This window comes from Mustelus asterias, unplaced genomic scaffold (assembly GCF_964213995.1).
Source record: "Mustelus asterias unplaced genomic scaffold, sMusAst1.hap1.1 HAP1_SCAFFOLD_400, whole genome shotgun sequence".
Classification (NCBI taxonomy): domain Eukaryota; kingdom Metazoa; phylum Chordata; class Chondrichthyes; order Carcharhiniformes; family Triakidae; genus Mustelus; species Mustelus asterias.
In genome coordinates this window covers 208501-280589 of record NW_027590355.1, presented here as the reverse complement: position 1 = coordinate 280589, position 72089 = coordinate 208501, and the positions used below count along the sequence as shown (strand labels likewise).

The 72089-nt window shown below is 47.8% G+C and overlaps 1 protein-coding gene across 1 annotated transcript; it reads left to right on the top strand.

Annotated features, from left to right (window-relative positions):
- The first annotated feature begins 38267 nt into the window (after positions 1–38267).
- Positions 38268–70991, top strand: LOC144486569 (uncharacterized). The gene is made up of 6 exons (XM_078204625.1): positions 38268–38558; positions 56747–56924; positions 58959–59237; positions 62682–62852; positions 66989–67252; positions 67695–70991. The coding sequence occupies exons 2-6, from the start codon at positions 56922–56924 to the stop codon at positions 68034–68036; spliced, it is 1059 nt and encodes a 352-aa protein (XP_078060751.1). The 5' UTR covers positions 38268–38558; positions 56747–56921; the 3' UTR covers positions 68037–70991.
- The last annotated feature ends 1098 nt before the right edge of the window (positions 70992–72089 follow it).

The following is a 72089-nucleotide window of genomic DNA, read 5'->3' as shown; positions in this document are numbered from 1 at the left end:
TGAACTTTTCTCATATCTCTGTAGAGTCGATGAATGAGCTGTGTAATTATCACCGTTTAAAAGAGATTGTGGAGGAACCAGGATGAGGGATTGCAACACTGGGAAAACTCTGCTGCCTTTAGTGCTGACCTGCCTCATTAACAAAGTAAGAAGTCTCACAACACCAGGTTAAAGTCCAACAGGTTTATTTGGTAGCAAAAGTCACCAAATAAAAGCTACTGAATAAACCTGTTGGACTTTAACCTGGTGCTGTGAGACTTCTTACTGTGTTTACCCCAGTCCAACGCCGGCATCTCCACATCATTAACAAAGAACAAAGAACAGTACAGCACAAGAACAGGCCCTTCGGCCCTCCAAGCCCGTGCTGGTCATGACGCCCTAACTCAACTAAAAAAAACCCTCTGCCCTTACTCGGTCCGTATCCCTCTATTCCCTCCCTATCCATGGACCCATCCAGATGCCTCTTAAATGTTGTTAATGTGCCTGCTTCCACCACCTCCTCTGGCAGCGGGTTCCAGGCACCCACCACTCTCTGTGTGAAAAACCTCCCCCACACATCTCCCTTAAACTTTCCCCCCTCTCACCTTGAACCTGTGCCCCCTTGTAATTGACACCTCGACCCTGGGAAAAAGCCTCTGACTGTCCACCCTGTCTGTGCCTCTCATCATTTTGTCGACCTCTAATCAGGTCTTTCCCCTCAGCCACCGTCTTTCCAGTAAAAAAGAACTGTAAAACCATCGCTACACAAACTAACTCCAGCATTTATTGTGATAAAATTCATTTATCCACTGGATAAATGACTAGTGGTGTACCGCAGGGCTCTGTATTGGGACCTCTGCTGTTTGTGATTTATATAAATGATCTGGAAGAAGGAGTAACTGGGGTGATCAGTAAGTTTGCGGACGACACAAAACTGGCAGGACTTGCAGATAGTGAGGAACATTGTCAGAGGCTACAGAAGGATATCGATAGGCTGGAAATTTGGGCAAGGAAATGGCAGATGGAGTTCAATCCTGATAAATGCGAAGTGATGCATTTTGGTGGGAATAATGTAGGGAGGAGCTACACGATAAATGGAAGAACCATAAAGGGTGTAGAGACGCAGAGGGACCTGGGTGTGCAAGTCCACAGATCTTTGAAGGTGACGTCACAGGTGGAGAAGGTGGTGAAGAAGGCATATGGTATGCTTGCCTTTATAGGTCGGGGCATAGAGTATAAAAGTTGGGGTCTGATGTTGCAGATGTATAGAACGTTGGTTCGGCCGCATTTGGAATACTGCGTCCAGTTCTGGTCGCCACACTACCAGAAGGACGTGGAGGCTTTGGAGAGAGTACAGAGGAGGTTTACCAGGATGTTGCCTGGTATGGAGGGGCTTGGTTATGAGGAGAGATTGGGGAAACTGGGGTTGTTCTCCTTGGAAAGACGGAGGATGAGGGGAGACTTAATAGAGGTGTATAAAATTATGAAAGGCATAGATAGGGTGAACGGTGGGAAGCTTTTCCCCGGGTCGGTGGTGACGTTCACGAGGGGTCATAGGTTCAAGGTGAAGGGGGGGAGGTTTAACACAGATATCAGAAGGACATATTTCACACAGAGGGTCGTGGGGGCCTGGAATGTGTTGCCGGGCAAGGTGGTGGAGGCGGACACACTGGGAACGTTTAAGACTTATCTAGACAGCTATATGAACGGAGTGGGAATGGAGGGATACAAAAGAGTGGTCTAGTTTGGACCAGGGAGCGGCGCGGGCTAATTGTTCCTGGTTTCTCGTTTCAAGGCTTCATTCTATGATCATCTTGCTGGTGCCAGTACAGAGCGAGACTGCGGATAGTTGGGAACCTGTCTCGGGGGCAGGGAATTCATATGGTGTTCGTGGAAGTGGAAATGACTAGGGTTGGGAAGCATTTTCCGATCAGGGCCATTGTGATCTCCTGGACTCGTTTCGATCGCCTCAGGGGGTCGGAGAGGAATTTCCCAGATTTTTTTTCCCCATATTGGCCCTGGGGTTTTTCACTCTGGGTTTTCGCCTCTCCCTGGAGATCACATGGTCTGGAATGGGGGGGTGGGGGTGAGTTAATAGGTTGTAATGAACAAAGCATCGTAGCTGTGAGGGACAGCTCGGTGGATAGGATATTGGTATGTAGATAGGCTGGAAAATTGGGCGGGGATCCTGGATTCAGGATTCAATCCTGGACCGGGGAGCGGCGTGGGCTTGGAGGGCCGAAGGGCCTGTTCCTGTGCTGTATTGTTCTTTGTTCTTTGTTTGTTGTTCTTGGATGGAGCATTTTATTAATGTTTCAGATATTTCCCTAACATATCTCATCAATTATTTTCTAACTACAGAAGCCATCATCCAGGGGCAGGAATATAAACTATTCACAAACAGCACCCACCCTCGCTAACTCCATTAATGGTTTCCAAGTCAGAAGGTTGTGGGTTTGAGCCCCCACTCTGGGAATTGACCTTATAATTCAGGCAGACATTGGCCACTGAGGAAGCTCTGCATTGTCGGGTGGACAAAGTAAAGTAAAGTTTATATATTAGTGTCACAAGTAAGGCTTACATTAACACTGCAATGAAGTTACTGTGAAATTCCCCAAGTCGCCACAGTCCGGCGCCTGTTCAGGACAATGCACCCTAACCAGCACAGTCTTTCAGACTGTGGGAGGAAACCAGAGAACCCGGAGGAAACCCACACAGACACGGGGAGAACGTGCAGACTCCAGACAGACAGTGACCCAAGCTGGGAATGCGAAGCTGGGTCCCTGGCACTGTGAGGCAGCAGCGCTAACCACTGTGCCACCGTGCCGCCCCAGCAAGGCAGTTGTCTGAGCCAACATTCTTGCCCAGTTAGCCACTTGTTAGATTGCCGTCGCTACCTGGTCAGGTGCTGAATTCATCTTCAGTCGCGGTTCAACTCACTCGTCGCCACACTCTGGCGCAATGCACCCTAACCAGCACAGTCTTTCAGAATGCAGGAGAAAACCGGAACACCCGGAGGAAACCCACGCAGACACGGGGAGAATGTGCAGACTCCACACAGACAGTAACCCAAACCGGGAATCGAACCCAGGTCCCTGCTGCTGTAAGACAGCAGCGCTAGCTACCGTGCCGCTCCAGCAGTTGTCAAGGCAGTTGTCAGGGCCAACATTCTTCCCCAGTTAGCCTCTTGTTAGATTGCTGTTGCTACCTGGTCAGGCGCTGAATTCATCTTCAGTCACATTTCAGTAATTAACTCCGAATAATTGTTTGTGATTTTCTATAAACTGGGCACGCCCGTCTCAGGTTACTCAGTGTCAGTTTCCATCGCGAGTGAATTGCGATGTTTCGATTCCAATCCCGCACCTTTCTCTGCAGTGTTGGGCGGGTCATGACAAACTGAACTATTTGGTATTGTATTAAAGTTAGTGCCTGAACAGGGACCCTGGGGCTGGATTTATCCATCGGCTTGCGGGCAGCACCGCAAGGTGCGAATATTTAAAAACACACACCAGTACTCAGGGGATTAGGGGTAATATATTAACATGAATTGAGGAATGTTGAATGGATCAAAAACTAAACATAGAACATAGAACAGTACAGCACAGAACAGGCCCTTCGGCCCACAATGTTGTGCCGAGCTTTATCTGAAACCAAGATCAAGCTATCCCACTCCCTATCATCCTGGTGTGCTCCATGTGCCTATCCAATAACCGCTTAAATGTTCCTAAAGTGTCTGACTCCACTATCACTGCAGGCAGTCCATTCCACACCCCAACCACTCTCTGAGTAAAGAACCTACCTCGGACATCCTTCCTATATCTCCCACCATGAATCCAATAGTTATGCCCCCTTATAATAGCTCCATCCACCCGAGGAAAAAATCTTTGAACATTCACTCTATCTATCCCCTTCATCATTTTATAAACCTCGATTCAGTCTCCCCTCAATCTCCTCCGCTCCAGAGAAAACAGCCCAAGCTCCCTCAACCTTTCCTCATAAGACCTACCCTCCAAACCAGGCAGCATCCTGGTAAATCTCCTCTGCACTCTTTCCAGCGCTTCCACATCCTTCTTGTCGTGAGGTGACCAGCAACGTAAGCCTCGGAATAAACAAATTATTTTCCGGTTGCCGGGCTCCACCTGGTGGCCAGGACGTGGGACTGAGCCATTGGGAAACTGTGTCATCGAACCCGAGAAACGAGGAGAAGGAGGCCATTCAGCCCTTCGAGCCTGCTCCCCCATTCATTCTGATCATGGCTGAACTCAATAGCCTGATTCCGCCTTCTCCCCATATCCCTCGATCCCTTCAGCCCCAAGAGCTACATCTCATTTCTTCTTGAAATCAGACAATGTTTTGGTCTCAACTACATTAGTTGGGAGTGAATTCCACACATTCAGCACCCTCTGGGTGAAGAGATTTCTCCTCACCTCAGTCCCAAAAGGTTTACCCCTCATCCTCAAACTACAGCCCCTAGTTCTGGACTTCCCCCTACCATCAGGAACATTCTTTCTGTATCATAAAAAAATGTTCCCAGCACAATGTTTCCTTGAGGAGCAGCGCTGTCTACAGGAGTTTAGACATTTCACCCACTGGGTGTCAGACAGGCAACCCAACAGTGGAGGGGAGAGGAATGGAGAGAATTGTTGGTGATATAGACCTGGGTGTCATTCACGTACATTTGTAAGTTGATACGTTTTCTGGTGATGTCACTGAAAGGTGGGTGGTCAGGAGTCAATCCTTGAGGGTACAATAGACATAATGGCCAGGATACAGGAAGTGAAGGCATTTCTGGTGTTTGGCTACAGCCGGATGGATAGGAATGGAAGCAGCTGGATGATGGAGGGGAGGGGGCTGGAGGAGGACAGTGTGGTCAACGATGACAGCGATGCAGCCAGGGCGAGGAAGATGAGTTCCACACGGACCACCTATTTATTCATGGGTTGACATTATAGGCACGTTGTACTGTGAGTGAGCGCAGATTTAACTATCTCAACACATTCCAGGAACTAAATAACCTGGTGATCTTTGCCAGTGACAAACCTGTTCCCCAACCAACCAACCAGCCAATGCACTCCTGTCCCATCAGGATGTGGAATGTGAATCTCAATCAAAAAACACAATTGATGTCATGGATCAGGGGAGAGAGACAGAAACTAACATTTCAACATTCCAAAGCTGTACTAGTAACATTGTACAAAGAGGGAATTAGACCCCCACAGACCCTGAATACTGGATCACTGACCACACTGGAGTTCCTCCCAGATCCTGGTATTTATTCCATATTATCCGTTTCTATGCTCCAGGTGTTTCTCTGTGGGCTGTGGGTGTTTGGGAATCTTCCAATGATAATGATGCACTGATGACAGTAAAACAATTAATTAAATAATGAAGCATCATAATTGAAACCGGTTTATCAATATCTGAGCTGCCAGATATAGGAGAGAAACAGACGGGACTGTAGAGGCATTCCAACTGAAAATGGTGAGTTATCTGTTTCAATATTTAGCTGAGGAATATTTAAGATTCAATGTGGAGTTTTGGGTTTATCTCCAGGTGTGTGTGGGATATCAGCATTACTCCAGCTACCTGCTGTGACACAGTATCGGGGAACCCCAACACTGTCTGCACTATTCTGCAAAGTGTCTGCAATAGTTTCCAATTCCTTTTCATCTGCTCTCCCAGGAAACTGAAATGATATTTAATTCCACAATTCCATTGAGCCTCGCTGACACCTGGAAGAGGGAATGTTGGATAGGGATCAGCACTGGGAATCTTGTTTGATCTTTCTCAGTATGAACTTTTCTCATATCTCTGTAGAGTCGATGAATGAGCTGTGTAATTATCACCGTTTAAAAGAGATTGTGGAGGAACCAGGATGAGGGATTGCAACACTGGGAAAACTCTGCTGCCTTTAGTGCTGACCTGCCTCATTAATAAAGTAAGAAGTCTCACAACACCAGGTTAAAGTCCAACAGGTTTATTTGGTAGCAAAAGTCACCAAATAAAAGCTACTGAATAAACCTGTTGGACTTTAACCTGGTGCTGTGAGACTTCTTACTGTGTTTACCCCAGTCCAACGCCGGCATCTCCACATCATTAACAAAGAACAAAGAACAGTACAGCACAAGAACAGGCCCTTTGGCCCTCCAAGCCCGTGCTGGTCATGACGCCCTAACTAAACTAAAAAAAACCCTCTGCCCTTACTCGGTCCGTATCCCTCTATTCCCTCCCTATCCATGGACCCATCCAGATGCCTCTTAAATGTTGTTAATGTGCCTGCTTCCACCACCTCCTCTGGCAGCGGGTTCCAGGCACCCACCACTCTCTGTGTGAAAAACCTCCCCCACACATCTCCCTTAAACTTTCCCCCCTCTCACCTTGAACCTGTGCCCCCTTGTAATTGACACCTCGACCCTGGGAAAAAGCCTCTGACTGTCCACCCTGTCTGTGCCTCTCACCATTTTGTCGACCTCTAATCAGGTCTTTCCCCTCAGCCACCGTCTTTCCAGTAAAAAAGGACTGTAAAACCATCGCGACACAAACTAACTCCAGCATTTATTGTGATAAAATTCATTTATCCACTGGATAAATGACGAGTGGTGTACCGCAGGGCTCTGTATTGGGACCTCTGCTGTTTGTGATTTATATAAATGATCTGGAAGAAGGAGTAACTGGGGTGATCAGTAAGTTTGCGGACGACACAAAACTGGCAGGACTTGCAGATGGTGAGGAACATTGTCAGAGGCTACAGAAGGATATAGATAGGCTGGAAATTTGGGCAAAGAAATGGCAGATGGAGTTCAATCCTGATAAATGCGAAGTGATGCATTTTGGTGGGAATAATGTAGGGAGGAGCTACACGATAAATGGAAGAACCATAAAGGGTGTAGAGACGCAGAGGGACCTGGGTGTGCAAGTCCACAGATCTTTGAAGGTGACGTCACAGGTGGAGAAGGTGGTGAAGAAGGCATATGGTATGCTTGCCTTTATAGGACAGGGCATAGAGTATAAAAGTTGGGGTCTGATGTTGCAGATGTATAGAACGTTGGTTCGGCCGCATTTGGAATACTGCGTCCAGTTCTGGTCGCCACACTACTAGAAGGACGTGGAGGCTTTGGAGAGAGTACAGAGGAGGTTTACCAGGATTTTGCCTGGTATGGAGGGGCTTGGTTATGAGGAGAGATTGGGGAAACTGGGGTTGTTCTCCTTGGAAAGACGGAGGATGAGGGGAGACTTAATAGAGGTGTATAAAATTATGAAAGGCATAGATAGGGTGAACGGTGGGAAGCTTTTCCCCGGGTCGGTGGTGACGTTCACGAGGGGTCATAGGTTCAAGGTGAAGGGGGGGAGGTTTAACACAGATATCAGAAGGACATATTTCACACAGAGGGTCGTGGGGGCCTGGAATGTGTTGCCGGGCAAGGTGGTGGAGGCGGACACACTGGGAACGTTTAAGACTTATCTAGACAGCTATATGAACGGAGTGGGAATGGAGGGATACAAAAGAGTGGTCTAGTTTGGAGCAGGGAGCGGCGCGGGCTAATTGTTCCTGGTTTCTCGTTTCAAGGCTTCATTCTATGATCATCTTGCTGGTGCCAGGACAGAGCGAGACTGCGGATAGTTGGGAACCTGTCTCGGGGGCAGGGAATTCATATGGTGTTCGTGGAAGTGGAAATGACTAGGGTTGGGAAGCATTTTCCGATCAGGGCCATTGTGATCTCCTGGACTCGTTTCGATCGCCTCAGGGGGTCGGAGAGGAATTTCCCAGATTTTTTTTCCCCATATTGGCCCTGGGGTTTTTCACTCTGGGGTTTCGCCTCTCCCTGGAGATCACATGGTCTGGAATGGGGGGGTGGGGGTGAGTTAATAGGTTGTAATGAACAAAGCATCGTAGCTGTGAGGGACAGCTCGGTGGATAGGATATTGGTATGTAGATAGGCTGGAAAATTGGGCGGGGATCCTGGATTCAGGATTCAATCCTGGACCGGGGAGCGGCGTGGGCTTGGAGGGCCGAAGGGCCTGTTCCTGTGCTGTATTGTTCTTTGTTCTTTGTTTGTTGTTCTTGGATGGAGCATTTTATTAATGTTTCAGATATTTCCCTAACATATCTCATCAATTATTTTCTAACTACAGAAGCCATCATCCAGGGGCAGGAATATAAACTATTCACAAACAGCACCCACCCTCGCTAACTCCATTAATGGTTTCCAAGTCAGAAGGTTGTGGGTTTGAGCCCCCACTCTGGGAATTGACCTTATAATTCAGGCAGACATTGGCCACTGAGGAAGCTCTGGATTGTCGGGTGGACAAAGTAAAGTAAAGTTTATATATTAGTGTCACAAGTAAGGCTTACATTAACACTGCAATGAAGTTACTGTGAAATTCCCCAAGTCGCCACAGTCCGGCGCCTGTTCAGGACAATGCACCCTAACCAGCACAGCCTTTCAGACTGTGGGAGGAAACCAGAGAACCCGGAGGAAACCCACACAGACACGGGGAGAACGTGCAGACTCCAGACAGACAGTGACCCAAGCTGGGAATGCGAAGCTGGGTCCCTGGCGCTGTGAGGCAGCAGCGCTAACCACTGTGCCACCGTGCCGCCCCAGCAAGGCAGTTGTCTGGGCCAACATTCTTGCCCAGTCAGCCACTTGTTAGATTGCCGTCGCTACCTGGTCAGGTGCTGAATTCATCTTCAGTCGCGTTTCAACTCACTCGTCGCCACACTCTGGCGCAATGCACCCTAACCAGCACAGTCTTTCAGAATGTGAGAGAAAACCGGAACACCCGGAGGAAACCCACGCAGACACGGGGAGAATGTGCAGACTCCACACAGACAGTAACCCAAACCGGGAATCGAACCCAGGTCCCTGCTGCTGTAAGACAGCAGCGCTAGCCACCGTGCCGCTCCAGCAGTTGTCAAGGCAGTTGTCAGGGCCAACATTCTTCCCCAGTTAGCCTCTTGTTAGATTGCTGTTGCTACCTGGTCAGGCGCTGAATTCATCTTCAGTCACATTTCAGTAATTAACTCCGAATAATTGTTTGTGATTTTCTATAAACTGGGCACGCCCGTCTCAGGTTACTCAGTGTCAGTTTCCATCGCGAGTGAATTGCGATGTTTCGATTCCAATCCCGCACCTTTCTCTGCAGTGTTGGGCGGGTCATGACAAACTGAACTATTTGGTATTGTATTAAAGTTAGTGCCTGAACAGGGACCCTGGGGCTGGATTTATCCATCGGCTTGCGGGCAGCACTGCAAGGTGCGAATATTTAAAAACACACACCAGTACTCAGGGGATTAGGGGTAATATATTAACATGAATTGAGGAATGTTGAATGGATCAAAAACTAAACATAGAACATAGAACAGTACAGCACAGAACAGGCCCTTCGGCCCACAATGTTGTGCCGAGCTTTATCTGAAACCAAGATCAAGCTATCCCACTCCCTATCATCCTGGTGTGCTCCATGTGCCTATCCAATAACCGCTTAAATGTTCCTAAAGTGTCTGACTCCACTATCACTGCAGGCAGTCCATTCCACACCCCAACCACTCTCTGAGTAAAGAACCTACCTCGGACATCCTTCCTATATCTCCCACCATGAATCCTATAGTTATGCCCCCTTGTAATAGCTCCATCCACCCGAGGAAATAGTCTTTGAACATTCACTCTATCTATCCCCTTCATCATTTTATAAACCTCGATTCAGTCTCCCCTCAATCTCCTCCGCTCCAGAGAAAACAGCCCTAGCTCCCTCAACCTTTCCTCATAAGACCTACCCTCCAAACCAGGCAGCATCCTGGTAAATCTCCTCTGCACTCTTTCCAGCGCTTCCACATCCTTCTTGTAGTGAGGTGACCAGAAACGTAAGCCTCGGAATAAACAAATTATTTTCCGGTTGCCGGGCTCCACCTGGTGGCCAGGACGTGGGACTCAGCCATTGGGAAACTGTGTCATCGAACCCGAGAAACGAGAAGGAGAAGGAGGCCATTCAGCCCTTCGAGCCTGCTCCCCCATTCATTCTGATCATGGCTGAACTCAATAGCCTGATTCCGCCTTCTCCCCATATCCCTCGATCCCTTCAGCCCCAAGAGCTACATCTCATTTCTTCTTGAAATCAGACAATGTTTTGGTCTCAACTACATTAGTTGGGAGTGAATTCCACACATTCAGCACCCTCTGGGTGAAGAGATTTCTCCTCACCTCAGTCCCAAAAGGTTTACCCCTCATCCTCAAACTACAGCCCCTAGTTCTGGACTTCCCCCTACCATCAGGAACATTCTTTCTGTATCATAAAAAAATGTTCCCAGCACAATGTTTCCTTGAGGAGCAGCGCTGTCTACAGGAGTTTAGACATTTCACCCACTGGGTGTCAGACAGGCAACCCAACAGTGGAGGGGAGAGGAATGGAGAGAATTGTTGGTGATATAGACCTGGGTGTCATTCACGTACATTTGTAATTTGATACGTTTTCAGGTGATGTCACTGAAAGGTGGGTGGTCAGGAGTCAATCCTTGAGGGTACAATAGACATAATGGCCAGGATACAGGAAGTGAAGGCATTTCTGGCGTTTGGCTACAGCCGGATGGATAGGAATGGAAGCAGCTGGATGATGGAGGGGAGGGGGCTGGAGGAGGACAGTGTGGTCAACGATGACAGCGATGCAGCCAGGGCGAGGAAGATGAGTTCCACACGGACCACCTATTTATTCATGGGTTGACATTATAGGCACGTTGTAGTGTGAGTGAGCGCAGATTTAACTATCTCAACACATTCCAGGAACTAAATAACCTGGTGATCTTTGCCAGTGACAAACCTATTCCCCAACCAACCAACCAGCCAATGCACTCCTGTCCCAACAGGATGTGGAATGTGAATCTCAATCAAAAAACACAATTGATGTCATGGATCAGGGGAGAGAGACAGAAACTAACATTTCAACATTCCAAAGCTGTACTAGTAACATTGTACAAAGAGGGAATTAGACCCCCACAGACCCTGAATACTGGATCACTGACCACACTGGAGTTCCTCCCAGATCCTGGTATTTATTCCATATTATCCGTTTCTATGTTCCTGGTGTTTCTCTGTGGGCTGTGGGTGTTTGGGAATCTTCCAATGATAATGATGCACTGATGACAGTAAAACAATTAATTAAATAACGGAGCATCATTATTGAAACCGGTTTATCAATATCTGAGCTGCCAGATATAGGAGAGAAACAGACGGGACTGTCGAGGCATTCCAACTGAAAATGGTGAGTTATCTGTTTCAATATTTAGCTGTGGAATATTTAAGATTCAACGTGGAGTTTTGGGTTTATCTCCAGGTGTGTGTAGGATATCAGCATTACTCCAGCTACCTGCTGTGACACAGTATCGGGGAACCCCAACACTGTCTGCACTATTCTGCAAAGTGTCTGCAATAGTTTCCAATTCCTTTTCATCTGCTCTCCCAGGTAACTGCTCGCTGGCATTTCTGCTCCAGGTATCAATCTCACCCGGGCAGCGACTCGGATACCAGCCCGGGGTCCTGTGTGGGGTGGCGCCCTCAGGGAGGGCTCCACGTGAAATTGTGCCCAGTGGTTCCCCCTGTTTTCTGGGGAATGATGGGGGTCTTTCTGGGTGACGGGGCTGTGATGAGCCGAATGGTTTTCCTCATATTTTGTGCTTCACAGAGTTGCAATTGATGGGTACGTTGGTGAGTTATGTGTTTGCAAAGCAGTGAAACAGATTCTTAATGTTTTAATGATCTCCGTGAGTGAGAATTGAGACTCTTTGACGCTGTCAGGGTGATTGGGGACCAGGAAAACGTAGCGAGAAATTCCTGGCAATTTATAAGCCACCATTCCTGAATAAAAAGAAGGATTCTTGGTTTAACACCTGCGTGATTTTCCTGAACACGCTTCAATCTCTTTCCTAATGAATTTTTTCTGATCCCTTTTACCCAGTCCCAATGACATTTAGAGAACGATAGACACCCCACACCCTCACGATCATCAAATCGAGACTTACTGATCCTCTCCAACTCTAACTCAGTCTTTTCCACCACCTCAAAGTGGGAAACTCTTTCACTCTCTGTTTCTCACATTCCCAACAATCGACTAAACTGAAAACCATGAAATAATTTTCTTTACTTTCTTCCAACCTCTCAAACCCCCGTCTCCTGCTCTCTGAGCCCCAATTCATTACCTCACTGACCCATTGTGTATTTCCACAGCTTTCTATCTTTAATCACAGGCGGTTTCCTTATCCTTATTTGTATATTTATTCATGTCACAATGACGTTACTGTGCAATGAAGTTACTGTGAAAATCCCCCAGTTGCCACACTCCGGTGACTGTTCGGGTACACCGAGGGAGAATTTAGCACGGCCAACACACCTAACCAGCACGTCTTTCAGACTGTGGAGGAAACTGGAGCACCCGGAGGAAACCCACGCAGACACGGGGAGAGCAAATCCATTGAGACTTGAAACCAATGTCAATCTTTGGTTCTGGCCGCACTTGGAGCATTGAGTGTAATTTTGTCCATTTTCCCCAGTGAGTGATATTGAGTGTGTGGAATGGAAAGTGATCAGGAGAATCAGCAATATTCAGGCTCCACATTATTCAGATCCAGTTTGACTTGTTAGACAGACACAGGCTCAGAGACGGAGCGACTGAGGATTTTTAAATGCCGAAGGGATTGGATAGGTTATTTGAGATGGACACGAATGGGATTGGGAATGAGTCTAAAATCCTGAGGGAAAGGTTAAATCAGTGGTTCCCAAAGGGTGCGGCGCACCACACTGGTGCGGCGAGAGGGGATGGCAAGTGTGGCGGGAAGATTCAAGAACAATCAAAGAAACATTGAAACATGGTTTAAACAAGCATTGTTTTATACTTTCTGGATGTCCCATGATCATATTATAAAGTAGTTGTGTTCTATGTTATGAATCAAGCACTGCTCGGAGTTGTTTTTTTGGAATGTATTTCTTATCAATAAAACATTCGGTGTGGCACGAGCAAACTTTTATTCTGAAAGTGCGGCCCAGTGAAAAAAGTTTGGGAACCACTGGGTTAAATATTGGGAAGGATTTATCACCAGCCTCTGGGCCGTGTGGTATCCACAGATTCACTGTCATTCCCCTCCCCCCCCCCCCCCCCCCCCCCCACCACCCCCCCCCCCCCCCCCCGCCCCCCAACCCTGTGACCGGGCAGTTTGCCCCCCTTTTAATGTCCCCCTCATGGGTCTGTGTTTTTTCTTCCGCCTTGGGATGTTTCTCGGTGTCAAATTTTGGACCACGTGGGGATTGTGGAAGGTGTTTTATGAATGGAACTTCTTTCTCAACTTCAGAGTGGGAAAACCTACATGATCCGCGTTTGCTGCACGAATGATTTCTATGTGGGAAGGTCAGAGAATGCTGGTGAAGTGTTTGCTGAGGTTGTACAGCTTCTTCAGCCTCAGCCTGGCTCCCCCAATGAAATGGTATTTGTATATCAGGAACAGCTGTCTGACAGCGAGCATGAAGAGGCTGTAAATAAACTGACAGGTTACAATATCGAACGGCAGACACTGCAAACGTTTCACCAGATCATTGAGTTTGACAGTCACCTGTTGGTAAAACACACATTGGTAAGTGTTATCCGGAACTGACATCCCAGTTCCGTGGCGATGGTCAGGTTTCCCCTCCCACAGGGGGTTTCAATCAGCAGCAAACACTGTCACTGGGCTGGACTCTGCAAAGTGTGTTTTACAATGTGAAGTAATTTAATTCTGGGTTTATTTATCCCAGTCATACTTTCCCCTCACCCCACCCCACAATCCCCTCTCGGGGCAATTTGATATCTTCAGCAACACCTCCCACCCAATCAAAGCTGCTGGATCCAACCCACCCCCCTGCCCGTCCCCCAATCCCACCCCCATCAGGTAGAGGGGCTCCGACTGCCCCCCCACTGAAACCAGCAACTCATTGGAGCTTCCCGTTCATCTGTGATGGGACTCACACACTCTCTAAAGGGGAATAATGTGAGGTGACTGCCCAGGGTCATTGGATGGTTTCAACCCCAATTTATCCCCTAAACCCATGGTCACCACAATCTTATCTCCAGCCCTCGTGCTGCTACTCTACAGCACAAGGAAACGCCCCCTTGTCCATTGGGATCGACCTATACTCTCTTATCATTATTACCTTTTACTAATTCCCAGCTCCAATGGGGAAACAGGAACTATTTATGAAATGGGTTTCACCAATCACAACCCAATTCCTACTAGGAGAAGATAGAACACAGAACAGTACAGCACAGAGCAGGCCCTTCGGCCCACGATGTTGTGCCGAGCTTTATCTGAAACCAAGATCAAGCTATCCCACTCCCGATCATCGTGGTGTGCTCCATGTGCCGATCCAGAGAGAAAAATCCAGAAGGAGGCCGCGATCAACAGAGATCCCAGTCTGAGGGTACAGACAGAGCAAGCACAGTCTGAGGGTACAGACAGGGGAAGCACAGTCTGAGAGTACAGGAAGGGGGAGCAGTCTGAGAGTACAGACAGGGGAAGCAGTGTGAGGGTACAGACAGAGCAAGCACAGTCTGAGAGTACAGACAGGGGAAGCACAGTCTGAGAGTACAGACAGGGGAAGCACAGTCTGAGAGTACAGACAGGGGAAGCACAGTCTGAGAGTACAGACAGGGGAAGCACAGTCTGAGAGTACAGACAGGGGAAGCAGTCTCAGAGTACAGACAGAGCAAGCACAGTCTGAGAGTACAGACAGAGGAAGCACAGTCTGAGAGTACAGACAGGGGAAGCACAGTCTGAGAGTACAGACAGGTAAAGCAGTCTGAGAGTGCATTCAGGGGACTACAGACAGGGGGAGCACAGACTGAGAGTACAGACAGGGGAAGCACAGTCTGAGAGTACAGCCAGGGGAAGCACAGTCCGAGAAAACATACAGGGGGAGCACAGTTGGAGAATACAGACAGGGAAGCACAGTCTGAGAGTTCCGACAGGGGACGCACAGCCTGAGAGTACAGACAGCGGAAGCACAGTCTGAGAGTACAGAGAGGGGACGCACAGTCTGAGAGTACAGAATTGTGGAGTACAGTCTGAGAGTACAGGCAACGGAAGCATAGTCTGAGAGTGCAGACAGGGGAAGCACAATCCGAGAGTACAGTCAGGGGAAGGACAGTCTTAGAGTACAGACAGAGGAAGCACAGTCTGAGAGTATGGACAATGGAAGCATAGTCTGAGAATACAGACAGGGGAAGCACTGTCTGAGACTACAGACAGGGGAGTACAGACAGGGGGAGCACAGTCTGAGAGTACAGACAGGGGTAGCACTGTCTGAGAGTACAGACAGGGGAAGCACAGTCTGAGAGGAGAGACAGGGGAAGCACAGACTGAGACTACAGACAGGGGAGTACAGACAGAGCAAGCACAGTCTGAGAATACAGACAGGGGAAGCACAGTCTGAAAGGACAGACAGGTGAAGTCCAGTCTGGGAGAACAGACATGTGGAGTGCCGTCTGAGAGTACAGACAGGGGAAGCACAGTACGAGAGTACAGAGAAGGGGTGCACAGTGTGAGAGTACAGACAGGGGAAGCAGAGTTGGAGAGTACAGGCAGGGGAAGCAGAGTTGGAGAGTACAGGCAGGGGAAGGACAGTCAGAGAGTACGGACAGGGGAAGCACAATCTGAGAATGCAGACAGGGAAGCACAGTCTGAGAGGACAGACAGGGGGAGCACAGTCTGAGAGTACAGACAGGGGGAGCACAGTCTGAGAGTACAGACAGGGAAAGCACAGTCTGAGAGTACAGACAGGGAAGCACAGTCTGAGAGGACAGACAGGGGGAGCACAGTCTGAGAGGACAGACAGGGGAAGCACAGTCTGAGAGGACAGACAGGGAAAGCACAGTCTGAGAGTACAGACAGGGAAGCACAGTCTGAGAGGACAGACAGGGGGAGCACAGTCTGAGAGGACAGACAGGGGAAGCACAGTCTGAGAGTACAGACAGGGGAAGCACAGTCTGAGAGTACAGACAGGGAAGCACAGTCTGAGAGGACAGACAGGGGGAGCACAGTCTGAGAGGACAGACAGGGGGAGCACAGTCTGAGAGTACAGACTGGGGAAGCACAGTCAGAGAGTACAGACAGCGGAAGCACAGTCTGAGAGTACAGTCAGGGGAAGCACAGTCTGTGAGGACAGACAGGGGAAGCAAAGACTGAGGGTACGGACAATGGAAGCACAGTCTGAGACTACAGGCAGTGGAGTACAGACAGGGGTAGCACAGTCTGAGAGCACAGACAGGGGAAGCGCAGTTTGAGAGTACAGACAGGGGAAGCACAATCTGAGACTAAAGACAGGGGAAGCACAGTCTGAGAGTACAGACAGGCGAAGCACATCTGTGAGAACAGACATGGGGAGCACAGTCCGAGAGTACAGACAGGAGGAGCACAGTCTGAGAGTACAGGCAGGGGAAGCACAGTCTGAGAGTCCAGACAGAGGAAGCACAGTCTGATAGTAGAGTCAGGGGAAGCACAGTCTGTGAGGACAGACAGGGGAAGCAAAGACTGAGGGTACGGACAATGGAAGCACAGTCTGAGACTACAGACAGTGGAGTACAGACAGGGGTAGCACAGTCTGAGAGTACAGACAGGGGGAGCACAGTCTGAGAGTACAGACAGGGAAAGCACAGTCTGAGAGTACAGACAGGGAAGCACAGTCTGAGAGGACAGACAGGGGGAGCACAGTCTGAGAGGACAGACAGGGGAAGCACAGTCTGAGAGTACAGACAGGGAAAGCACAGTCTGAGAGTACAGACAGGGAAGCACAGTCTGAGAGGACAGACAGGGGGAGCACAGTCTGAGAGGACAGACAGGGGAAGCACAGTCTGAGAGTACAGACAGGGGAAGCACAGTCTGAGAGTACAGACAGGGAAGCACAGTCTGAGAGGACAGACAGGGGGAGCACAGTCTGAGAGGACAGACAGGGGGAGCACAGTCTGAGAGTACAGACTGGGGAAGCACAGTCAGAGAGTACAGACAGCGGAAGCACAGTCTGAGAGTACAGTCAGGGGAAGCACAGTCTGTGAGGACAGACAGGGGAAGCAAAGACTGAGGGTACGGACAATGGAAGCACAGTCTGAGACTACAGGCAGTGGAGTACAGACAGGGGTAGCACAGTCTGAGAGCACAGACAGGGGAAGCGCAGTTTGAGAGTACAGACAGGGGAAGCACAGTCTGAGACTAAAGACAGGGGAAGCACAGTCTGAGAGTACAGACAGGCGAAGCACATCTGTGAGAACAGACATGGGGAGCACAGTCCGAGAGTACAGACAGGAGGAGCACAGTCTGAGAGTACAGGCAGGGGAAGCACAGTCTGAGAGTCCAGACAGAGGAAGCACAGTCTGATAGTAGAGTCAGGGGAAGCACAGTCTGTGAGGACAGACAGGGGAAGCAAAGACTGAGGGTACGGACAATGGAAGCACAGTCTGAGATTACAGACAGTGGAGTACAGACAGGGGTAGCACAGTCTGAGAGTACAGGCAGCGGAAGCACAGTCTGAGAGCAGAGACAGCGGAAGCACAGTCTGAGAGTACAGACTGGGGAAGCACAGTCTGAGAGTACAGACTGGGGAAGCACAGTCTGAGAGTAGAGACAGCGGAAGCACAGTCTGAGAGTGCAGACAGGGGACGCACAGTCTGAGAGTACAGATAGGGGAAGCACAGTCCGAGAGTACAGACAGGGGGAGCAGTCTGAGAGTACAGACAGGGGAAGCACAGTCTGAGAGTACAGACAGGGGAAGCACAGTCTGAGAGTACAGACAGCGGAAGCACAGTATGAGAGTACTGACAGGGGAAGCACAGTCTGAGAGTACAGACAGGGGAAGCACAGTCTGAGAGTCCAGACAGAGGAAGCACAGTCTGAGAGTACAGTCAGGGGAAGCACAGTCTGTGAGGACAGACAGGGGAAGCAAAGACTGAGGGTACGGACAATGGAAGCACAGTCTGAGACTACAGACAGTGGAGTACAGACAGGGGTAGCACAGTCTGAGAGTACAGGCAGCGGAAGCACAGTCTGAGAGCAGAGACAGCGGAAGCACAGTCTGAGAGTACAGACAGGGGACGCACAGTCTGAGAGTACAGACAGTGGAAGCACAGTCTGAGAGTACAGACAGGGGAAGCACAGTCTGAGAGTAGAGACTGCGGAAGCACAGTCTGAGAGTACAGACAGGGGACGCACAGTCTGAGAGTACAGACAGGGGAAGCACAGTCTGAGAGTACAGACAGGGGAAGCACAGTCCGAGAGTACAGACAGGGGGAGCAGTCCGAGAGTACAGACAGGGGAAGCACAGTCCGAGAGTACAGACAGGGGAAGCACAGTCTGAGCGTTCAGACAGGGGAAGCACAGTCTGAGAATACTGGGACTGTGTGTAGTGGAAAGTGATCAGGAGAATCAGCAATATTCAGGCTCCACATTATTCAGATACAGTTTGACTTGTTAGACAGACACAGGCTCAGAGACGGAGCGACTGAGGAATGTAAAATGCTGAAGGGATTGGACAGGTTATTTGAGATGGACACGAATGGGATTGGGAATGAGTCTATAATCCTGAGGGAAAGGTTAAATATTGGGAAGGATTCATCACCAGCCTCCGGGCTGTGTAGTATCCACAGATTCACTGTCATCCTTTATGAAGGACAATGGGGCGGCACAGTGGTTAGCATTGCTGCCTCACAGCACCAGGGATTCAGTTTCAATTCCTGGCTTGAGTCACTGTCTGTGCGGAGTCTGCACATTCTCCCCGTGTCTGCGTGGGTTTCCTCCGGGTGCTCCAGTTTCCTCCCACAGTCTGAAAGATGTGCGGGTTAGGTGGATTGGGCTGTGCTAAATTGCCCCTTGGTGTCAGGGTGACTAGCCAGAGTAAATGGCTGGGGTTCTTTGGATCGGGCCTGTGTGGGATTGTGGTCGGTGCAGACTCAATGGGCTGAATGGCCTCCTTCTGCACTGTAAAGTTCTTTGCTTCTTTGGAAATAGACATTTCTCTGAGTGAGGAGGTTACACCCAGTTTACAGAGAAAGTGTTTCTGGTTATCTTCGATTCTCGGCTTTTCCCTGAATTTGCTGATTGACTCAGGATTTTAAGTCAGAAATTGCTGCCTTTTATTCTCCTTATTGTTTGGGTTTAATATCAGTTGTTTGGGTTTAATATCAGTTGTTTGGGTTTAATATCAGTTGTTTGGGTTTAATATCAGTTGTTTGGATTTAATCTCAGTTGTTTGGGTTTAATATCAGTTGTTTGGGTTTAATCTCAGTTGTTTGGGTTTAATATCAGTTGTTTGGGTTTAATATCAGTTGTTTGGGTTTAATCTCAGTTGTTTGGGTTTAATCTCAGTTGTTTGGATTTAATCTCAGTTGTTTGGGTTTAATATCAGTTGTTTGGGTTTAATATCAGTTGTTTGGGTTTAATCTCAGTTGTTTGGATTTAATCTCAGTTGTTTGGGTTTAATATCAGTTGTTTGGGTTTAATATCAGTTGTTTGGGTTTAATATCAGTTGTTTGGGTTTAATATCAGTTGTTTGGGTTTAATATCAGTTGTTTGGGTTTAATCTCAGTTGTTTGGATTTAATCTCAGTTGTTTGGGTTTAATATCAGTTGTTTGGGTTTAATCTCAGTTGTTTGGGTTTAATATCAGTTGTTTGGGTTTAATATCAGTTGTTTGGGTTTAATCTCAGTTGTTTGGGTTTAATCTCAGTTGTTTGGATTTAATCTCAGTTGTTTGGGTTTAATATCAGTTGTTTGGGTTTAATCTCAGTTGTTTGGGTTTAATATCAGTTGTTTGGGTTTAATCTCAGTTGTTTGGGTTTAATCTCAGTTGTTTGGATTTAGTATCAGTTGTTTGGATTTAGTATCAGTTGTTTGGGTTTAATATCAGTTGTTTGGGTTTAATATCAGTTGTTTGGATTTAGTATCAGTTGTTTGGGTTTAATATCAGTTGTTTGGATTTAGTATCAGTTGTTTGGGTTTAATATCAGTTGTTTGGGTTTAATATCAGTTGTTTGGATTTAATCTCAGTTGTTTGGGTTTAATCTCAGTTGTTTGGGTTTAATCTCAGTTGTTTGGGTTTAATCTCAGTTGTTTGGGTTTAATCTCAGTTGTTTGGGTTTAATCTCAGTTGCTTGGGTTTAATCTCAGTTGTTTGGATTTAGTATCAGTTGTTTGGGTTTAATCTCAGTTGTTTGGGTTTAATCTCAGTTGTTTGGATTTAATATCAGTTGTTTGGGTTTAATCTCAGTTGTTTGGATTTAGTATCAGTTGTTTGGGTTTAATCTCAGTTGTTTGGGTTTAATCTCAGTTGTTTGGATTTAGTATCAGTTGTTTGGGTTTAATCTCAGTTGTTTGGGTTTAATCTCAGTTGTTTGGATTTAGTATCAGTTGTTTGGATTTAATATCAGTTGTTTGGGTTTAATATCAGTTGTTTGGATTTAGTATCAGTTGTTTGGGTTTAATCTCAGTTGTTTGGATTTAATATCAGTTGTTTGGATTTAGTATCAGTTGTTTGGATTTAATATCAGTTGTTTGGGTTTAATATCAGTTGTTTGGGTTTAATATCAGTTGTTTGGGTTTAATATCAGTTGTTTGGATTTAGTATCAGTTGTTTGGATTTAATATCAGTTGTTTGGATTTAGTATCAGTTGTTTGGGTTTAATATCAGTTGTTTAGGTTTAATCTCAGTTGTTTTGGGTTTAATCTCAGTTGTTTGGGTTTAAGATCAGTTGTTCTGGGTTTAATCTCAGTTGTTCTGGGTTTAATATCAGTTGTTTGGGTTTAATCTCAGTTGTTTGGGTTTAATCTCAGTTGTTAATATCAGGGATTTGTTCCCAGGAGCAGGCTGAGGGTAAGAGAGTGGGTTTTCTGACTTTAATTAATTATTTATTTTTTTGTTTCCTTACACTCTTATTAACTTTTCACTGTCTTACTTGACATAAAGTGTCCAGTATGAGTGTGAAACCAGTGTGTTGTTCCCAGTGTAGGATGTGGGAGGTCCTGGAGGCATCTGGCCTCCCGGACATCCACATCTGTGAGGGGTGTGTCGAGCTGCGGTTCCTGAGGGACCGTGTTAGGGAGCTGGAACTGCAGCTCGAGGATCTTAGGCTGATGAGGGAGAATGAGGAGGTGATAGACAAGAGCTATCATCAGGTGGTCACACCAGGGCAACGGGAGGAGGCCAAGTGGGTGATGGCCAGGAAGGGTAAGGCTAGGGTGGTTGAGAGCACCCCAGTGGATTTGCCCCTGCACAACAAGTACTCCTGCTTGAGTACTGCTGGGGGGGACAGCCCGCCTGGGGGAAGCAGCAGTGGCCGTGTCTCCGCAGTGGAGTCCAGCCCTGTAACTCAGAGGGCTAAGGAAAAGAGGAGGAAGGCGGTATTAATCGGGGACTCGATGGTGAAGGGGACAGACAGGCGTTTCTGCGGAGGTAGGCGGGATTCTCGCATGGTGGTCTGCCTCCCTGGGGCCGGGATCCAGGATGTCGCTAGTCGCGTCCCGGAAATCCTGAGGTGGGAGGGAGAGGAGCCTGAGGTAGCGGTACATATTGGTACCGCTGATGTGGGTAGGAAGGGAGAAGGGGTCATGAAAAGGGAGTACAGGGAATTAGGGAGACAGCTGAGAAAGAGGAAAGCAAAGGTAGTAATCTCAGGATTACTGCCTGTGCCATGGGAAGGTGAGGGCAGGAATGGAGTGAGGTGGAAGATGAATGTGTGGCTGAGGGACTGGTGCAGGGGGCAGGGATTCAGGTTCCTGGACCATTGGGACCTCTTTAGGGGCAGGGGTGATCTGTATACAAAAAACGGGTGGAACTTGAATCACACGGGGACCAATATCCTGGCCGGTAGGTTGGCTAAAGTTACTGGGGAGAATTTAAACTAGATAGGTTGGGGGGAGGGGAGCTAGAAGAGTTGACTAGGATCAAGGAACTAATTGATGGGGTGGAGGATGCAGGGGTAAGGGGAATTACAAAATTAATGGTAGAGGAGAGGGTGCAAGTGAATGAAGGCGGTAATTTAGATAAGGGAGTAGAGGGAGAGGGTGTTCGCGACTCATCAAAGCGGGTCCAGATAAAAGCTGGAATAAGGACACTTTGCCTGAATGCACGAAGCATTCGGAACAAGGTATATGAGTTGATGGTGCAAATCAGCACGAGTGGGTACGATCTAGTGGCCATTACAGAAACGTGGCTGAAAGGTGACCAGGACTGGGAGATGAATATCCAGGGGTATCAGGCGTTTAGGAAGAATAGACAGGAAGGAAAAGGTGGTGGGGTCGCGCTATTAATAAGAGATAATATCAGGGTAGTACTGAGGGATGACATAGGCTCTGAGGAACAAAACGTGGAATCGTTATGGGTAGAGATGAGGAATAGTAGAGGGAGAAAGACACTAGTAGGTGTGGTATATAGGCCCCCAAATAATAATGTTGAGGTGGGAAGGGCTATAAACAAGCAGATAAGGGATGCGTGTAAAAACGGAACGGCAATAATCATGGGGGACTTCAACATGCACATTGACTGGCAGACTCAAGTCGGTAAGGGTGGAATGGAGGAAGAGTTCTTAGAATGCTGTCGGGATAGTTTCCTTGAACAGCATGTTACGGAACCGACGAGGGAACGAGCTATTTTGGATCTGGTATTGTGTAACGAGGTAGGTAGAATTAAGGATCTTATTGTGAAGGACCCTCTTGGGTCTAGTGACCACAATATGGTTGAATTTCTGATTCAGATGGAAGAGGAGAAAGTTTGGTCCCAAACCAGTGTCCTCTGTTTGAACAGAGGGAAATATGATAGGATGAGGGATGAATTGGCTAAGGTAGACTGGGAGAGCAGGCTGGCAGGTAGGATAACTGAGGAACAGTGGAGGATTTTTAAGGAGATCCTTTTCAGTTCTCAGCAAAAATATATTCCAGCAAAAAACAAGGATTGTAAGAAAAGGGAGAACCAGCCGTGGATAACGAAGGAAATAAAGGAGAGTATTAAAATAAAAACAGCTGCGTACAGAGTGGCCAAAAATAGTGGAGAAACAAGTGATTGGGAAAAATTTAAGAAACAACAAAGAGAGACTAAGAAAGCGATAAAGAAAGGAAGGATAGACTATGAAGCTAGGCTAGCAATTAATATAAAAAATGATAGTAAAAGTTTTTATAAATATATAAAAAGGAATAGAGTGGCTAGAGTGAATGTTGGACCCTTGGAGGACGAGAGGGGGGAGTTAATAGTGGGAAATGAGGATATGGCTGAGTCTTTAAATAAGTTTTTTGTGTCGGTCTTCACGGTGGAGGACACAAATAGTTTGCCAAATATTAACGATAGAGGGTTGGCAGCAGGAGAAATACTTAATACAATTAATGTAACCAGAGAGGCAGTGCTGGGTAGACTAATGGGACTGAAGGTGGACAAGTCCCCGGGTCCGGATGGAATGCATCCCAGGGTATTGAAAGAAATGTCAGAGGTAATAGTGGATGCGTTAGTGATTATTTATCAAAACTCGTTGCATTCTGGGGTAGTGCCGGTTGATTGGAAAACGGCTAATGTTACGCCGCTGTTTAAAAAAGGAAGGAGACAAAAGGCGGGTAACTATAGGCCGGTCAGCTTAACGTCTGTAGTAGGGAAAATGCTGGAATCCATTATTAAAGAGGAGATAGCAGGGCATCTGGATAGAAATGGTTCGATCAATCAGACGCAGCATGGATTCATGAGGGGAAAGTCGTGCTTGACGAACATGTTGGATTTTTATGAAGATGTGACTAGGGCGGTTGATGGAGGAGAACCGGTGGATGCGGTGTTTTTGGATTTCCAAAAGGCGTTTGATAAGGTGCCCCATAAAAGGCTACTGAAGAAGATTAGGGCACACGGAGTTGGGGGTAGTGTGTTAAAGTGGATTGGGGACTGGCTATCCGACAGGAAGCAAAGAGTCGGAATAAATGGGTGTTTTTCCGGTTGGAGGAAGGTAACTAGTGGCGTGCCGCAGGGATCGGTACTCGGGCCGCAACTATTTACCATTTATATAGATGATCTGGAGGAGGGGACGGAGTGTAGGGTAACGAAGTTTGCAGACGACACAAAGATAAGTGGAAAAGTGAATCGTGTGGAGGACGGAGAAAATCTGCAGAGAGATTTGGACAGGCTGAGTGAGTGGGCGAGGATATGGCAAATGGAGTATAACGTTGATAAATGCGAGGTTATACACTTTGGAGGAAATAATAACAAATGGGATTACTATCTCAATGGAAACAAATTAAAACATGCTACCGTGCAAAGGGACCTGGGGGTCCTTGTGCATGAGACGCAAAAGCCCAGTCTGCAGGTACAACAGGTGATCAAGAAGGCAAATGGGATGTTGGCCTATATTGCGAAGGGGATAGAATATAAAAGCAGGGATGTCTTGATGCACCTGTATAGGGCATTGGTGAGGCCGCAGCTGGAATACTGTGTGCAGTATTGGTCCCCTTATATGAGGAAGGATATATTGGCATTGGAGGGAGTGCAGAGAAGGTTCACCAGGTTGATACCGGAGATGAGGGGTTTGGATTATGAGGAGAGGCTGAGGAGATTGGGTTTGTACTCGTTGGAGTTTAGAAGGATGAGGGGGGATCTTATGGAGACTTATAAGATAATGCGGGGGCTGGATAGGGTGGAGGCGGAGAGATTCTTTCCACTTAGTAAGGAAGTTAAAACTAGAGGACACAGCCTCAAAATAAAGGGGGGTCGGTTTAAGACAGAGTTGAGGAGGAACTTCTTCTCCCAGAGGGTGGTGAATCTCTGGAATTCTCTGCCCACTGAGGTGGTGGAGGCTACCTCGCTGAATATGTTTAAAGCGCGGATGGATGGATTCCTGATCGGTAAGGGAATTAAGGGTTATGGGGATCAGGCGGGTAAGTGGTACTGATCCACGTCAGATCAGCCATGATCTTATTGAATGGCGGGGCAGGCTCGAGGGGCTAGATGGCCTACTCCTGCTCCTATTTCTTATGTTCTTATTGACCCCCACCCTGTGACCAGGCAGTTTCCCCCCCTCCTAATACCCCCCTCATGGGTCTGGGTTCCTTTATCCTCACGTTTCTGCCTTGGGATGTCTTTTGTTGTCGGATTTTGGACGATGTGGAGATTGTGGAAGGTGCTTTATGAATGTTACTTCTTTCTCAACTTCAGAGTGAACACACCGACGTGTTCCAGCTGGTCGGCACTGATCATTTCCGTGTGGGAAGGTCAGAGATTCCAAGAGCTCAGCTTGCTGAGTTTGAGGCTGTTAGCGGGATAAAGACCTCGCTTGCATGTCATGCACGGCTGTCCGACAGCGAGCATGAAGAAACTGTTCAGAAAGTGAAAAGTTCCAACCTTCAACGGCAGACATTGAAGAAGTATCGGATCTCTCAGCAACGTGATTTGGAAAATGTGTTTCCTGGCATTGAGTTGGTAAGTGTTATCCGGAACTGACATCCCAGTTCAGTGGCGATGGTCATGTTTCCCCTCCCACAGGGGGTTTCAATCAGCAGCAAACACTGTCACTGGGCTGGACTCTGCAAAGTGTGTTTTACAATGTGAAGTAATTTAATTCTGGGTTTATTTATCCCAGTCATACTTTCCCCTCACCCCACCCCACAATCCCCTCTCGGGGCAATTTGACATCTTCAGCAACACCTCCCACCCAATCAAAGCTGCTGGATTCAGCCCACCCCCCTACCCGCCCCCCAATCCCACCCCCATCAGGTAGAGGGGCTCCGACTGCCCCCCCACTGAAACCAGCAACTCATTGGAGCTTCCCGTTCATCTGTGATGGGACTCGCACACTCTCTAAAGGGGAATATTGTGAGGTGACTCCTCGGGGTCACTGAGTGCAATTTACCCCAATTTACCCCCTCAACTCCCCATCCCGACGATGCAAAGTCCAGCCCGTGGGACCCAGTGCATGCTGCTATTCTGCTGCTAAAGGCATCACGCTCTGTGCTGTGCAATGGGATCTCCCTGTGCTCTTTTAGCATTATTTTCTTGTATTAATCTATCCGATTCTTCATGTAAAAATCCCAAAGGGTTTGTTTAGTTAGAAGGTGATCTCTCACTAATCAGCGTGCAATATATTAACTCTGTTAATGAACTGTCTAACACTGGGTGATGGGCAGAGTTTCTCTGAGCTTAGGTTCAGGGGCTGCACCGACTGAAGGAGCTGAGATTGATTCCAGTCTGGGGGTGACTCACGTCCTCGATCCAGCAGCAACTCCCACTTTACAATTCAGTGTTGCTCCCAGCAGCTGAGTGGATAGACCAACCTGCTCAAACTGGGACAGTAAGAAGTCTCACAACACCAGGTTAAAGTCCAACAGGTTTATTTGGTAGCACGAGCTTTCGGAGCGCCGCTCCTTCATCAGGTGAGTGCTAAAACTTGGACAGAGCGACTCACTCAACCCACCCCAACTCCCGGGACAGCGAAGACTGCTCTCCGGTGACTCCGACAGGAAGGAAACCCACGCAGACACGGGGAGAACGTGCAGACTCCACACAGACAGTAACCCAAGCTGGGAATGCGAAGCTGGGTCCCTGGCGCTGTGAGGCAGCAGCGCTAACCACTGTGCCACCGTGCCGCCCCAGCAAGGCAGTTGTCTGGGTCAACATTCTTCCCCAGTTAGCCACTTGTTAGATTGCCGTCGCTACCTGGTCAGGTGCTGAATTCATCTTCAGTCGCGTTTCAACTCACTCCGAATAATTGTTTGTGATTTTCTATAAACTGGGCACGCCCGTCTCAGGTTACTCAGTGTCAGTTTCCATAGCGAGTGAATTGCGATGTTTCGATTCCAATCCCGCACCTTTCTCTGCAGTGTTGGGCGGGTCATGACAAACTGAACTATTTGGTATTGTATTAAAGTTAGTGCCTGAACAGGGACCCTGGGGCTGGATTTATCCATCGGCTTGCGGGCAGCACCGCAAGGTGCGAATATTTAAAAACACACACCAGTACTCAGGGGATTAGGGGTAATATATTAACATGAATTGAGGAATGTTGAATGGATCAAAAACTAAACGGAGGAATAAACAAATTATTTTCCGGTTGCCGGGCTCCACCTGGTGGCCAGGACGTGGGACTCAGCCATTGGGAAACTGTGTCAAAGAACCCGAGGAAGGAGAAGGAGGCCATTCAGCCCTTCGAGCCTGCTCCACCATTCATTATGATCATGGCTGAACTCAATAGCCTGATCCCGCCTTCTCCCCATATCCTTTGAACCCCTTTGTCCCCCAAGGGCAACATCTAACTCCTTCTTAAAATCATACAATGTTTTGACCTCAACTGCTTTCTTGGTACAAATACACAGGATCACCACCCTCTGGGTGAAGAAATTTCTCCTCATCTCTGTCCTAAAAGGTTTACCCCCGATCCTCAGACTGTGACCCCTGTTTCTGGATAACCCCACGTTTGGGAACATTCTTCCTGCATCTATTCATGGCCGAGTCGGGGAGACCTTTGTGTTTGATGTATTCAAACTGGAAGGTCACTTATGGGTATTTGTTTACTTTCTTGGTGACACAGAGGACTATAATGCTCCCACTCTTGGAGACAATAACATCCCAGCGTTTCCACTCTGAACTTCTATTTATGAAGCCCAAGATCTAACATGCTTTGCTCACTCCTCTCTCAAAATGCCCACCGCTGTTGTGAATTTGTGTTTGTCCCCAGCTTAAGAATTTGATCAGATGGCAGGCTGACATTATCAGCGGTTGGGCTGGGTTTACAGTCAGTCTAATCTCGGGGCCTGTAAGAGCAACAACACCTTCCCCAATGAAAGCTCTTGTTTGCTTTATACCTTTGTGGTCTGAAGAGTCTCCTTTGAAATCCCACAACCACCTTCAGAGAACTACCTGTTCACCTGCATCCCCAGGTATCTCTAAACCTGCAGGCTCTATAGAACTGCCATTAAGTCTATATTGTCTACCCCCATCCCTGCTGTCAAAATGCCTTCACCTCACACATCTCTGTAAAATTCCATCTGCCGCTTGTCTGTCTATTCTGCCAGTGTGTCGATATCTTGTTTTAGTCCATCAATCTCCCCTCACTGTCTGCCATTCCCCAGACATGGAGTCTGTGGCAAATTTCACCATCTAAGTCAGTTGTAAAATATCATAGAAACATAGAAACTAGAAGCAGGAGGAGGCCATTCGGCCCTTCGAGCCTGCTCTGCCATTCATTTTGATCACGGCTGATCATCAAATTCAATATCCTGAACCCCCCTTCTCCCCATATCCCTCGATCCCTTCAGCCCCAAGAGCGACATCTCATTTCTTCTTGAAATCACACAACGTTTTGGCCTCAACTACTTTCTGTGGGAGTGAATTCCACACATTCACCGCTCTCTGGGTGAAGAAATTTCTTCTCACCTCAGTCCCAAAAGGTTTACCCCTCATCTTCAAACTATAGCCCCTAGTTCTGGACTCCCCCCTACCAACAGGAACATTCTTTCTGTATCATAAAAAAATGTTTCCAGCACAATGTTTCCTTGAGGAGCAGCGCTGTCTACAGGAGTTTAGACATTTCACCCACTGGGTGTCAGACAGGCAACCCAACAGTGGAGGGGAGAGGAATGGAGAGAATTGTTGGTGATATAGACCTGAGTGTCATTCACGTATATTTGTAATTTGATACGTTTTCAGGTGATGTCACTGAAAGGTGGGTGGTCAGGAGTCAATCCTTGAGGGTACAATAGACATAATGGCCAGGATACAGGAAGTGAAGGCATTTCTGGTGTTTGGCTAGAGCCGGATGGATAGGAATGGAAGCAGCTGGATGATGGAGGGGAGGGGGCTGGAGGAGGACAGTGTGGTCAACGATGACAGCGATGCAGCCAGGGCGAGGAAGATGAGTTCCACACGGACCACCTATTTATTCATGGGTTGACATTATAGGCACGTTGTACTGTGAGTGAGCGCAGATTTAACTATCTCAACACATTCCAGGAACTAAATAACCTGGTGATCTTTGCCAGTGACAAACCTGTTCCCCAATCAACCAACCAGCCAATGCACTCCTGTCCCATCAGGATGTGGAATGTGAATCTCAATCAAAAAACACAATTGATGTCATGGATCAGGGGAGAGAGACAGAAACTAACATTTCAACATTCCAAAGCTGTACTAGTAACATTGTACAAAGAGGGAATTAGACCCCCACAGACCCTGAATACTGGATCACTGACCACACTGGAGTTCCTCCCAGATCCTGGTATTTATTCCATATTATCCGTTTCTATGTTCCAGGTGTTTCTCTGTGGGCTGTGGGTGTTTGGGAATCTTCCAATGATAATGATGCACTGGTGACAGTAAAACAATTAATTAAATAACGGAGCATCATTATTGAAACCGGTTTATCAATATCTGAGCTGCCAGATATAGGAGAGAAACAGACGGGACTGTAGAGGCATTCCAACTGAAAATGGTGAGTTATCTGTTTCAATATTTAGCTGTGGAATATTTAAGATTCAATGTGGAGTTTTGGGTTTATCTCCAGGTGTGTGTGGGATATCAGCATTACTCCAGCTACCTGCTTTGACACAGTATCAGGGAACCCCAACACTGTCTGCACTATTCTGCAAAGTGTCTGCAATAGTTTCCAATTCCTTTTCATCTGCTCTCCCAGGAAACTGAAATGATATTTAATTCCACAATTCCACCGAGCCTCGCTGACAACCTGGAAGAGGGAATGTTGGATAGGGATCAGCACTGGGAATCCTGTTTGATCTTTCTCAGTATGAACTTTTCTCATATCTCTGTAGAGTCGATGAATGAGCTGTGTAATTATCACCGTTTAAAAGATATTGTGGAGGAACCAGGATGAGGGATTGCAACACTGGGAAAACTCTGCTGCCTTTAGTGCTGATCTGCCTCATTAACAAAGTAAGAAGTCTCACAACACCAGGTTAAAGTCCCACAGGTTTATTTGGTAGCAAATGTCACCAAATTAAAGCTACTGAAGAAACCTGTTGGACTTTAACCTGGTGCTGTGAAACTTCTTACTGTGTTTACCCCAGTCCAACGCCGGCATCTCCACATCATTAACAAAGAACAAAGAACAGTACAGCACAGGAACAGGCCCTTCGGCCCTCCAAGCCCGTGCTGGTCATGACGCCCTAACTAAACTAAAAAAAACCCTCTGCCCTTACTCGGTCCATATCCCTCTATTCCCTCCCTATCCATGTACCCATCCAGATGCCTCTTAAATGTTGTTAATGTGCCTGCTTCCACCACCTCCTCTGACAGCGCGTTCCAGGCACCCACCACTCTCTGTGTGAAAAACGTCTCCCGCACATCTTCCTTAAACTTTCCCCCCTCTCACCTTGAACCTGTGCCCCGTTGTAATTGACACCTCGACCCTGGGAAAAAGCCTCTGACTGTCCACCCTGTCTGTGCCTCTCATCATTTTGTCGACCTCTAATCAGGTCTTTCCCCTCAGCCACCGTCTTTCCAGTAAAAAAGAACTGTAAAACCATCGCTACAGAAACGAACTCCAGCATTTATTGTGATAAAATTCATTTATCCACTGGATGGAGCATTTTATTAATGTTTCAGATATTTCCCTAACATATCTCATCAATTATTTTCTAACTACAGAAGCCATCATCCAGGGGCAGGAATATAAACTATTCACAAACAGCACCCACCCTCGCTAACTCCATTAATGGTTTCCAAGTCAGAAGGTTGTGGGTTTGAGCCCCCACTCTGGGAATTGACCTTATAATTCAGGCAGACATTGGCCACTGAGGGAGCTCTAGATTGTCGGGTGGACAAAGTAAAGTAAAGTTTATTTATTAGTGTCACAAGTAAGGCTTACATTAACACTGCAATGAAGTTACTGTGAAATTCCCCAAGTCGCCACAGTCCGGCGCCTGTTCAGGTCAATGCACCCTAACCAGCACAATCTTTCAGACTGTAGGAGGAAACCAGAGAACCCGGAGGAAACCCACGCAGACACGGGGAGAAGATGCAGACTCCACACAGATAGTAACCCAAGCTGGGAATGCGAAGCTGGGTCCCTGGCGCTGTGAGGCAGCAGCGCTAACCACTGTGCCACCGTGCCGCCCCAGCAAGGCAGTTGTCTGGGCCAACATTCTTCCCCAGTTAGCCACTTGTTAGATTGCCGTCGCTACCTGGTCAGGTGCTGAATTCATCTTCAGTCACGTTTTCAATTCACTCCGAATAATTGTTTGTGATTTTCTATAAACTGGGCACGCCCGTCTCAGGTTACTCAGTGTCAGTTTCCATCGCGAGTGAATTGCGATGTTTCGATTCCAATCCCGCACCTTTCTCTGCAGTGTTGGGCGGGTCATGACAAACTGAACTATTTGGTATTGTATTAAAGTTAGTGCCTGAACAGGGACCCTGGGGCTGGATTTATCCATCGGCTTGCGGGCAGCACCGCAAGGTGCGAATATTTAAAAACACACACCAGTACTCAGGGGATTAGGGGTAATATATTAACATGAATTGAGGAATGTTGAATGGATCAAAAACTAAACATAGAACATAGAACAGTACAGCACAGAACAGGCCCTTCGGCCCACAATGTTGTGCCGAGCTTTATCTGAAACCAAGATCAAGCTATCCCACTCCCTATCATCCTGGTGTGCTCCATGTGCCTATCCAATAACCGCTTAAATGTTCCTAAAGTGTCTGACTCCACTATCACTGCAGGCAGTCCATTCCACACCCCAACCACTCTCTGAGTAAAGAACCTGCTGAGGTTAGGAATAGGAAAGGAGCGGTCACGTTGTTAGGAGTTTACTATAGGCCCCCAAATAGTAATAGAGATGTGGAGCAAGAAATTGCTAAACAGATTATGGATAGGCGTGGAGGTCACAGGGTAGTTGTCATGGGGGACTTTAACCTTCCAAATATTGATTGGAACCTTTATAGGTCGAATAGTTCGGATGGGGCAGTTTTTGTGCAGTGTGTGCAGGAGGGGTTCCTGACACAATATGTGGATAAGCCTACAAGAGGTGGGGCCACATTGGATTTGGTAATGGGAAATGAGCCGGGCCAAGTGTTGGATTTGGTTGTGGGAGAGCACTTTGGAGATAGTGACCACAATTCGGTGTCTTTTGTTATTGCAATGGAGAGGAGAGGGCCATACGGCAGGGCGTAGTTTACAATTGGGGGAGAGGTAATTATGATGCAATCAGGCGGGAATTAGGAAGCATAGGATGGGAACAAAAATTGTCAGGCAAAGGCACTAATGATAAGTGGAACTTTTTCAAGGAACAAATACTGCGTGTCCTTGATAGGTATGTCCCTGCCAGGCAGAGTGGAAATAGCCGAGTGAGGGAACCGTGGTTCACAAAAGAGGTGGAATGTCTTGTCAAGAGGAAGAAGGAAGCGTATGTTAGGTTGAGAAAACAAGGTTCAGTTGGCTCGATGGAGGGTTACAAGTTAGCAAGGAATGAGCTGAAAAAGGGGCTTAGGAGAGCTAGGAGGAGGCATGAGAAGTCCTTGGCGGGTCGGATCAAGGAAAACCCCAAGGCTTTTTACTCTTATGTGAGGAATAAAAGAATGACCAGGGTGAGGCTGGGGCCGGTCAAGGACGGCAGTGGGAATTTGTGCATGGAGTCAGAAGAGATAGGAGAGGTGATGAATGAATACTTTTCTTCGGTGTTCACCAAGGACAGGGTCCATGTTTTTGAGGAAGAGAAGGTGTCACAGGCTGATAGGCTGGAGGAAGTAGATGTTCGGAGGGAAGATGTACTAGCAATTTTGAATAAACTGAAAGTTGATAAGTCCCCTGGGCCTGATGAAATATATCCTAGGATTCTTTGGGAGGCAAGGGATGAGGTAGCAGAGCCTTTGGCATTGATCTTTGCGTCCTCACTGTCCACGGGGGTGGTAGTCATGATGTGGAGATGCCGACGTTGGACTGGGGTAAACACAGTAAGAAGTTTAACAACACCAGGTTAAAGTCCAACAGGTTTATTTGGTAGCAAAAGTGGCTTTTGCGACCAAATAAACCTGTTGGACTTTAACCTAGTGTTGTTAAACTTCTTACGGGGGTGGTGCCAGAGGACTGGAGAGTGGCGAATGTGGTTCCTCTGTTTAAGAAAGGGAATAGAAATGACCCTGGTAATTATAGGCCGGTTAGTCTTACTTCGGTGGTCAGTAAGTTGATGGAAAAGGTCCTTAGGGATAGGATTTACGACCATTTAGAAAGATGCAGCTTAATCCGGGCTAGTCAGCACGGATTTGTGAAGTGCAAGTCTTGCCTCACAAATTTGATAGAATTTTTTGAGGAGGTAACTAAGTGTGTAGATGAAGGTAGTGCAGTTGATGTCATATACATGGATTTTAGTAAGGCGTTTGATAAAGTCCCCCACGGTCGGCTTATGAAGAAAGTAAGGATGTGTGGGATAGAGGGAAGTTTGGCCGATTGGATAGGTAACTGGCTATCTAACAGAAGACAGAGGGTGGTGGTGGATGGAAAATTTTTGGACTGGAAACCGGTTACCAGCGGAGTGCCACAGGGATCAGTGCTTGGTCCTCTGCTATTTGTAACTTTTATAAATGACTTGGAGGAGGGGGCTGAATGGTGGATCAGTAAATTTGCTGATGACACCAAGATTGGTGGAGTAGTGGATGAGGTGGAGGGCTGTTGTAGGCTGCAAAGAAATATAGATAGGATGCAGAGCTGGACTGAAAAATGGCAAATGGAGTTTAACCGTGACAAATGCGAGGTGATTCATTTTGGAAGGACAAATTTAAATGTGGATTACAGGGTCAAAGGTAGGGTTCTGAAGAATGTGGAGGAACAGAGAGGTCTTGGGGTTCATATCCATAGATCTCTGAAGGTTGCCACTCAAGTGGATAGAGCCGTGAAGAAGGCCTATAGTGTGTTGGCGTTCATTAATAGGGGGTTTGAGTTTAAGAGCCGTGGGGTTATGCTGCAACTGTACAGGACCTTGGTGAGACCACATTTGGAATATTGTGTGCAGTTCTGGTCACCTCACGACAAGAAGGATGTGGAGACACTGGAAAGAGTGCAAAGGAGATTTACCAGGATGCTGCCTGGTTTGGAGGGTAGGTCTTATGAGGAAAGGTTGAGGGAACTTGGGTTTTTCTCTTTGGAGCGGAGGAGGTTGAGAGGAGACTTGATAGAGGTTTATAAGATGATGAGGGGGATAGATAGAGTGAACGTTCAAAGACTATTTCCTCGGGTGAATGGAGCGGTAACTAGGGGACATAACTATAGGGTTCACGGTGGGAGATATAGGAAGGATGTCCGAGGTAGGTTCTTTACGCAGAGAGTGGTTGGGGTGTGGAATGGACTGCCTGCAGGGATAGTGGAGTCTGAAACTTTAGGAACATTTAAGAAGCTATTGGATAGGCACATGGAGTACTTTGGGGTGATAGGGAGGAAATAGCTTGATCTGGGTTTCAGACAAAGCTCGGCACAACATCGTGGGCCGAAGGGCCTGTTCTGTGCTGTACTGTTCTATGTTCTATGTAACTGGTGACTGTTCGGGTACACCGAGGGAGAATTTAGCACGGCCAACACACCTAACCAGCACGTCTTTCAGACTGTGGGAGGAAACTGGAGCACCCGGAGGAAACCCACGCAGACACGGGGAGAGCAAATCCATTGAGTATTGAAACCAATGTCAATCTTTGGTTCTGGCCGCACTTGGAGCATTGAGTGTAATTTTGTCCATTTTCCCCAGTGAGTGATATTGAGTGTGTGGAATGGAAAGTGATCAGGAGAATCAGCAATATTCAGGCTCCACAATATTCAGATCCAGTTTGACTTGTTAGACAGACACAGGCTCAGAGACAGAGCGACTGAGGATTTTAAAATGCCGAAGGGATTGGATAGGTTATTTGAGATGGACACGAATGGGATGGGGAATGAGTCTAAAATCCTGAGGGAAAGGTTAAATCAGTGGTTCCCAAAGGGTGCGGCACGCCACACTGGTGCGGCGAGAGGGGATGGCAAGTGTGGCGGGAAGATTCAAGAACAATCAAAGAAACATTGAAACATGGTTTAAACAAGCATTGTTTTATACTTTCTGGATGTCCCATGATCATATTATAAAGTAGTTGTGTTCTATGTTATGTATCAAGCACTGCTCGGAGTTGTTATTTTTGGAATGTATTTCTTATCAATAAAACATTCGGTGTGGCACGAGCAAACTTTTATTCTGAAAGTGCGGCCCAGTGAAAAAGTTTGGGAACCACTGGGTTAAATATTGGGAAGGATTTATCACCAGCCTCTGGGCCGTGTGGTATCCACAGATTCACTGTCATTCCCCCCCCCCCCGGCCCCCAACCCTGTGACCGGGCAGTTTGCCCCCCTTTTAATGTCCCCCTCATGGGTCTGTGTTTTTTCTTCCGCCTTGGGATGTTTCTCGGTGTCAAATTTTGGATGACGTGGGGATTGTGGAAGGTGTTTTATGAATGGAACTTCTTTCTCAACTTCAGAGTGGGAAAACCTACGTGATCCGCGTTTGCTGCACGAATGATTTCTATGTGGGAAGGTCAGAGAATGCTGGTGAAGTGTTTGCTGAGGTTGTACAGCTTCTTCAGCCTCAGCCTGGCTCCCCCAAAGAAATGGTATTTGTATATCAGGAACAGCTGTCTGACAGCGAGCATGAAGAGGCTGTAAATAAACTGACACGTTACAATATCGAACGGCAGGCACTGCAGACTTTTCGCCAGATCATTGAGTTTGACAGTCACCTGTTGATAAAAATCACATTGGTAAGTGTTATCCGGAACTGACATCCCAGTTCAGTGGCGATGGTCAGGTTTCCCCTCCCACAGGGGGTTTCACTCAGCAGCAAACACTGTCACTGGGCTGGACTCTGCAAAGTGTGTTTTACAATGTGAAGTAATTTAATTCTGGGTTTATTTATCCCAGTCATACTTTCCCCTCACCCCACCCCACAATCCCCTCTCGGGGCAATTTGATATCTTCAGCAACACCTCCCACCCAATCAAAGCTGCTGGATCCAGCCCACCCCCCTGCCCGTCCCCCAATCCCACCCCCATCAGGTAGAGGGGCTCCAACTGCCCCCCCACTGAAACCAGAAACTCATTGGAGCTTCCCGTTCATCTGTGATGGGACTCGCACACTCTCTAAAGGGGAATATTGTGAGGTGACTGCCCAGGGTCATTGGATGGTTTCAACCCCAATTTATCCCCTAAACCCATGGTCACCACAATCTTATCTCCAGCCCTCGTGCTGCTACTCTACAGCACAAGGAAACGCCCCCTTGTCCATTGGGATCGACCTATACTCTCTTATCATTATTACCTTTTACTAATTCCCAGCTCCAATGGGGAAACAGGAACTATTTATGAAATGGGTTTCACCAATCACAACCCAATTCCTACTAGGAGAAGATAGAACACAGAACAGTACAGCACAGAGCAGGCCCTTCGGCCCACGATGTTGTGCCGAGCTTTATCTGAAACCAAGATCAAGCTATCCCACTCCCGATCATCGTGGTGTGCTCCATGTGCCGATCCAGAGAGAAAAATCCAGAAGGAGGCCGCGATCAACAGAGATCCCAGTCTGAGGGTACAGACAGAGCAAGCACAGTCTGAGGGTACAGACAGGGGAAGCACAGTCTGAGAGTACAGGAAGGGGGAGCAGTCTGAGAGTACAGACAGGGGAAGCAGTGTGAGGGTACAGACAGAGCAAGCACAGTCTGAGAGTACAGACAGGGGAAGCACAGTCTGAGAGTACAGACAGGGGAAGCACAGTCTGAGAGTACAGACAGGGGAAGCACAGTCTGAGAGTACAGACAGCGGAAGCACAGTATGAGAGTACTGACAGGGGAAGCACAGTCTGAGAGTACAGACAGGGGAAGCACAGTCTGAGAGTCCAGACAGAGGAAGCACAGTCTGAGAGTACAGTCAGGGGAAGCACAGTCTGTGAGGACAGACAGGGGAAGCAAAGACTGAGGGTACGGACAATGGAAGCACAGTCTGAGACTACAGACAGTGGAGTACAGACAGGGGTAGCACAGTCTGAGAGTACAGGCAGCGGAAGCACAGTCTGAGAGCAGAGACAGCGGAAGCACAGTCTGAGAGTACAGACAGGGGACGCACAGTCTGAGAGTACAGACAGTGGAAGCACAGTCTGAGAGTACAGACAGGGGAAGCACAGTCTGAGAGTAGAGACTGCGGAAGCACAGTCTGAGAGTACAGACAGGGGACGCACAGTCTGAGAGTACAGACAGGGGAAGCACAGTCTGAGAGTACAGACAGGGGAAGCACAGTCCGAGAGTACAGACAGGGGGAGCAGTCCGAGAGTACAGACAGGGGAAGCACAGTCCGAGAGTACAGACAGGGGAAGCACAGTCTGAGCGTTCAGACAGGGGAAGCACAGTCTGAGAATACTGGGACTGTGTGTAGTGGAAAGTGATCAGGAGAATCAGCAATATTCAGGCTCCACATTATTCAGATCCAGTTTGACTTGTTAGACAGACACAGGCTCAGAGACGGAGCGACTGAGGAATGTAAAATGCTGAAGGGATTGGACAGGTTATTTGAGATGGACACGAATGGGATTGGGAATGAGTCTATAATCCTGAGGGAAAGGTTAAATATTGGGAAGGATTCATCACCAGCCTCCGGGCTGTGTAGTATCCACAGATTCACTGTCATCCTTTATGAAGGACAATGGGGCGGCACAGTGGTTAGCATTGCTGCCTCACAGCACCAGGGATTCAGTTTCAATTCCTAGCTTGGGTCACTGTCTGTGCGGAGTCTGCACATTCTCCCCGTGTCTGCGTGGGTTTCCTCCGGGTGCTCCAGTTTCCTCCCACAGTCTGAAAGATGTGCGGGTCAGGTGGATTGGGCTGTGCTAAATTGCCCCTTGGTGTCAGGGTGACTAGCCAGAGTAAATGGCTGGGGTTCTTTGGATCGGGCCTGTGTGGGATTGTGGTCGGTGCAGACTCAATGGGCTGAATGGCCTCCTTCTGCACTGTAAAGTTCTTTGCTTCTTTGGAAATAGACATTTCTCTGAGTGAGGAGGTTACACCCAGTTTACAGAGAAAGTGTTTCTGGTTATCTTCGATTCTCGGCTTTTCCCTGAATTTGCTGATTGACTCAGGATTTTAAGTCAGAAATTGCTGCCTTTTATTCTCCTTATTGACCCCCACCCTGTGACCAGGCAGTTTCCCCCCCTCCTAATACCCCCCTCATGGGTCTGGGTTCCTTTATCCTCACGTTTCTGCCTTGGGATGTCTTTTGTTGTCGGATTTTGGACGATGTGGAGATTGTGGAAGGTGCTTTATGAATGTTACTTCTTTCTCAACTTCAGAGTGAACACACCTACGTGTTCCAGCTGGTCGGCACTGATCATTTCCGTGTGGGAAGGTCAGAGATTCCAAGAGCTCAGCTTGCTGAGTTTGAGGCTGTTAGCGGGATAAAGACCTCGCTTGCATGTCATGCACGGCTGTCCGACAGCGAGCATGAAGAAACTGTTCAGAAAGTGAAAAGTTCCAACCTTCAACGGCAGACATTGAAGAAGTATCGGATCTCTCAGCAACGTGATTTGGCAAATGTGTTTCCTGGCATTGAGTTGGTAAGTGTTATCCGGAACTGACATCCCAGTTCAGTGGCGATGGTCATGTTTCCCCTCCCACAGGGGGTTTCAATCAGCAGCAAACACTGTCACTGGGCTGGACTCTGCAAAGTGTGTTTTACAATGTGAAGTAATTTAATTCTGGGTTTATTTATCCCAGTCATACTTTCCCCTCACCCCACCCCACAATCCCCTCTCGGGGCAATTTGACATCTTCAGCAACACCTCCCACCCAATCAAAGCTGCTGGATTCAGCCCACCCCCCTACCCGCCCCCCAATCCCACCCCCATCAGGTAGAGGGGCTCCGACTGCCCCCCCACTGAAACCAGCAACTCATTGGAGCTTCCCGTTCATCTGTGATGGGACTCGCACACTCTCTAAAGGGGAATATTGTGAGGTGACTCCTCGGGGTCACTGAGTGCAATTTACCCCAATTTACCCCCTCAACTCCCCATCCCGACGATGCAAAGTCCAGCCCGTGGGACCCAGTGCATGCTGCTATTCTGCTGCTAAAGGCATCACGCTCTGTGCTGTGCAATGGGATCTCCCTGTGCTCTTTTAGCATTATTTTCTTGTATTAATCTATCCGATTCTTCATGTAAAAATCCCAAAGGGTTTGTTTAGTTAGAAGGTGATCTCTCACTAATCAGCGTGCAATATATTAACTCTGTCAATGAACTGTCTAACACTGGGTGATGGGCAGAGTTTCTCTGAGCTTAGGTTCAGGGGCTGCACCGACTGAAGGAGCTGAGATTGATTCCAGTCTGGGGTAACTCACGTCCTCGATCCAGCAGCAACTCCCACTTTACAATTCAGTGTTGCTCCCAGCAGCTGAGTGGATAGACCAACCTGCTCAAACTGGGACAGTAAGAAGTCTCACAACACCAGGTTAAAGTCCAACAGGTTTATTTGGTAGCACGAGCTTTCGGAGCGCCGCTCCTTCATCAGGTGAGTGCTAAAACTTGGACAGAGCGACTCACTCAACCCACCCCAACTCCCGGGACAGCGAAGACTGCTCTCCGGTGACTCCGACAGGAAGGAAACCCACGCAGACACGGGGAGAACGTGCAGACTCCACACAGACAGCAACCCAAGCTGGGAATGCGAAGCTGGGTCCCTGGCGCTGTGAGGCAGCAGCGCTAACCACTGTGCCACCGTGCCGCCCCAGCAAGGCAGTTGTCTGGGTCAACATTCTTCCCCAGTTAGCCACTTGTTAGATTGCCGTCGCTACCTGGTCAGGTGCTGAATTCATCTTCAGTCGCGTTTCAACTCACTCCGAATAATTGTTTGTGATTTTCTATAAACTGGGCACGCCCGTCTCAGGTTACTCAGTGTCAGTTTCCATAGCGAGTGAATTGCGATGTTTCGATTCCAATCCCGCACCTTTCTCTGCAGTGTTGGGCGGGTCATGACAAACTGAACTATTTGGTATTGTATTAAAGTTAGTGCCTGAACAGGGACCCTGGGGCTGGATTTATCCATCGGCTTGCGGGCAGCACCGCAAGGTGCGAATATTTAAAAACACACACCAGTACTCAGGGGATTAGGGGTAATATATTAACATGAATTGAGGAATGTTGAATGGATCAAAAACTAAACGGAGGAATAAACAAATTATTTTCCGGTTGCCGGGCTCCACCTGGTGGCCAGGACGTGGGACTCAGCCATTGGGAAACTGTGTCAAAGAACCCGAGGAAGGAGAAGGAGGCCATTCAGCCCTTCGAGCCTGCTCCACCATTCATTATGATCATGGCTGAACTCAATAGCCTGATCCCGCCTTCTCCCCATATCCTTTGAACCCCTTTGTCCCCCAAGGGCAACATCTAACTCCTTCTTAAAATCATACAATGTTTTGACCTCAACTGCTTTCTTGGTACAAATACACAGGATCACCACCCTCTGGGTGAAGAAATTTCTCCTCATCTCTGTCCTAAAAGGTTTACCCCCGATCCTCAGACTGTGACCCCTGTTTCTGGATAACCCCACGTTTGGGAACATTCTTCCTGCATCTATTCATGGCCGAGTCGGGGAGACCTTTGTGTTTGATGTATTCAAACTGGAAGGTCACTTATGGGTATTTGTTTACTTTCTTGGTGACACAGAGGACTATAATGCTCCCACTCTTGGAGACAATAACATCCCAGCGTTTCCACTCTGAACTTCTATTTATGAAGCCCAAGATCTAACATGCTTTGCTCACTCCTCTCTCAAAATGCCCACCGCTGTTGTGAATTTGTGTTTGTCCCCAGCTTAAGAATTTGATCAGATGGCAGGCTGACATTATCAGCGGTTGGGCTGGGTTTACAGTCAGTCTAATCTCGGGGCCTGTAAGAGCAACACCTTCCCCAATGAAAGCTCTTGTTTGCTTTATACCTTTGTGGTCTGAAGAGTCTCCTTTGAAATCCCACAACCACCTTCAGAGAACTACCTGTTCACCTGCATCCCCAGGTATCTCTAAACCTGCAGGCTCTATAGAACTGCCATTAAGTCTATATTGTCTACCCCCATCCCTGCTGTCAAAATGCCTTCACCTCACACATCTCTGTAAAATTCCATCTGCCGCTTGTCTGTCTATTCTGCCAGTGTGTCGATATCTTGTTTTAGTCCATCAATCTCCCCTCACTGTCTGCCATTCCCCAGACATGGAGTCTGTGGCAAATTTCACCATCTAAGTCAGTTGTAAAATATCATAGAAACATAGAAACTAGAAGCAGGAGGAGGCCATTCGGCCCTTCGAGCCTGCTCTGCCATTCATTTTGATCACGGCTGATCATCAAATTCAATATCCTGAACCCCCCTTCTCCCCATATCCCTCGATCCCTTCAGCCCCAAGAGCGACATCTCATTTCTTCTTGAAATCAGACAACGTTTTGGCCTCAACTACTTTCTGTGGGAGTGAATTCCACACATTCACCGCTCTCTGGGTGAAGAAATTTCTTCTCACCTCAGTCCCAAAAGGTTTACCCCTCATCTTCAAACTATAGCCCCTAGTTCTGGACTCCCCCCTACCAACAGGAACATTCTTTCTGTATCATAAAAAAATGTTCCCAGCACAATGTTTCCTTGAGGAGCAGCGCTGTCTACAGGAGTTTAGACATTTCACCCACTGGGTGTCAGACAGGCAACCCAACAGTGGAGGGGAGAGGAATGGAGAGAATTGTTGGTGATATAGACCTGGGTGTCATTCACGTACATTTGTAATTTGATACGTTTTCTGGTGATGTCACTGAAAGGTGGGTGGTCAGGAGTCAATCCTTGAGGGTACAATAGACATAATGGCCAGGATACAGGAAGTGAAGGCATTTCTGGTGTTTGGCTACAGCCGGATGGATAGGAATGGAAGCAGCTGGATGATGGAGGGGAGGGGGCTGAAGGAGGACAGTGTGGTCAACGATGACAGCGATGCAGCCAGGGCGAGGAAGATGAGTTCCACACGGACCACCTATTTATTCATGGGTTGACATTATAGGCACGTTGTACTGTGAGTGAGCGCAGATTTAACTATCTCAACACATTCCAGGAACTAAATAACCTGGTGATCTTTGCCAGTGACAAACCTGTTCCCCAACCAACCAACCAACCAGCCAATGCACTCCTGTCCTATCAGGATGTGGAATGTGAATCTCAATCAAAAAACACAATTGATGTCATGGATCAGGGGAGAGAGACAGAAACTAACATTTCAACATTCCAAAGCTGTACTAGTAACATTGTACAAAGAGGGAATTAGACCCCCACAGACCCTGAATACTGGATCACTGACCACACTGGAGTTCCTCCCAGATCCTGGTATTTATTCCATATTATCCGTTTCTATGCTCCAGGTGTTTCTCTGTGGGCTGTGAGTGTTTGGGAATCTTCCAATGATAATGATGCACTGATGACAGTAAAACAATTAATTAAATAATGAAGCATCATAATTGAAACCGGTTTATCAATATCTGAGCTGCCAGATATAGGAGAGAAACAGACGGGACTGTAGAGGCATTCCAACTGAAAATGGTGAGTTATCTGTTTCAATATTTAGCTGAGGAATATTTAAGATTCAATGTGGAGTTTTGGGTTTATCTCCAGGTGTGTGTGGGATATCAGCATTACTCCAGCTACCTGCTGTGACACAGTATCGGGGAACCCCAACACTGTCTGCACTATTCTGCAAAGTATCTGCAATAGTTTCCAATTCCTTTTCATCTGCTCTCCCAGGAAACTGAAATGATATTTAATTCCACAATTCCATTGAGCCTCGCTGACACTTGGAAGAGGGAATGTTGGATAGGGATCAGCACTGGGAATCCTGTTTGATCTTTCTCAGTATGAACTTTTCTCTTATCTCTGTAGAGTCGATGAATGAGCTGTGTAATTATCACCGTTTAAAAGAGATTGTGGAGGAACCAGGATGAGGGATTGCAACACTGGGAAAACTCTGCTGCCTTTAGTGCTGACCTGCCTCATTAATAAAGTAAGAAGTCTCACAACACCAGGTTAAAGTCCAACAGGTTTATTTGGTAGCAAAAGTCACCAAATAAAAGCTACTGAATAAACCTGTTGGACTTTAACCTGGTGCTGTGAGACTTCTTACTGTGTTTACCCCAGTCCAACACCGGCATCTCCACATCATTAACAAAGAACAAAGAACAGTACAGCACAAGAACAGGCCCTTCGGTCCTCCAAGCCCGTGCTGGTCATGACGCCCTAACTAAACTAAAAAAAACCCTCTGCCCTTACTCGGTCCGTATCCCTCTATTCCCTCCCTATCCATGGACCCATCCAGATGCCTCTTAAATGTTGTTAATGTGCCTGCTTCCACCACCTCCTCTGGCAGCGGGTTCCAGGCACCCACCACTCTCTGTGTGAAAAACCTCCCCCACACATCTCCCTTAAACTTTCCCCCCTCTCACCTTGAACCTGTGCCCCCTTGTAATTGACACCTCGACCCTGGGAAAAAGCCTCTGACTGTCCACCTTGTCTGTGCCTCTCATCATTTTGTCGACCTCTAATCAGGTCTTTCCCCTCAGCCACCGTCTTTCCAGTAAAAAAGAACTGTAAAACCATCGCTACACAAACTAACTCCAGCATTTATTGTGATAAAATTCATTTATCCACTGGATGGAGCATTTTATTAATGTTTCAGATATTTCCCTAACATATCTCATCAATTATTTTCTAACTACAGAAGCCATCATCCAGGGGCAGGAATATAAACTATTCACAAACAGCACCCACCCTCGCTAACTCCATTAATGGTTTCCAAGTCAGAAGGTTGTGGGTTTGAGCCCCCACTCTGGGAATTGACCTTATAATTCAGGCAGACATTGGCCACTGAGGGAGCTCTGGATTGTCGGGTGGACAAAGTAAAGTAAAGTTTATATATTAGTGACACAAGTAAGGCTTACATTAACACTGCGATGAAGTTACTGTGAAATTCCCCAAGTCGCCACAGTCCGGCGCCTGTTCAGGTCAATGCACCCTAACCAGCACAGTCTTTCAGACTGTAGGAGGAAACCAGAGAACCCGGAGGAAACCCACACAGACACGGGGAGAACGTGCAGACTCCAGACAGACAGTGACCCAAGCTGGGAATGCGAAGCTGGGTCCCTGGCGCTGTGAGGCAGCAGCGCTAACCACTGTGCCACCGTGCCGCCCCAGCAAGGCAGTTGTCTGGGCCAACATTCTTGCCCAGTTAGCCACTTGTTAGATTGCCGTCGCTACCTGGTCAGGTGCTGAATTCATCTTCAGTCGCGTTTCAACTCACTCGTCGCCACCCTCTGGCGCAATGCACCCTAACCAGCACAGTCTTTCAGAATGTGGGAGAAAACCGGAACACCCGGAGGAAACCCACACAGACACGGGGAGAATGTGCAGACTCCACGCAGACAGTAACCCAAACCGGGAATCGAACCCAGGTCCCTGCTGCTGTAAGACAGCAGTGCTAGCCACCGTGCCGCTCCAGCAGTTGTCAATGCAGTTGTCAGGGCCAACATTCTTCCCCAGTTAGCCTCTTGTTAGATTGCTGTTGCTACCTGGTCAGGTGCTGAATTCATCTTCAGTCACATTTCAGTAATTAACTCCGAATAATTGTTTGTGATTTTCTATAAACTGGGCACGCCCGTCTCAGGTTACTCAGTGTCAGTTTCCATCGCGAGTGAATTGCGATGTTTCGATTCCAATCCCGCACCTTTCTCTGCAGTGTTGGGCGGGTCATGACAAACTGAACTATTTGGTATTGTATTAAAGTTAGTGCCTGAACAGGGACCCTGGGGCTGGATTTATCCATCGGCTTGCGGGCAGCACCGCAAGGTGCAAATATTTAAAAACACACACCAGTACTCAGGGGATTAGGGGTAATATATTAACATGAATTGAGGAATGTTGAATGGATCAAAAACTAAACATAGAACATAGAACAGTACAGCACAGAACAGGCCCTTCGGCCCACAATGTTGTGCCGAGCTTTATCTGAAACCAAGATCAAGCTATCCCACTCCCTATCATCCTGGTGTGCTCCATGTGCCTATCCAATAACCGCTTAAATGTTCCTAAAGTGTCTGACTCCACTATCACTGCAGGCAGTCCATTCCACACCCCAACCACTCTCTGAGTAAAGAACCTACCTCGGACATCCTTCCTATATCTCCCACCATGAATCCTATAGTTATGCCCCCTTGTAATAGCTCCATCCACCCGAGGAAATAGTCTTTGAACATTCACTCTATCTATCCCCTTCATCATTTTATAAACCTCGATTCAGTCTCCCCTCAATCTCCTCCGCTCCAGAGAAAACAGCCCAAGCTCCCTCAACCTTTCCTCATAAGACCTACCCTCCAAACCAGGCAGCATCCTGGTAAATCTCCTCTGCACTCTTTCCAGCGCTTCCACATCCTTCTTGTCGTGAGGTGACCAGAAACGTAAGCCTCGGAATAAACAAATTATTTTCCGGTTGCCGGGCTCCACCTGGTGGCCAGGACGTGGGACTCGGCCATTGGGAAACTGTGTCATCGAACCCGAGAAACGAGTAGGAGAAGGAGGCCATTCAGCCCTTCGAGCCTGCTCCCCCATTCATTCTGATCATGGCTGAACTCAATAGCCTGATCCCGCCTTCTCCCCATATCCCTCGATCCCTTCAGCCCCAAGAGCTACATCTCATTTCTTCTTGAAATCAGACAATGTTTTGGTCTCAACTACATTAGTTGGGAGTGAATTCCACACATTCAGCACCCTCTGGGTGAAGAAATTTCTTCTCACCTCAGTCCCAAAAGGTTTACCCCTCATCCTCAAACTATAGCCCCTAGTTCTGGACTTCCCCCTACCATCAGGAACATTCTTTCTGTATCATAAAAAAATGTTCCCAGCACAATGTTTCCTTGAGGAGCAGCGCTGTCTACAGGAGTTTAGACATTTCACCCACTGGGTGTCAGACAGGCAACCCAACAGTGGAGGGGAGAGGAATGGAGAGAATTGTTGGTGATATAGACCTGGGTGTCATTCACGTACATTTGTAATTTGATACGTTTTCTGGTGATGTCACTGAAAGGTGGGTGGTCAGGAGTCAATCCTTGAGGGTACAATAGACATAATGGCCAGGATACAGGAAGTGAAGGCATTTCTGGTGTTTGGCTACAGCCGGATGGATAGGAATGGAAGCAGCTGGATGATGGAGGGGAGGGGGCTGGAGGAGGACAGTGTGGTCAACGATGACAGCGATGCAGCCAGGGCGAGGAAGATGAGTTCCACACGGACCACCTATTTATTCATGGGTTGACATTATAGGCACGTTGTACTGTGAGTGAGCGCAGATTTAACTATCTCAACACATTCCAGGAACTAAATAACCTGGTGATCTTTGCCAGTGACAAACCTGTTCCCCAACCAACCAAGCAGCCAATGCACTCCTGTCCCATCAGGATGTGGAATGTGAATCTCAATCAAAAAACACAATTGATGTCATGGATCAGGGGAGAGAGACAGAAACTAACATTTCAACATTCCAAAGCTGTACTAGTAACATTGTACAAAGAGGGAATTAGACCCCCACAGACCCTGAATACTGGATCACTGACCACACTGGAGTTCCTCCCAGATCCTGGTATTTATTCCATATTATCCGTTTCTATGCTCCAGGTGTTTCTCTGTGGGCTGTGAGTGTTTGGGAATCTTCCAATGATAATGATGCACTGATGACAGTAAAACAATTAATTAAATAATGAAGCATCATAATTGAAACCGGTTTATCAATATCTGAGCTGCCAGATATAGGAGAGAAACAGACGGGACTGTAGAGGCATTCCAACTGAAAATGGTGAGTTATCTGTTTCAATATTTAGCTGAGGAATATTTAAGATTCAACGTGGAGTTTTGGGTTTATCTCCAGGTGTGTGTGGGATATCAGCATTACTCCAGCTACCTGCTGTGACACAGTATCGGGGAACCCCAACACTGTCTGCACTATTCTGCAAAGTGTCTGCAATAGTTTCCAATTCCTTTTCATCTGCTCTCCCAGGAAACTGAAATGATATTTAATTCCACAATTCCATTGAGCCTCGCTGACACCTGGAAGAGGGAATGTTGAATAGGGATCAGCACTGGGAATCCTGTTTGATCTTTCTCAGTATGAACTTTTCTCATATCTCTGTAGAGTCGATGAATGAGCTGTGTAATTATCACCGTTTAAAAGAGATTGTGGAGGAACCAGGATGAGGGATTGCAACACTGGGAAAACTCTGCTGCCTTTAGTGCTGACCTGCCTCATTAACAAAGTAAGAAGTCTCACAACACCAGGTTAAAGTCCAACAGGTTTATTTGGTAGCAAAAGTCACCAAATAAAAGCTACTGAATAAACCTGTTGGACTTTAACCTGGTGCTGTGAGACTTCTTACTGTGTTTACCCCAGTCCAACGCCGGCATCTCCACATCATTAACAAAGAACAAAGAACAGTACAGCACAAGAACAGGCCCTTCGGCCCTCCAAGCCCGTGCTGGTCATGACGCCCTAACTCAACTAAAAAAAACCCTCTGCCCTTACTCGGTCCGTATCCCTCTATTCCCTCCCTATCCATGGACCCATCCAGATGCCTCTTAAATGTGGTTAATGTGCCTGCTTCCACCACCTCCTCTGGCAGCGGGTTCCAGGCACCCACCACTCTCTGTGTGAAAAACCTCCCCCACACATCTCCCTTAAACTTTCCCCCCTCTCACCTTGAACCTGTGCCCCCTTGTAATTGACACCTCGACCCTGGGAAAAAGCCTCTGACTGTCCACCCTGTCTGTGCCTCTCATCATTTTGTCGACCTCTAATCAGGTCTTTCCCCTCAGCCACCGTCTTTCCAGTAAAAAAGAACTGTAAAACCATCGCTACACAAGCTAACTCCAGCATTTATTGTGATAAAATTCATTTATCCACTGGATAAATGACTAGTGGTGTACCGCAGGGCTCTGTATTGGGACCTCTGCTGTTTGTGATTTATATAAATGATCTGGAAGAAGGAGTAACTGGGGTGATCAGTAAGTTTGCGGACGACACAAAACTGGCAGGACTTGCAGATAGTGAGGAACATTGTCAGAGGCTACAGAAGGATATAGATAGGCTGGAAATTTGGGCAAGGAAATGGCAGATGGAGTTCAATCCTGATAAATGCGAAGTGATGCATTTTGGTGGGAATAATGTAGGGAGGAGCTACACGATAAATGGAAGAACCATAAAGGGTGTAGAGACGTAGAGGGACCTGGGTGTGCAAGTCCACAGATCTTTGAAGGTGACGTCACAGGTGGAGAAGGTGGTGAAGAAGGCATATGGTATGCTTGCCTTTATAGGTCGGGGCATAGAGTATAAAAGTTGGGGTCTGATGTTGCAGATGTATAGAACGTTGGTTCGGCCGCATTTGGAATACTGCGTCCAGTTCTGGTCGCCACACTACCAGAAGGACGTGGAGGCTTTGGAGAGAGTACAGAGGAGGTTTACCAGGATGTTGCCTGGTATGGAGGGGCTTGGTTATGAGGAGAGATTGGGGAAACTGGGGTTGTTCTCCTTGGAAAGACGGAGGATGAGGGGAGACTTAATAGAGGTGTATAAAATTATGAAAGGCATAGATAGGGTGAACGGTGGGAAGCTTTTCCCCGGGTCGGTGGTGACGTTCACGAGGGGTCATAGGTTCAAGGTGAAGGGGGGGAGGTTTAACACAGATATCAGAAGGACATATTTCACACAGAGGGTCGTGGGGGCCTGGAATGTGTTGCCGGGCAAGGTGGTGGAGGCGGACACACTGGGAACGTTTAAGACTTATCTAGACAGCTATATGAACGGAGTGGGAATGGAGGGATACAAAAGAGTGGTCTAGTTTGGACCAGGGAGCGGCGCGGGCTAATTGTTCCTGGTTTCTCGTTTCAAGGCTTCATTCTATGATCATCTTGCTGGTGCCAGTACAGAGCGAGACTGCGGATAGTTGGGAACCTGTCTCGGGGGCAGGGAATTCATATGGTGTTCGTGGAAGTGGAAATGACTAGGGTTGGGAAGCATTTTCCGATCAGGGCCATTGTGATCTCCTGGACTCGTTTTGATCGCCTCAGGGGGTCGGAGAGGAATTTCCCAGATTTTTTTTCCCCATATTGGCCCTGGGGTTTTTCACTCTGGGTTTTCGCCTCTCCCTGGAGATCACATGGTCTGGAATGGGGGGGTGGGGGTGAGTTAATAGGTTGTAATGAACAAAGCATCGTAGCTGTGAGGGACAGCTCGGTGGATAGGATATTGGTATGTAGATAGGCTGGAAAATTGGGCGGGGATCCTGGATTCAGGATTCAATCCTGGACCGGGGAGCGGCGTGGGCTTGGAGGGCCGAAGGGCCTGTTCCTGTGCTGTATTGTTCTTTGTTCTTTGTTTGTTGTTCTTGGATGGAGCATTTTATTAATGTTTCAGATATTTCCCTAACATATCTCATCAATTATTTTCTAACTACAGAAGCCATCATCCAGGGGCAGGAATATAAACTATTCACAAACAGCACCCACCCTCGCTAACTCCATTAATGGTTTCCAAGTCAGAAGGTTGTGGGTTTGAGCCCCCACTCTGGGAATTGACCTTATAATTCAGGCAGACATTGGCCACTGAGGAAGCTCTGGATTGTCGGGTGGACAAAGTAAAGTAAAGTTTATATATTAGTGTCACAAGTAAGGCTTACATTAACACTGCAATGAAGTTACTGTGAAATTCCCCAAGTCGCCACAGTCCGGCGCCTGTTCAGGACAATGCACCCTAACCAGCACAGTCTTTCAGACTGTGGGAGGAAACCAGAGAACCCGGAGGAAACCCACACAGACACGGGGAGAACGTGCAGACTCCAGACAGACAGTGACCCAAGCTGGGAATGCGAAGCTGGGTCCCTGGCGCTGTGAGGCAGCAGCGCTAACCACTGTGCCACCGTGCCGCCCCAGCAAGGCAGTTGTCTGGGCCAACATTCTTGCCCAGTCAGCCACTTGTTAGATTGCCGTCGCTACCTGGTCAGGTGCTGAATTCATCTTCAGTCGCGTTTCAACTCACTCGTCGCCACACTCTGGCGCAATGCACCCTAACCAGCACAGTCTTTCAGAATGTGAGAGAAAACCGGAACACCCGGAGGAAACCCACGCAGACACGGGGAGAATGTGCAGACTCCACACAGACAGTAACCCAAACCGGGAATCGAACCCAGGTCCCTGCTGCTGTAAGACAGCAGCGCTAGCCACCGTGCCGCTCCAGCAGTTGTCAATGCAGTTGTCAGGGCCAACATTCTTCCCCAGTTAGCCTCTTGTTAGATTGCTGTTGCTACCTGGTCAGGCGCTGAATTCATCTTCAGTCACATTTCAGTAATTAACTCCGAATAATTGTTTGTGATTTTCTATAAACTGGGCACGCCCATCTCAGGTTACTCAGTGTCAGTTTACATCGCGAGTGAATTGCGATGTTTCGATTCCAATCCCGCACCTTTCTCTGCAGTGTTGGGCGGGTCATGACAAACTGAACTATTTGGTATTGTATTAAAGTTAGTGCCTGAACAGGGACCCTGGGGCTGGATTTATCCATCGGCTTGCGGGCAGCACCGCAAGGTGCAAATATTTAAAAACACACACCAGTACTCAGGGGATTAGGGGTAATATATTAACATGAATTGAGGAATGTTGAATGGATCAAAAACTAAACATAGAACATAGAACAGTACAGCACAGAACAGGCCCTTCGGCCCACAATGTTGTGCCGAGCTTTATCTGAAACCAAGATCAAGCTATCCCACTCCCTATCATCCTGGTGTGCTCCATGTGCCTATCCAATAACCGCTTAAATGTTCCTAAAGTGTCTGACTCCACTATCACTGCAGGCAGTCCATTCCACACCCCAACCACTCTCTGAGTAAAGAACCTACCTCGGACATCCTTCCTATATCTCCCACCATGAATCCTATAGTTATGCCCCCTTGTAATAGCTCCATCCACCCGAGGAAATAGTCTTTGAACATTCACTCTATCTATCCCCTTCATCATTTTATAAACCTCGATTCAGTCTCCCCTCAATCTCCTCCGCTCCAGAGAAAACAGCCCAAGCTCCCTCAACCTTTCCTCATAAGACCTACCCTCCAAACCAGGCAGCATCCTGGTAAATCTCCTCTGCACTCTTTCCAGCGCTTCCACATCCTTCTTGTCGTGAGGTGACCAGCAACGTAAGCCTTGGAATAAACAAATTATTTTCCGGTTGCCGGGCTCCACCTGGTGGCCAGGACGTGGGACTGAGCCATTGGGAAACTGTGTCATCGAACCCGAGAAACGAGAAGGAGAAGGAGGCCATTCAGCCCATCGAGCCTGCTCCCCCATTCATTCTGATCATGGCTGAACTCAATAGCCTGATCCCGCCTTCTCCCCATATCCCTCGATCCCTTCAGCCCCAAGAGCTACATCTCATTTCTTCTTGAAATCAGACAATGTTTTGGTCTCAACTACATTAGTTGGGAGTGAATTCCACACATTCAGCACCCTCTGGGTGAAGAGATTTCTCCTCACCTCAGTCCCAAAAGGTTTACCCCTCATCCTCAAACTACAGCCCCTAGTTCTGGACTTCCCCCTACCATCAGGAACATTCTTTCTGTATCATAAAAAAATGTTCCCAGCACAATGTTTCCTTGAGGAGCAGCGCTGTCTACAGGAGTTTAGACATTTCACCCACTGGGTGTCAGACAGGCAACCCAACAGTGGAGGGGAGAGGAATGGAGAGAATTGTTGGTGATATAGACCTGGGTGTCATTCACGTACATTTGTAAGTTGATACGTTTTCTGGTGATGTCACTGAAAGGTGGGTGGTCAGGAGTCAATCCTTGAGGGTACAATAGACATAATGGCCAGGATACAGGAAGTGAAGGCATTTCTGGTGTTTGGCTACAGCCGGATGGATAGGAATGGAAGCAGCTGGATGATGGAGGGGAGGGGGCTGGAGGAGGACAGTGTGGTCAACGATGACAGCGATGCAGCCAGGGCGAGGAAGATGAGTTCCACACGGACCACCTATTTATTCATGGGTTGACATTATAGGCACGTTGTACTGTGAGTGAGCGCAGATTTAACTATCTCAACACATTCCAGGAACTAAATAACCTGGTGATCTTTGCCAGTGACAAACCTGTTCCCCAACCAACCAACCAGCCAATGCACTCCTGTCCTATCAGGATGTGGAATGTGAATCTCAATCAAAAAACACAATTGATGTCATGGATCAGGGGAGAGAGACAGAAACTAACATTTCAACATTCCAAAGCTGTACTAGTAACATTGTACAAAGAGGGAATTAGACCCCCACAGACCCTGAATACTGGATCACTGACCACACTGGAGTTCCTCCCAGATCCTGGTATTTATTCCATATTATCCGTTTCTATGCTCCAGGTGTTTCTCTGTGGGCTGTGAGTGTTTGGGAATCTTCCAATGATAATGATGCACTGATGACAGTAAAACAATTAATTAAATAATGAAGCATCATAATTGAAACCGGTTTATCAATATCTGAGCTGCCAGATATAGGAGAGAAACAGACGGGACTGTAGAGGCATTCCAACTGAAAATGGTGAGTTATCTGTTTCAATATTTAGCTGAGGAATATTTAAGATTCAATGTGGAGTTTTGGGTTTATCTCCAGGTGTGTGTGGGATATCAGCATTACTCCAGCTACCTGCTGTGACACAGTATCGGGGAACCCCAACACTGTCTGCACTATTCTGCAAAGTATCTGCAATAGTTTCCAATTCCTTTTCATCTGCTCTCCCAGGAAACTGAAATGATATTTAATTCCACAATTCCATTGAGCCTCGCTGACACTTGGAAGAGGGAATGTTGGATAGGGATCAGCACTGGGAATCCTGTTTGATCTTTCTCAGTATGAACTTTTCTCTTATCTCTGTAGAGTCGATGAATGAGCTGTGTAATTATCACCGTTTAAAAGAGATTGTGGAGGAACCAGGATGAGGGATTGCAACACTGGGAAAACTCTGCTGCCTTTAGTGCTGACCTGCCTCATTAATAAAGTAAGAAGTCTCACAACACCAGGTTAAAGTCCAACAGGTTTATTTGGTAGCAAAAGTCACCAAATAAAAGCTACTGAATAAACCTGTTGGACTTTAACCTGGTGCTGTGAGACTTCTTACTGTGTTTACCCCAGTCCAACACCGGCATCTCCACATCATTAACAAAGAACAAAGAACAGTACAGCACAAGAACAGGCCCTTCGGTCCTCCAAGCCCGTGCTGGTCATGACGCCCTAACTAAACTAAAAAAAACCCTCTGCCCTTACTCGGTCCGTATCCCTCTATTCCCTCCCTATCCATGGACCCATCCAGATGCCTCTTAAATGTTGTTAATGTGCCTGCTTCCACCACCTCCTCTGGCAGCGGGTTCCAGGCACCCACCACTCTCTGTGTGAAAAACCTCCCCCACACATCTCCCTTAAACTTTCCCCCCTCTCACCTTGAACCTGTGCCCCCTTGTAATTGACACCTCGACCCTGGGAAAAAGCCTCTGACTGTCCACCTTGTCTGTGCCTCTCATCATTTTGTCGACCTCTAATCAGGTCTTTCCCCTCAGCCACCGTCTTTCCAGTAAAAAAGAACTGTAAAACCATCGCTACACAAACTAACTCCAGCATTTATTGTGATAAAATTCATTTATCCACTGGATGGAGCATTTTATTAATGTTTCAGATATTTCCCTAACATATCTCATCAATTATTTTCTAACTACAGAAGCCATCATCCAGGGGCAGGAATATAAACTATTCACAAACAGCACCCACCCTCGCTAACTCCATTAATGGTTTCCAAGTCAGAAGGTTGTGGGTTTGAGCCCCCACTCTGGGAATTGACCTTATAATTCAGGCAGACATTGGCCACTGAGGGAGCTCTGGATTGTCGGGTGGACAAAGTAAAGTAAAGTTTATATATTAGTGACACAAGTAAGGCTTACATTAACACTGCGATGAAGTTACTGTGAAATTCCCCAAGTCGCCACAGTCCGGCGCCTGTTCAGGTCAATGCACCCTAACCAGCACAGTCTTTCAGACTGTAGGAGGAAACCAGAGAACCCGGAGGAAACCCACACAGACACGGGGAGAACGTGCAGACTCCAGACAGACAGTGACCCAAGCTGGGAATGCGAAGCTGGGTCCCTGGCGCTGTGAGGCAGCAGCGCTAACCACTGTGCCACCGTGCCGCCCCAGCAAGGCAGTTGTCTGGGCCAACATTCTTGCCCAGTTAGCCACTTGTTAGATTGCCGTCGCTACCTGGTCAGGTGCTGAATTCATCTTCAGTCGCGTTTCAACTCACTCGTCGCCACCCTCTGGCGCAATGCACCCTAACCAGCACAGTCTTTCAGAATGTGGGAGAAAACCGGAACACCCGGAGGAAACCCACACAGACACGGGGAGAATGTGCAGACTCCACGCAGACAGTAACCCAAACCGGGAATCGAACCCAGGTCCCTGCTGCTGTAAGACAGCAGTGCTAGCCACCGTGCCGCTCCAGCAGTTGTCAATGCAGTTGTCAGGGCCAACATTCTTCCCCAGTTAGCCTCTTGTTAGATTGCTGTTGCTACCTGGTCAGGTGCTGAATTCATCTTCAGTCACATTTCAGTAATTAACTCCGAATAATTGTTTGTGATTTTCTATAAACTGGGCACGCCCGTCTCAGGTTACTCAGTGTCAGTTTCCATCGCGAGTGAATTGCGATGTTTCGATTCCAATCCCGCACCTTTCTCTGCAGTGTTGGGCGGGTCATGACAAACTGAACTATTTGGTATTGTATTAAAGTTAGTGCCTGAACAGGGACCCTGGGGCTGGATTTATCCATCGGCTTGCGGGCAGCACCGCAAGGTGCAAATATTTAAAAACACACACCAGTACTCAGGGGATTAGGGGTAATATATTAACATGAATTGAGGAATGTTGAATGGATCAAAAACTAAACATAGAACATAGAACAGTACAGCACAGAACAGGCCCTTCGGCCCACAATGTTGTGCCGAGCTTTATCTGAAACCAAGATCAAGCTATCCCACTCCCTATCATCCTGGTGTGCTCCATGTGCCTATCCAATAACCGCTTAAATGTTCCTAAAGTGTCTGACTCCACTATCACTGCAGGCAGTCCATTCCACACCCCAACCACTCTCTGAGTAAAGAACCTACCTCGGACATCCTTCCTATATCTCCCACCATGAATCCTATAGTTATGCCCCCTTGTAATAGCTCCATCCACCCGAGGAAATAGTCTTTGAACATTCACTCTATCTATCCCCTTCATCATTTTATAAACCTCGATTCAGTCTCCCCTCAATCTCCTCCGCTCCAGAGAAAACAGCCCAAGCTCCCTCAACCTTTCCTCATAAGACCTACCCTCCAAACCAGGCAGCATCCTGGTAAATCTCCTCTGCACTCTTTCCAGCGCTTCCACATCCTTCTTGTCGTGAGGTGACCAGAAACGTAAGCCTCGGAATAAACAAATTATTTTCCGGTTGCCGGGCTCCACCTGGTGGCCAGGACGTGGGACTCGGCCATTGGGAAACTGTGTCATCGAACCCGAGAAACGAGTAGGAGAAGGAGGCCATTCAGCCCTTCGAGCCTGCTCCCCCATTCATTCTGATCATGGCTGAACTCAATAGCCTGATCCCGCCTTCTCCCCATATCCCTCGATCCCTTCAGCCCCAAGAGCTACATCTCATTTCTTCTTGAAATCAGACAATGTTTTGGTCTCAACTACATTAGTTGGGAGTGAATTCCACACATTCAGCACCCTCTGGGTGAAGAGATTTCTCCTCACCTCAGTCCCAAAAGGTTTACCCCTCATCCTCAAACTACAGCCCCTAGTTCTGGACTTCCCCCTACCATCAGGAACATTCTTTCTGTATCATAAAAAAATGTTCCCAGCACAATGTTTCCTTGAGGAGCAGCGCTGTCTACAGGAGTTTAGACATTTCACCCACTGGGTGTCAGACAGGCAACCCAACAGTGGAGGGGAGAGGAATGGAGAGAATTGTTGGTGATATAGACCTGGGTGTCATTCACGTACATTTGTAATTTGATACGTTTTCAGGTGATGTCACTGAAAGGTGGGTGGTCAGGAGTCAATCCTTGAGGGTACAATAGACATAATGGCCAGGATACAGGAAGTGAAGGCATTTCTGGTGTTTGGCTACAGCCGGATGGATAGGAATGGAAGCAGCTGGATGATGGAGGGGAGGGGGCTGGAGGAGGACAGTGTGGTCAACGATGACAGCGATGCAGCCAGGGCGAGGAAGATGAGTTCCACACGGACCACCTATTTATTCATGGGTTGACATTATAGGCACGTTGTACTGTGAGTGAGCGCAGATTTAACTATCTCAACACATTCCAGGAACTAAATAACCTGGTGATCTTTGCCAGTGACAAACCTGTTCCCCAATCAACCAACCAGCCAATGCACTCCTGTCCCATCAGGATGTGGAATGTGAATCTCAATCAAAAAACACAATTGATGTCATGGATCAGGGGAGAGAGACAGAAACTAACATTTCAACGTTCCAAAGCTGTACTAGTAACATTGTACAAAGAGGGAATTAGACCCCCACAGACCCTGAATACTGGATCACTGAGCACACTGGAGTTCCTCCCAGATCCTGGTATTTATTCCATATTATCCGTTTCTATGCTCCAGGTGTTTCACTGTGGGCTGAGAGTGTTTGGGAATCTTCCAATGATAATGATGCACTGATGGCAGTAAAACAATTAATTAAACAACGGAGCATCATTATTGAAACCGGTTTATCAATATCTGAGCTGCCAGATATAGGAGAGAAACAGACGGAACTGTCGAGGCATTCCAACTGAAAATGGTGAGTTATCTGTTTCAATATTTAGCTGTGGAATATTTAAGATTCAACGTGGAGTTTTGGGTTTATCTCCAGGTGTGTGTGGGATATCAGCATTACTCCAGCTACCTGCTGTGACACAGTATCGGGGAACCCCAACACTGTCTGCACTATTCTGCAAAGTGTCTGCAATAGTTTCCAATTCCTTTTCATCTGCTCTCCCAGGTAACTGCTCGCTGGCATTTCTGCTCCAGGTATCAATCTCACCCGGGCAGCGACTTGGATACCAGCCCGAGGTCCTGTGTTGGGTGGCACCCTCAGGGAGGGCTCCACGTGAAATTGTGCCCAGTGGTTCCCCCTGTTTTCTGGGGAATGATGGGGGTCTTTCTGGGTGATGGGGATGTGATGAGCCGAATGGTTTTCCTCATATTTTGTGCTTCACAGAGTTGCAATTGATGGGTACGTTGGTGAGTTATGAGTTTGCAAAGCAGTGAAACAGATTCTTAATGTTTTAATGATCTCCGTGGGTGAGAATTGAGACTCTTTGACGCTGTCAGGGTGATTGGGGACCAGGAAAACGTACGAGAAATTCCTGACAATTTATAAGCCACCATTCCTGAATAAAAAGAAGGATTCTTGGTTTAACACCTGCGTGATTTTCCTGAACACGCTTCAATCTCTTTCCTAATGAATTTTTTCTGATCCCTTTTACCCAGTCCCAATGACATTTAGAGAACGATAGACACCCCACCCCCTCACTATCATCAAATCGAAACTTACTGATCCTCTCCAACTCTAACTCAGTCTTTTCCACCACCTCAAAGTGGGAAACTCTTTCACTCTCTGTTTCTCACATTCCCACAATCGACTAAACTGAAAACCATGAAATAATTTTCTTTACTTGCTTCCAACCTCTCAAACCCCCGTCTCCTGCCCTCTGAGCCCCAATTCATTACCTCACTGACCCATTGTGTATTTCCACAGCTTTCTATCTTTAATCACAGGCGGTTTCCTTATCCTTATTTGTATATTTATTCATGTCACAATGACGTTACTGTGCAATGAAGTTACTGTGAAAATCCCCCAGTTGCCACACTCCGGTGACTTTTCGGGTACACCGAGGGAGAATTTAGCACGGCCAACACACCTAACCAGCACGTCTTTCGGACTGTGGGAGGAAACTGGAGCACCCGGAGGAAACCCACGCAGACACGGGGAGAGCAAATCCATTGAGTATTGAAACCAATGTCAATCTTTGGTTCTGGCCGCACTTGGAGCATTGAGTGTAATTTTGTCCATTTTCCCCAGTGAGTGATATTGAGTGTGTGTAGTGGAAAGTGATCAGGAGAATCAGCAATATTCAGGCTCCACATTATTCGGATCCAGTTTGACTTGTTTGACAGACACAGGCTCAGAGACGGAGCGACTGAGGATTTTAAAATGTCGAAGGGATTGGATAGGTTATTTGAGATGGACACGAATGGGATTGGGAATGAGTCTAAAATCCTGAGGGAAAGGTTAAATCAGTGGTTCCCAAAGGGTGCGGCGCGCCACACTGGTGCGGCGAGAGGGGATGGCAAGTGTGACGGGAAGATTCAAGAACAATCAAAGAAACATTGAAACATGGTTTAAACAAGCATTGTTTTATACTTTCTGGATGTCCCATGATCATATTATAAAGTAGTTGTGTTCTATGTTATGAATCAAGCACTGCTCGGAGTTGTTTTTGAATGTATTTATCATCAATAAAAAATTTGGTGTGGCACGAGCAAATTTTTATTCTGAAAGTGCGGCCCAGTGAAAAAAGTTTGGGAACCACTGGGTTAAATATTGGGAAGGATTTATCACCAGCCTCTGGGCCGTGTGGTATCCACAGATTCACTGTCATTCCCCCCCGCCCCCCAACCCTGTGACCAGGCAGTTTGCCCCCCTTTTAATGTCCCCCTCATGGGTCTGTGTTTTTTCTTCCGCCTTGGGATGTTTTTTCGGTGTCAAATTTTGGACGACGTGGGGATTGTTGAAGGTGTTTTATGAATGTAACTTCTTTCTCAACTTCAGAGTGGGAAAACCTACGTGATCCGCGTTGGCTGCACGAATGATTTCTATGTGGGAAGGTCAGAGAATGCTGCTGAAGTGTTTGCTGAGGTTGTACAGCTTCTTCAGCCTCAGCCTGGCTCCCCCAATGAAATGGTATTTGTATATCAGGAACAGCTGTCTGACAGCGAGCATGAAGAGGCTGTAAAGAAACTGACAGGTTACAATATCGAACGGCAGACACTGCAGTCGTTTCACCAGATCATTGAGACTGACAGTCACCTGTTGATAAAAATCACATTGGTAAGTGTTATCCGGAACTGACATCCCAGTTCCGTGGCGATGGTCAGGTTTCCCCTCCCACAGGGGGTTTCAATCAGCAGCAAACACTGTCACTGGGCTGGACTCTGCAAAGTGTGTTTTACAATGTGAAGTAATTTAATTCTGGGTTTATTTATCCCAGTCATACTTTCCCCTCACCCCACCCCACAATCTCCTCTCGGGGCAATTTCATATCTTCAGCAACACCTCCCACCCAATCAAAGCTGCTGGATCCAGCCCACCCACCTGCCCGTCCCCCAATCCCACCCCCATCGGGTAGAGGGGCTCCGACTGCCCCCCCACTGAAATCAGCAACTCATTGGAGCTTCCCGTTCATCTGTGATGGGACTCGCACACTCTCTAAAGGGGAATATTGTGAGGTGACTGCCCAGGGTCATTGGATGGTTTCAACCCCAATTTATCCCCTAAACCCATGGTCACCACAATCTTATCTCCAGCCCTCGTGCTGCTACTCTACAGCACAAGGAAACGCCCCCTTGTCCATTGGGATCGACCTATACTCTCTTATCATTATTACCTTTTACTAATTCCCAGCTCCAATGGGGAAACAAGAAAAATTTATGAAATGGGTTTCACCAATCACAACCCAATTCCGACTAGGAGAAGATCGAACATAGAACAGTACAGCACAGAACAGGCCCTTCGGCCCACGATGTTGTGCCGAGCTTTATCTGAAACCAAGATCAAGCTATCCCACTCCCTAACATCGTGGTGTGCTCCATGTGCTGATCCAGAGAGAAAAATCCAGAAAGAGGCCGCGATCAACAGAGATCCCAGTCTGAGGGTACAGACAGAGCAAGCACAGTCTGAGAGTACAGACAGGGTAAGCACAGTCTGAGAGTACACACAGGGGACGCACAGTCTGAGAGTACAGACAGCGGAAGCACAGTCTGAGTGTGCAGACAGGGATGCACAATCTGAGAGTACAGACAGGGGAAGCACAGTCTGAGAGTACAGACAGGGGAAGCACAGTCTGAGAGTACAGAATTGTGGAGTACAGTCTGAGAGTACAGACAACGGAAGCATAGTCTGAGAGTGCCGACAGGGAAAGCACAATCCGAGAGTACAGTCAGGGGAAGGACAGTCTTATAGAACAGACAGAGGAAGCACAGTCTGAGAGTATGGACAATGGAAGCATAGTCTGAGAATACAGACAGGGGAAGCACTGTCTGAGAGTACAGACAGGGGTAGCACTGTCTGAGAGTACAGACAGGGGAAGCACAGTCTGAGACGACAGACAGGGGGGTACAGACAGAGCAAGCACAGTCTGAGAATACAGACAGGGGAAGCACAGTCTGAAAGTACAGACAGGTGAAGTCCAGTCTGAGAGTACAGACAGGGGAAGCACAGTACGAGAGTACAGAGAAGGGGTGCACAGTGTCAGAGTACAGACAGGGGAAGCAGAGTTTGAGAGTACAGGCAGGGGAAGGACAGTCTGAGAGTACAGACGGGGGAAGCACAGTCTGAGAGTACAGACAGGGGAAGCACAGTCTGAGAGTACAGACAGGGAAGCACAGTCTGAGAGTACATACAGGGGGAGCACAGTCTGAGAGTACAGACAGGGGAAGCACAGTCCGAGAGAACGGACAGTGGAAGCACAGTCTGAGAGTACAGACAGGGGAACCACAGTCTGAGAGTACAGACAGCGGAAGCACAGTCTGAGAGTACAGACAGGGGAGGCACAGTCTGAGAGTACAGACAGCAGAAGCACAGTCTGAGAGTACAGACAGGGGAGGCACAGTCTGAGAGTACAGACTGGGGAAGCAAAGTCAGAGAATACAGACAGTGGAAGCACAGTCTGAGAGTACAGTCAGGGGAAGCACAGTCTGTGAGGACAGACAGGGGAAGCAAAGACTGAGGGTACGGATAATGGAAGCACAGTCTGAGACTACAGACAGTGGAGTACAGACAGGGGTAGCACAGTCTGAGAGCACAGACAGGGGAAGCGGAGTTTGAGAGAACAGACATGGGGAGCACCGTCTGAGAGTACAGACAGGGGAAGCACGGTCTGAGACTAAAGACAGGGGAAGCACAGTCTGAGAGTACAGACAGGCGAAGCACATCTGTGAGAACAGACATGGGGAGCACAGTCCGCGAGTACAGGCAGGGGAAGCACAGTCTGAGAGTCCAGACAGAGGAAGCACAGTCTGAGAGTACAGTCAGGGGAAGGAAAGACTGAGGGTACGGACAATGGAAGCACAGTCTGAGACTACAGACAGTGGAGTACAGACAGGGGTAGCACAGTCTGAGAGCACAGGCAGCGGAAGCACAGTCTGAGAGCAGAGACAGCGGAAGCACAGTCTGAGAGTACAGACAGGGGACGCACAGTCTGAGAGTACAGACAGTGGAAGCACAGTTTGAGAGTACAGACAGGGGAAGCACAGTCTGAGAGTAGAGACAGCGGAAGCACAGTCTGAGAGTACAGACAGGGGAAGCACAGTCTGAGAGTACAGACAGGGGAAGCACAGTCTGAGAATACTGGGACTGTGTGGAGTGGAAAGTGATCAGGAGAATCAGCAATATTCAGGCTCCACATTATTCAGATCCAGTTTGACTTGTTAGACAGACACAGGCTCAGAGACGGAGCGACTGAGGAGTTTAAAATGCTGAAGGGATTGGACAGGTTATTTGGGATGGACACGAATGGGATTGGGAATGTGTCTAAAATCCTGAGGGAAAGGTTAAATATTGGGACGGATTTATCACCAGCCTCCGGGCTATGTAGTATCCACAGATTCACTGTCATCCTTTATGAAGGACAATGGGGCGGCACAGTGGTTAGTATTGCTGCCTCACAGCACCAGGGATTCAGTTTCAATTCCTAGCTTGGGTCAGTGTCTGTGTGGAGTCTGCACATTCTCCCCATGTCTGCGTGGGTTTCCTCCGGGTGCTCCAGTTTCCTCCCACAGTCTGAAAGATGTGCGGGTTAGGTGGATTGGGCTGTGCTAAATTGCCCCTTGGTGTCAGGGTGACTAGCCAGAGTAAATGGCTGGGGTTCTTTGGATCGGGCCTGTGTGGGATTGTGGTCGGTGCAGACTCAATGGGCTGAATGGCCTCCTTCTGCACTGTAAAGTTCTTTGCTTCTATGGAAATAGACATTTCTCTGAGTGAGGAGGTTACACCCAGTTTACAGAGAAAGTGTTTCTGGTTATCTTCGATTCTCGGCTTTTCCCTGAATTTGCTGATTGGCTCAGGATTTTAAGTCAGAAATTGCTGCCTTTTATTCTCCTTATTGATCCCCCAACCTGTGACCAGGCAGTTTCCCCCCCTCCTAATACCCCCCTCATGGGTCTGGGTTCCTTTATCCTCACGTTTCTGCCTTGGGATGTCGTTTGTTGTCGGATTTTGGACGATGTGGAGATTGTGGAAGGTGTTTTATGAATGTTACTTCTTTCTCAACTTCAGAGTGGACAAAGATCAGAGGATTCTCAGGTTGATGAGATTGCGAGTGAATTGATGAAACTGTCGCTTACAAAACATGCCAAACAGCCCAGCAGCGAGGATGGAGCAGTTGCTGAGAAACAGAAAGTACCAGATTCACTGGATTTGCTGCACACGATTTCGAGCAGCTCTCAGGTAACAATGATGTGTTGCTAAATGTGATACTGGGCATGAAGTTGGTTAGTGTTATCCGGAACAGACATCCCAGTTCCATGGCGATGGTCAGGTTTCCCCTCCCACAGGGGGTTTCAATCAGCAGCAAACACTGTCACTGGGCTGGACTCTGCAAAGTGTGTTTTACAATGTGAAGTAATTTAATTCTGGGTTTATTTATCCCAGTCATACTTTCCCCTCACCCCACCCCACCATCCCCTCTCGGGGCAATTTGATATCTTCAGCAACACCTCCCACCCAATCAAAGCTGCTGGATCCAGCCCACCCCCCTGCCCGTCCCCCAATCCCACCCCCATCAGGTAGAGGGGCTCCGACTGCCCCCCCACTGAAACCAGCAACTCATTGGAGCTTCCCGTTCATCTGTGATGGGACTCGCACACTCTCTAAAGGGGAATATTGTGAGGTGACTGCCCAGGGTCATTGGATGGTTTCAACCCCAATTTATCCCCTAAACCCATGGTCACCACAATCTTATCTCCAGCCCTCGTGCTGCTACTCTACAGCACAAGGAAACGCCCCCTTGTCCATTGGGATCGACCTATACTCTCTTATCATTATTACCTTTTACTAATTCCCAGCTCCAATGGGGAAACAGGAACTATTTGTGAAATGGGTTTCACCAATCACAACCCAATTCCGACTGGGAGAAGATCCAGAGAGAAAAATCCAGAAAGTGGCCGCGATCTACAGAGATCCGAGTCTGAGGGTACAGACAGAGCAAGCACAGTCTGAGAGTACAGGAAGGGGATGCACAGTCTGAGAGTACAAACAGAGCAAGCACAGTCTGAGGATAACAGTCGAAGGGTCTTTTTCCGGCTGGAGGTCTGTGACCAGTGGTGTTCCGCAGGGCTCTGTACTGGGACCTCTGCTATTTGTGATATATATAAATGATTTGGAAGAAGGTGTAACTGGTGTTATCAGCAAGTTTGCAGATGACACGAAGATGGCTGGACTTGCGGATTGCGATGAGCATTGTCGGACAATACAGCAGGATATAGATAGGCTGGAAAATTTGGCGGAGAAATGGCAGATGGAATTTAATCCGAAGAAATGCGAAGTGATGCATTTTGGAAGAACTAATGTAGGGGGGAGTTATACAATAAATGGCAGAGCCATCAAGAGTATAGAAACACAGAGGGACCTTGGTGTGCAAGTCCACAAATCCTTGAAGGTGGCAGCACAGGCGGAGAAGGTGGTGAAGAAGGCATATGGTATGCTTGCCTTTATAGGACGGGGGTACAGAGTATAAAAGCTGGGGTCTGATGTTGCAGCTGTATAGAATGCTGGTTAGGCCACATTTGGAATACCGCGTCCAGTTCTGGTCGCCGCACTACCAGAAGGACGTGGAGGCTTTAGAGAGAGTGCAGAGAAGGTTTACCAGGATGTTGCCTGGTAAGGAGGGTCTTAGCTATGAGGAGAGATTGGGTAAACTGGGCTTGTTCTCCCTGGAAAGACGGAGAATGAGGGGAGACCTAATTGAGGTGTACAAGATTATGAAGGATATAGATAGGGTGAACAGTGGGAAGCTTTTTCCCACGTTGGAGGTCACGAGGGGTCACGGGCTCAAGGTGAGAGGGGCGGGATATAACTCAGATATCAGAGGGACGTTTTTTACACAGAGAGTGGTGGGGGCCTGGAATGCGCTGCCAAGTAGGGTGGTGGAGGCAGACACGCTGGCATCGTTTAAGACTTAAGATAGTCACATGAGCAGACTGGGAACGGAGGGATACAAACGAATGGTCTAGTTGGACCAATGAGCGGCACAGGCTTGGAGGGCTGAAGGGCCTGTTTCCTGTGCTGTACTGTTCTTTGTTTTTTGAGACTACAGACAGGGGAGCAAAGTCTGAGACGACAGACAGGGGAACTGCAGTCTGAAAGTACAGACACGGCAAGCACAGTCTGAGAGGACAGACAGGGGGAGCACGGTCTGAGAGCACAGACAGGGTAAGCACAGTCTGAGATTACAGACAGGGGAGTCACAGTCTCAGAGCAGAGAGAGGAGAACACAGTCTGAGAGTACAGACATGGGAAGCACAGTCTGAGAGTACAGACAGGGGAAGCACAGTCTGGGAGTACAGACAGTGGAAGCACAGTCTGAGAGTAGAGACAGTGGAAGCACAGTCTGAGAGTACAGACAGGGGAAGCACAGTCTGAGAGTTCAGACAGGGGAAGCACAGTCTGAGAGTACAGACATGGGAAGCATAGTCTGGGAGTCCAGACAGCGGAAACACCATCTGAGAGTCCAGACAGGCGGAAGCACATTCTGAGACTTCAGACAGGGGAAGCAGAGTCTGAGAGTACAGACAGGGGAAGCAGAGTCTGAGATTACAGACAGGGGAAGTACAGTCTGAGAGCACAGACAGGGGAACACAGTCTGAGAGTACAGACAGGGGGAAGTGCAGTCTGAGAGTACAGACAGGGGAAGCACAGTCTGAGCGTTCAGACAGGGGGAAGCAGAGTCTGAGAATACAGACAGGGGAAGCACAGTCTGAGAGTACAGACAGGGGAAGCACAGTCTGAGAACACAGACAGGGGATGCACAGTCTGAGCGTTCAGACAGGGGGAAGCAGAGTCTGAGAATACAGACAGGGGAAGCACAGTCTGAGAGTACAGACAGGGGAAGCACAGTCTGAGAGTACAGACAGGGGAAGCACAGTCTGAGCGTTCAGACAGGGGGAAGCAGAGTCTGAGAATACAGACAGGGGAAGCACAGTCTGAGAGTACAGACAGGGGAAGCACAGTCTGAGAGTACAGACAGGGGAAGCACAGTCTGAGAGCACAGACAGGGGATGCACAGTCTGAGAGCACAGACAGGGGATGCACTGTCTGAGAGCACAGACAGGGGAGGCACAGTCTCAGAGTACAGGCAGGGGAAGCACAGTCTGAGAGTACAGACAGGGGATGCACAGTCTGAGCTTTCAGACAGGGAGAAGCAGAGTCTGAGAGTACAGACAGGGGAAGCACAGTCTGAGAGTACAGACAGGGGACGCACAGGCTGAGAGTACAGACAGGGGAAGCACAGTCTGAGTGTACAGGCAGGGGAAGCACAGTCTGAGAGTACAGACAGTGGAAGCACAGTCTGAGAGTACAGACAGGGGAAGTCCAGTCTGTGAGACCAGACAGGGGAAGCACAGTCTGAGAGTACAGACAGGGGAAGCACAGTCTGAGAATACTGGGACTGTGTGGAGTGGAAAGTGATCAGGAGAATCAGCAATATTCAGGCTCCACATTATTCAGATCCAGTTTGACTTGTTCGACAGACACAGGCTCAGAGACGGAGCGACTGAGGATTTTAAAATGCTGAAGGGATTGGACAGGTTATTTGAGATGGACATAAATGGGTTTGGGAATTTGTGTAAAATCCTGAGGGAAAGGTTAAATATTGGGAAGGATTTATCAGCAGCCTCCGGGCTGTGTAGTATCCACAGATTCACTGTCATCCTTTATGAAGGACAATGGGGCGGCACAGTGGTTAGCATTGCTGCCTCACAGCACCAGGGATTCAGTTTCAATTCCGAGCTTGGGTCACTGTCTGTGCGGAGTCTGCACATTTTCCCCGTGTCTGCGTGGGTTTCCTCCGGGTGCTCCAGTTTCCTCCCACAGTCTGAAAGATGTGCGGGTTAGGTGGATTGGGCTGTGCTAAATTGCCCCTTGGTGTCAGGGTGACGAGCCAGAGTAAATGGCTGGGGTTCTTTGGATCGGGCCTGTGTGGGAATGTGGTCGGTGCAGACTCAATGGGCTGAATGGCCTCCTTCTGCACTGTAAAGTTCTTTGCTTCTATGGAAATAGACATTTCTCTGAGTGAGGAGGTTACACCCAGTTTAGAGAAAGTGTTTCTGGTTATCTTCGATTCTCGGCTTTTCCCTGAATTTGCTGATTGGCTCAGGATTTTAAGTCAGAAATTGCTGCCTTTTATTCTCCTTATTGACCCCCCAACCTGTGACCAGGCAGTTTCCCCCCCTCCTAATACCCCCCTCATGGGTCTGGGTTCCTTTATCCTCACGTTTCTGCCTTGGGATGTCGTTTGTTGTCGAATTTTGGATGACGTGGAGATTGTCGAAGGTGTTTTATGAATGTTACTTCTTTCTCAACTTCAGATTGTACACACCTACGTGTTCCAGCTGGTCGGCACTGATTATTTCTGTGTGGGAAGGTCAGAGAATCCAAGAGCTCAGCTTGCTGAGTTTGAGGCTGTTTGCGGGATAAAGACCTCGCTTGCATGTCATGCACGGCTGTCCGACAGCGAGCATGAAGAAACTGTTCAGAAAGTGAAAAGTTCCAACCTTCAACGGCAGACATTGAAGAAGTATCGGATCTCTCAGCAACGTGATTTGGCAAATGTGTTTCCTGGCATTGAGTTGGTAAGTGTTATCCGGAACTGACATCCCAGTTCAGTGGCGATGGTCATGTTTCCCCTCCCACAGGGGGTTTCAATCAGCAGCAAACACTGTCACTGGGCTGGACTCTGCAAAGTGTGTTTCTTTATTCAGCATTTGGTAAATTGGAATTTGTAGTAATTAAAACCTGGGTTTATTTATCCCAGTCATATTTACCCTCCTCCCACCCCCAGAATGAAAAAAAAAACAATTAAAGGCTACAGTTCAGGAATTCCCCATCTGAACCCTTTTCCAATCCCCCACCACCTCCAATCCCCACTGTACGTCAGAGCTGCTCCCACCCCTCCCAATACTCTTGTGTCTGTTATTCCTCATGTTGCCACTTTGGGATGTTTGTGTACAACATCGGGGATGTTGGGAGATTGTGAAAGTTGCAGATTAAATGTAAGCTCCTTCTCTCCTTCAGGTTACACACATCTACTTAATCCATGAGAAGGACACCACATATTACAAAGTGGGTTTTTCTCAGAATCCAGAGAAGCGGCTCTCTCAACTTCAGACAGGAAACCCCCGACAACTGATACCTGTGTGTCACGTAGCGGTGAGCGCCAATGAGAAAGAGAAAGAGGTTCAAGATGAATTGAAGGACTTTAAAGCAAAGCTGGACGGAGGCACCGAATGGTTTAATCTCGACACTGAGGACAAAGTTAAAAAGGCAGAAAATGCAGTGAAACGCCTGGCACAGAATGCTGGAGATTTTGTCAAATTTACCAATGAGACAAAAGCTGCCGCACGAATGGGTGTTTGAATCAACATTGAACGGTGTCACTGGGCTCGGCCAAGAATCTTGCCATTTATATCATTCGTTGAAAAATCCAAATTTGAAGCCATTTAATTCGAGATTTATTAATCCTATTAATTTTATGTTTGATTTAATGCCCTCCTCAGGGGCATTGACATTTACCACCCATTGGGATACAATACAATGGAAGCAACAACTCCGGGGTTCAGTTTCCTACCTCCCCCCCCCCCCCCGTCCCCCAATCCCACCCCCATCAGGTAGAGGGGCTCCGACTGCCCCCCCCCCCCCCCCCCCACTGAAACCAGCAACTCATTGGAGCTTCCCGTTCATCTGTGATGGGACTCGCACACTCTCTAAAGGGGAATATTGTGAGGTGACTACTCGGGGTCACTGAGTGCAATTTACCTCAATTTACCCCCTCAACTCCCCATCCCGACGATGCAAAGTCCAGCCCCGTGGGACCCAGTACATGCTGCTATTCCGCTGCTAAAGGCATCACGCTCTGTGCTGTGCAATGGGATCTCCCTGTGCTCTTTTAGCATCATTTTCTTCTAATAATCTATCCGATTCTTCATGTAAAAATCCCAAAGGGTTTGTTTAGTTAGAAGGTGACCTCTCACTAACCAGCGTGCAATATATTAACTCTGTTAATGAACTGTCTAACACTGGGTGATGGGCAGAGTTTCTCTGAGCTTAGGTTCAGGGGCTGCACCGACTGAAGGAGCTGAGATTGATTCCAGTCTGGGGGTAACTCACGTCCTCGATCCAGCAGCAACTCCCACTTTACACTTCAGTGTTGCTCCCAGCAGCTGAGTGGATGGACCAGCCTGCTCAAACTGGGACAGTAAGAAGTCTCACAACACCAGGTTAAAGTCCAACAGGTTTATTTGGTAGCACGAGCTTTCGGAGCGCCGCTCCTTCATCAGGTGAGTGCTAAAGCTTGGACAGAGCGGCTCACTCAACCCACCCCAGCTCCCGGGACAGCGAAAGGGGGGGGGGGGGGGGTGGCAGCGGGGAAGCAGTCACGCTTCCAGTTCCCGACTGCTCTCCAGTGACTCCGACAGGAGTGTGTGAAGTGTGAGGATAATTGTGAGGCTCTCAGAGTTGTCCATCCTGTCCACACCCTGGTGAGATATTGGAGGGTGCGGGACTGAGAGTCAGGGGAGGAGGGAAGGGGATGGGAGTTGTGGAAGTGTGGATTGGAGCAGGAGGTAGGCCGAGAGCAACCCGCAGTTACTGCATTACTGGAAACCAGCCAGATTCGTAAAGTGAAGAGCCTTAATTCTGAGACAATTAAAGAATAAGCAATTAATCAATAGATCTATTCGAAAGGCTGGGAATATAATCTGTAACACAAAGTTTATAATCTTTTACATTTTATAATTACACATAATTAATGCTTGATTTTAAATACATTAGTCATAAATGATGAAAATTGTAAGTGGCTAAACTCCAAACTTTCGCACCCTTGGCAAATTACACTCAGTTGGAAAAGGAATGGGGCCTGATTCAAATAGTCTCATTTTTTAGCAAGCATTTGCATTAAAACACCAGGAGATGCATGGGAGGCACGGTGGCACAGTAGTTAGCACTCCTGCCTCACAGCGCCAGGGACCCGGGTTCGATTCCTGACTTGGGTCACTGTCTGTGTGGAGTCTGCACGTTCTCCCCGTGTCTGCGTGGGTTCCCTCCAGGTGCTCCAGTTTCCTCCCACGGTCTGAAAGATGACTTAGGTTCACAGGTGGACAGAGTGGTGAAAAAGGCATTCGGCATGCTTGGTTTCATCGGTCAGAACATTGAATACAGGAGTTGGGACGTCTTGTTGAAGTTGTACAAGACATTGGTAAGGCCACACTTGGAATACTGTGAGCAATTCTGTTCACCCTATTCTTGAGAGGATATTATTAAACTAGAAAGAGTTCAGAAAAGATTTACCAGGATGCTACTGTGACTTGATGGATTGAGTGAAAGGAGAGGCTGGATAGACTGGGACTTTTTTCTCTGGAGTGTAGGAGGCTGAGGGGTGATCTTATAATGTCTATAAAATAATGAGGGGCACAAATCAGCTATCTAGATAGTCAATATCTTTTCCCAGAGGTAGGGGAGTCTAACACTAGAGGGCATAGGTTTAAGGTGAGAGGGGAGCGATACAAAAGTGTCCAGAGGGGCAATTTTTTCACACAAAGGGTGGTGAATGCCTGGAACAAGCTGCCAGAGGTAGTAGTAGAGGCGGGTACAATTTTGTCTTTTAAAAAGCATTTAGATAGTTACATGGGTACGATAGGTATAGAGTGATATGGGCAAAATGCGGGCAATTGGGATGAGCTTAGGGGTTTTAAAAAAGAAAGTGCGGCATGGACAAGTTGGGCCGAAGGGCCTGTTTCCATGCTGTAAACCTCTATGACTCGATGACTCTATGTGCGGGTTAGGTGGATTGGCCATGCTAAATTGCCCCTTGCTCAATTGTCCAAAGATGTGTAGGTTAGGTGCATTGACCATGCTAAATTCTTCCTCGGTGTACCCGAACAGGCGCCGGAGTGTGGCGACTAGGGGATTTTCACAGTAACTTCATTGCAGTGTTAATGTAAGCCTAGTTGTGACACTAATAAATAAACGTTAAGCTTTAAAAAAAGCAAGTGGGAATCGGCGCCAATTATTCATCAGCAGATGGTTAAATGACCCAATTATTGGGCAACCCTTGGGCTAATTTGAGTGAAGAGAGTGTGAGTGACGGGGGTAAAAATGAAGGTTTGGAGTGGCCATTTTGTTCTCGTGTTATTCAGGTTTTGGAATTATCACTTCACACCTTCAGACTGAGCAACCGAGGAAAGTCTGTTTGATTGTTCAAGTTAAACTTTCTCCTCTTACTGTTCATTGCTGTTAATTATATTACGCCTTTTTATCTTTTTAACTTGTTATCTTTCTGTCCTTTAATAGTGAATAAAGCTTTTGCATTTACCATTTGAAGTGTTGATTCTTGCCGGATTGTGAAAGTCTGGTGGAACCTGCTTGAATTCACAATTGGGGATTTATTGCAAACTAACAGTACCCCCGGTGTCCTCAGAGTTGTCGATTCTGTCCACACTCTGGTGAGATACTGGAGGGTGCGGGACTGCAGCCTACTGAGAGTCAGGGGAGGAGGGAAGGGGATTGGAGTTGTGGAATTGTGGATTGGAGCAGGAGGAAGGATGAGGAGCAGGAGGAAGTCACAAGTAAGGCTTACATAAACACTACAATGAAGTTACTGTGAAATTCCCCAAGTCGCCACAGTCCGGCGCCTGTTCAGGACAATGCACCCGAACCAGCACAGTCTTTCAGACTGTGGGAGGAAACTAGAGCACCCGGAGGAAACCCACACAGACACGGGGAGAATGTGCAGACTCCAGACAGACAGTGACCCAAGCTGGGAATGCGAAGCTGGGTCCCTGGCGCTGTGAGGCAGCAGCGCTAACCACTGTGCCACCGTGCCGCCCCAGCAAGGCAGTTGTCTGGGCCAACATTCTTGCCCAGTTAGCCACTTGTTAGATTGCCGTCGCTACCTGGTCAGGTGCTGAATTCATCTTCAGTCGCGTTTCAACTCACTCGTCGCCACACTCCGGCGCAATGCACCCTAACCAGCACAGTCTTTCAGAATGCAGGAGAAAACCGGAACACCCGGAGGAAACCCACGCAGACACGGGGAGAATGTGCAGACTCCACACAGACAGTAACCCAAACCGGGAATCGAACCCAGGTCCCTGCTGCTGTAAGACAGCAGCGCTAGCCACCGTGCCGCTCCAGCAGTTGTCAAGGCAGTTGTCAGGGCCAACATTCTTCCCCAGTTAGCCTCTTGTTAGATTGCTGTTGCTACCTGGTCAGGCGCTGAATTCATCTTCAGTCACATTTCAGTAATTAACTCCGAATAATTGTTTGTGATTTTCTATAGACTGGGCACGCTCATCTCAGGTTACTCAGTGTCAGTTTCCATCGCGAGTGAAATGCGATGTTTCGATTGCTAATCCCGCACCTTTCTCTGCAGTGTTGGGCGGGTCATGACAAACTGAACTATTTGGTATTGTA

Bases quoted from the DNA above. Each gene is read 5' to 3' on its own strand.
- LOC144486569 (XM_078204625.1), top strand. The intron at 62,853-66,988 runs GTAACAATGATG...TCTCAACTTCAG, and splicing joins CGATTTCGAGCAGCTCTCAG to ATTGTACACACCTACGTGTT. The intron at 67,253-67,694 runs GTAAGTGTTATC...TCTCTCCTTCAG, and splicing joins TGTTTCCTGGCATTGAGTTG to GTTACACACATCTACTTAAT.